The 60,948-nt window shown below is 34.3% G+C and overlaps 5 protein-coding genes, 1 long non-coding RNA gene and 1 pseudogene across 7 annotated transcripts in view; 5 read left to right on the forward strand and 2 right to left on the reverse strand.

Annotated features, from left to right (window-relative positions):
- Positions 1-182, forward strand: part of LOC105965075 (hypothetical protein) — a 3,208-nt gene extending 3,026 nt beyond the window's left edge. For both annotated transcript variants that reach the window (XM_012989585.2, XM_012989586.2), the window contains exon 8: positions 1-182. This exon is cut by the window's left edge and continues 162 nt beyond it. In XM_012989585.2, the coding sequence (XP_012845039.2) occupies positions 1-9 (9 nt within the window). In that variant the 3' untranslated portion in view covers positions 10-182.
- Positions 183-1,059: 877 nt separating this feature from the next.
- Positions 1,060-3,399, forward strand: LOC148768825 (uncharacterized; annotated as a pseudogene).
- Positions 3,400-19,757: 16,358 nt separating this feature from the next.
- LOC105964903 (late embryogenesis abundant domain-containing protein / LEA domain-containing protein) lies at positions 19,758-22,262 on the forward strand. Its single transcript, XM_088822387.1, has 2 exons — positions 19,758-21,218; positions 21,758-22,262. The coding sequence occupies exons 1-2, from the start codon at positions 20,025-20,027 to the stop codon at positions 22,082-22,084; spliced, it is 1,521 nt and encodes a 506-aa protein (XP_088678513.1). The 5' UTR covers positions 19,758-20,024; the 3' UTR covers positions 22,085-22,262.
- A 273-nt stretch (positions 22,263-22,535) lies between these two features.
- On the reverse strand, positions 22,536-24,510 carry LOC105964902 (8-hydroxyquercetin 8-O-methyltransferase). The gene is given in 3 exon segments (XM_012989408.2): positions 22,536-22,883; positions 23,736-23,783; positions 23,785-24,510. Coding segments are annotated over 3 exon segments (1,083 nt in total). The 3' UTR covers positions 22,536-22,574.
- A 1,804-nt stretch (positions 24,511-26,314) lies between these two features.
- On the forward strand, positions 26,315-29,662 carry LOC105965427 (uncharacterized). The gene has a single exon (XM_012989968.2). It carries the CDS (start codon positions 26,315-26,317, stop codon positions 29,660-29,662), a length of 3,348 nt encoding a protein of 1,115 aa, XP_012845422.2.
- Positions 29,663-36,708: 7,046 nt separating this feature from the next.
- On the forward strand, positions 36,709-37,914 carry LOC148768826 (uncharacterized). Its single transcript, XR_016032918.1, has 2 exons — positions 36,709-36,899; positions 37,522-37,914. It is a non-coding gene; the product is annotated as an uncharacterized LOC148768826 (long non-coding RNA).
- Positions 37,915-44,118: 6,204 nt separating this feature from the next.
- Positions 44,119-46,905, reverse strand: LOC105965247 (diiron containing four-helix bundle family ferritin protein, putative (Protein of unknown function DUF455)). The gene is made up of 7 exons (XM_012989777.2): positions 46,468-46,905; positions 45,403-45,644; positions 45,233-45,329; positions 44,731-44,914; positions 44,566-44,647; positions 44,452-44,497; positions 44,119-44,342 (listed from the first exon to the last, which is right to left on the reverse strand). The coding sequence occupies exons 1-7, from the start codon at positions 46,879-46,881 to the stop codon at positions 44,280-44,282; spliced, it is 1,128 nt and encodes a 375-aa protein (XP_012845231.1). The 5' UTR covers positions 46,882-46,905; the 3' UTR covers positions 44,119-44,279.
- Positions 46,906-60,948: the final 14,043 nt, after the last annotated feature.

Raw genomic sequence — 60,948 nt, forward strand, 5'->3', positions numbered from 1 at the left:
TACTCATAATCAATTTCATTTCTTTTGTAGCATTACTATTACTATTATTCCATACCACTCTCTTTTTGTACAAAAAAGATTTATTTTACAAACACTTTCTTAGAGGTATAATTTTGCAAGATACAAATTCAATTTGAACTCTATGAGGGCAACCTTAATGAACTTCTCAAGCTCCTCGTTCTGTACCGGCTCCGCCACTGTATATTTTTGGTAAGAACTTTCTGATAGTCTCTTTGCTGCTTGCTTTTCAAATGTTTCTTTTGTGCATCGATTATTTGAGACTCATTTGCTGGTGTCTCGACGTTGTCTTCAATAATGTTCCAACAGTCTTGAGATTCATGACACAACTTCATTACATTACCTCAATAGTCGAAATATTATTTTTCATTGAAATGAGGCCCGAGATAAGCAATGATGTTAGCCATTTTTTCGTTGCTCATGATAGCAATTTGAAGGCTAGAAGTATACAAGAAATATGGTGTAGGAGAAAATCTGAAAGTACGTTATTTGTGTAAGCTATTACCATTTTACCTCCTAATTGTTTTCACTTTTGCGCTTTGTCATCTGAACAAAAAACAGTTACACGATGCCCCACTTAAACTTGATTATTTGTGCCAATTTGCCATATTTGGCAAAGTTTCTGTTACGTGAAAAAATGCGGGCTTTCTAAAATAGAGATGCAATGGACGAGTCAGAAGAAGTATTGCATGGGAGAAGAGGAAGAAGATAACATGAAGAGGATCTTTTATTAAATCGTGTTTTATTAAATCGTGTTCACGTTTCATTTAGTTAGGTAATTAATAAGCGCCAATATAAGACCGACACGTGGAAGAAGGGTTTAGCTGAAAACACTTTCAGCTCCCCTTAGAAACGTGCCCACGCTTTCTATTTAAAGTAGCACTTTCTACTTATAACCTAGTATAAATATAGTAAGGAGAGGAGGTAGCCGTTATTCTGATTTGGCTAGGTTTATCTTCGTCTTCTTCGTTGAGATTCTGAACAGTGTTTGAGGCTATAATTCTCGAAACTCTTTTCAGTCGTGAGCTTCCCGGATTGCTTCGTTATTTCTGTAATTCGTTTGTTGAAGTTTTATACAGTTGTTTACGTTAATTCCAACTCAATTTCTATATCTGTTTTTAGTACGTTTCAATTGGTATCAGAGCCGTCGGTCCTCTGCGGCTCTAGATCGTAGACAGTGCTTAACCATGGCGGATGGAACACGCATGGCTGACTTAAGAAAAGATATGGATCTGGTGCGAGAACAGGTACAAGCCATGGTAGACAGCAACGAACGTAGCAAGGTGGAAACATCTAAGACGATGGAAGAAATGAGAGCAGCCATGAGCTTAATAATGGCCAAAATAATGAACGTACCTAACCCTAATCCGACGACCGGAGAACAGCGGAGGCCAGATCTGACCCACCGGGGTCAGACCAGTGGCGAGGCATGGGGGTCAGAGTATCACATGCCGACTAAATGTTCACCGGTGGAATTTCCCAAATTCGACGGTGCAGATCTGAGAGGGTGGGTTTATCGCTGTGAACAGTTTTTTGATGTCGACGAAACACCAGCTACCTCGAAGGTGAAGCTAGCTACTATGCATCTAGAGGGTAGAGCACTTCAATGGCACCAGACTTATATGCGATCGCGGATTACCAGAGGATTACCTCACTGGGAGGAGTATGTGCAAGCCTTAAACAGCAGATTTGGTACCTTATTGTATGAAGATCCAATGGCTGAGCTAATGAATCTGAAGCAAACGGATGCCTTGCAAGAATACCTCGACCAATTCGACATGTTGTTGAATTGTCTAGATCTGCCGGAACAGCACGCTGTGAGCTGTTTATTAGGAGGCATGAAGGCAGAAATTGCTTTGCAAATCCGGATGGTCAAACCTAAAACAATGATGGATGTTATCAGTTTAGCTAAATTACAAGAACAAACCCTCAACCTAAACCACAAAAAACCTTTCAGCCAATCCCCAATTAGAGCCAACTACACCTCCAACAGACCACCACCCTTGCCACTGACCCGGACCTCCCACAACTCCCTTCCACCTAGAACCAACTACTCACCATCCCCACAGCCACGACCGTATATCAACCCCACCCGAAATTCTACCAACCCAATCATTCCATCAAGAAGGTTGAGCCATAATGAAGTGGATGAGAGGAGAGCTAAGGGGCTTTGTTTTTGGTGCGATGAGAAATACTCCCGGGATCATAACTGCCCAAAGAAGAGGCAGATGTATGTCATGGAATTAATGGAGGAAGACTCTCCTACTGAAGAGTATGCTTCAGTTGTCACTACTGAAGAGAGGCAGGAATGGGAAGGTGAAGAACCTACCTCTCAGGTTTCCATGCACGCTATGACAGGAGCCCATGATTATAAGACCATGAGACTCACGGGATCATCACGAGGGAAGACCATACACATCCTCATAGATGATGGAGCCACCCATAACTTTGTAGATGTCTAGACAGTCAAGAGATTGGGGTTTAAACTGGAAGAAATGAACCCTTCCCCGGTACAAGTAGCTGGAGGAAACAAACTTATAAGTCAGTAAAAGTGTAACAACTTCACTTGGAAGATGCATGGAGTGGAATTCAATGCAGAAGTTATGACTCTACCACTAGGCAGTTGTGACTTACTTTTAGGAATTCAGTGGCTAGTCACTTTAGGGGACATTACCAGTAATTATCAGCAGTTAAGGATGGAGTTCAATTACTTAGGAAAAAGGGTGGTATTGAGGGGACTTCAACCAAACTCCATCAAGCTTGTATCAAATAAAAAGCTGAACAAAATACTACAAAAACCTGAACAGATAGCCTATCAATGTCTAGGGTCTTTACAAGGGGGTAAGCAAGTTGTAGAGGGGTCAACTCAAACTGAGGAGGACCCTAAACATCTAGATCAACCCCCAGATTTTGTGGCCACACTGCAATCCATGGAATGTGGTCTTGGGGATCCACTCTCTCAGTTGTTGAAGGAATATGATGACCTTTTTGCAGAACCTGATACCCTTCCACCCCACAGATCACATGACCACAGAATTTACTTGAAAGAAGGTGCAGAGGCAGTGAATGTCAGACCTTATAGATACCCTAATCTGCAGAAAAATGAGATAGAAAAGATAGTGAAGGAATTGCTAGACAGTGGAGTAGTGAGAGAGAGTTCCAGTCCTTTTTCTTCCCCAGTGGTGCTAGTTAAGAAGAAAGATAACTCTTGGAGGATGTGTGTGGTCTACAGAGAGTTAAATAAGCACACTGTGAAGGACAAATTTCCCATACCTGTGATTGAATAGCTGTTAGATGAGCTCCATGGAGCTAGTGTGTTTTCCAAGCTAGATTTGAGGTCAGGTTACCATCAAATTCGAATGCATGAGGAAGACATCACCAAAACTGCCTTTAGAACTCACCATGGTCACTTTGAGTTCTTAGTAATGCCATTCGGATTGACTAATGCCCCATCCACCTTTCAAGGATTGATGAACAAGATTTTTCAAATTCATCTAAGGAAATTCATATTGGTTTTCTTTGATGATATTTTGATCTATAGTAAGAATCAACCTGAGCATTGGGAACACTTGAGAGTGACTTTAGAGCTGCTGAGAGACAATCAGTTGTTTGTCAAGAAGAGTAAATGTTCCTTCAGCACTACAAGCATTGAGTATTTGGGGCATATCATTTCTTCAGAAGGAGTAGCAGCAGATCCCAGTAAGACCCAGGCAATGACAGAATGGCCAACTCCCAAGAATTTGAAGGCATTAAGGGGGTTCTTGGGATTAACTGGATACTACAGACGGTTTGTGAAGGATTATGGCAAGATTGCACAACCTCTCACTCAGTTGTTGAAGAAGGATAGTTTTCAATGGGGGGAGGCAGCTCAGTTAGCTTTTGACAATTTGAAGCAAGCTATGACCCAAACTCCAGTGCTTGGGCTTCCAGATTTCACCAAGGAGTTTACTGTGGAGACTGATGCATCTGGAACTGGATTAGGGGCAGTCCTGATGCAACAAGGCAGACCTTTGGCTTTCATGAGTAAGGCCTTAACTACAAGACAATGGGGGCTATCTACCTATGAAAAAGAGCTTCTAGCATTAGTGACTGCAGTCCAGAAGTGGAGACCTTATCTCATTGGTGCTCATTTCACTGTGAAGACAGACCATCAAAGTCTAAAATACTTAATGGAGCAGAGAGTGTCTACATCAGCCCAACAGAAATGGCTAGTGAAGCTCATGGGGTATGACTTCACTATTAGCTACAAGAAAGGAAGGGACAATGTTGCAGCAGATGGATTGTCCAGACTTAACAGTGACACTTCATTACAGACGATGACAGTAGTTCAATGTTCATTCTTAAAGGACATTCAAGACACCTATGCAAGTGACCCTAAGTTGCAAGAGATCATCACCAAATTGCAACAAAATGCTGACTCCAAGCCCTCTTATAGTTGGGCTAACAACATATTACTCAGAAAAGGAAAGTTGGTGGTGGGAAACACTTCCCAACTGAGGCATCAGATCATTAATCACTACCACGGTTCAGCAATTGGAGGCCATTCTGGAATAAATAGCACTCTTCATAGGATTAAACAGCTTATGTATTGGAAGGGACTCAAGAAGGATGTCTATACGTTTGTACAAGGTTGTGATGTCTGCCAAAGGAATAAGGGGGAGAATGTGGCTTGTCCAGGCTTGTTACAACCTCTTCCCATACCAAACCGTATATGGGAGGAAATTTCAATGGATTTCATTAGTGGGTTGCCCTTATCTGGTGGAAAAGATACCATATTTGTGGTAGTAGATAGGCTGAGCAAAGGAGCACACTTCATGGCATTAAAACACCCTTTCACAGCTAGTGTGATTGCTCAAGTTTTTGTGGATCATGTTTACAAACTACATGGGATGCCCAAGGTGATAGTTAGTGACAGGGATCCTATTTTCATGAGCAAATTTTGGCAAGAATTCTTTAAGTTACAAGGCACTCAGCTTCACCCTTCGACCGCATACCACCCACAGACAGATGGGCAAACTGAGGTGGTCAATAAGTGCTTAGAGTGTTATCTCAGGTGCATGACGGGGGAGAGACCGAAGGAATGGACATGTTGGCTGCCATTAGCAGAGTGGTGGTACAACACTAATTACCACTCTTCTACACTCACCACTCCATATGAGATCATCTATGCTAAAAAACCACCACTGCACCTACCATATTTACCCCTCACCTCCTCCAATGATATGGTTGACCGAAGCTTGCAGAACCGTGAGGCTACTATTCGTATCATCAAGCAACAACTGGAGAGGGCTCAGAATAGAATGAAAATCCAAGCTGATAAGAAAAGGAGTGAACGGTCTTTTGAGGTTGGGGATTGGGCATTCATTAAATTACAGCCCTACAGACAGCAATCTATGAGAGCTAACACCTACCATAAACTCTCAGCAAGGTTTTTTGGACCTTACAAAATTCTCCAGAAGGTTGGAGAAGTAGCTTACACCCTGGAATTGCCCGAGAATGCTAGAATTCATCCTACTTTTCATGTTTCTCAATTGAAGAAGAAGATAGGCACCCAAATCAGTCAAAAACACCTACCCACATATATCACTGCACACGGGCACCTTATTCTTGAACCTGAATCTATTGTTGATCGCAGGATGATCCCTAGGAACAACAAGGCAGTCACACAAGTGCTGATCAAATGGTTTAACAGCGCGGCGGAAGATTGCACATGGGAAGATTACGAGGACATGCACAAGCGTTTTCCATCATTCTGTCCTTGAGGACAAGGACATTTTCAGAGGGGGCAATTGTTACGTGCAAAAATGCGGGCTTTCTAAAAGAGAGATGCAATGGACGAGTCAGAAGAAGTATTGCATGGGAGGAGAGGAAGAAGATAACATGAAGAGGATCTTTTATTAAATCGTGTTTTATTAAATCGTGTTCACGTTTCATTTAGTTAGGTAATTAATAAGCGCCAATATAAGACCGACACGTGGAAGAAGGGTTTAGCTGAAAACACTTTCAGCTCCCCTTAGAAACGTGCCCACGCTTTCTATTTAAAGTAGCACTTTCTACTTATAACCTAGTATAAATATAGTAAGGAGAGGAGGTAGCCGTTATTCTGATTTGGCTAGGTTTATCTTCGTCTTCTTCGTTGAGATTCTGAACAGTGTTTGAGGCTATAATTCTTGAAGCTCTTTTCAGTCGTGAGCTTCCCGGATTGCTTCGTTATTTCTGTAATTCGTTTGTTGAAGTTTTATACAGTTGTTTACGTTAATTCCAGCTCAATTTCTATATTTGTTTTTAGTACGTTTCAGTTTCACTCCAAATTAGTGGAAATCTAGGCATGTGCATCGCATATGCTAAATATAAGGGGGGGTTTTCTTCGTGTTTTCATGTGAAAACACCCAAGGGCCCTAATTTTTCCTCAATTTCTGCCTCCTTCGTTATTTCCCTCCATCTTCTCTCTTCTTCGCGGAGTCGTAAATGAAACTAGGTCAACTCACCTCTACTAACAATAACCATTAGAATCCGGTAACCACTACATATGTAAGGAGGAAAACATATGTTAGTCTATACTATATATAAAATGAGGAAGGTTTCTTGCATTTTATGTTGCGACAAAATAATCCGTACATATGTTTTGAAGTTTATAGAAAAAAGGACAATGAAACAATTTAATTTGTATTTAATTCAGAGGTTAATTTTAAGTAATTTTTCATATATTCCAAATGTTTTTTAATATTTTATTTCTACTATAACTCCAAAAATATTTTATTTATATTAAAATACATTTGGAGAGCTTTCTAATAAAATATTATTTGACTATAATTTAATCATGGTTTAGCTCTTTTCTCAAAAAAAAAAAATTATAGTTTAGCTCAAATAATTTATTTATGATATGTTTTTATTTTCCAATATTTCAATTATTTATAGTAACTTGAGGAGGTTAAAAAAGAAAATTCACATAAACTAAGGAGAAAAAATTGAAAAAGTTATTTCCCAAGCTATTATATTGGGCAAATGGCAAATAGGACCATGACAAGAGCACTTAAAATTAAAAAAAAAAAAAAAAAAAAAAAAGAACATCCAATTTTTGGTCTTTAAAAAAATCCACATCATTCAAACTTATTTGGAAATAAGGAAAACCCTTTTATTTCACTAATTAACCCGTGTCTCAAATGCAAATAACAAAATGGAACTAGTTCGATTATAAAACTAATATTGAAGGGGTGTCGCTGATAGACCATTTAAGTAAACTATTTGGAGGATGATATGTCTACTTTTACAGTTTAGACCAAAACAATTGATTTATGATATTTAAAAAAAAAAATTAAATATCATAATTATATATACAGTAACTTCAGGATAATACATAAATAAATTTATATATTAAATTTAAAAATAAGTGTATTATTCTTTATGGTAGATGAAAGGGTTGCAGGATATATAAGATAAAATTAAATTATGAATTATTCTTCGTATTTTCTTTATACCATAGTTCTTAAAATACTACAAAATTTATAATCTTATATATAAAAGAAAGAAACGCTGGGCAACCCTAACAAAACCTAATGGTATTTCTGTAATAATTTATTTTGAATATTTTTTCTCTACTAATTTCTAACTCTAAATTTTTACAATTATTATCAAAATTGAAACTAAACAATGAAGAATCCTACCCTATTGGTTAAATCTTAATCTATATATTTGGATTATAAATCTCAATATCTAAAATTTAAAAAATTAATATTTTATAAAATATGAATAATACTACATTATTAAATTTTACCATGTTAGTGTACTATATTTTCTTATTTTGTATTAAATTGATTATTTTTTTTCACTTTAGAAAATATTATCCCGTGTATCGCACGGAGAAAAAATGCTAGTAACATTTAATAAAATAAATTCCATTTTTTTCTAATACGATAGCACTACTTATGTAGCACCCCGTATCTCTCATAATTTAAAGTTACGTTAATCTAGTATATATTTAATTAGCATAAATTTTATTATCTCCTATGTGCGTTTATTTAGTTTAAAAAGTATGTTATTTGATAACCGGTGAAATTGCTTGTAGAACACATTAGCCAAAAATAATATCGAAAAAATGTTTAAACCGATCATATTAGCTAACTTTAAATCTAGACATGAAACATATTTATTTTCTTTTCCTAGAAACCAATTATTAGAATCAAATAAATATTCTTGAAATTTTTCACACATACGTTTACCCAAAAACCAATTTTCTTTAATAAAACGAAAACTGAAAATTCTCCATACTCCTCCCTCACATTTTTGGCCATCATAGTACAACACATGACCAAGGTTTGTCTTGTGTACAATCCTATAATTTTCATTAGGAGAAGTTTGATTTTATAATTTGTTTATTTCTTTTTTCTTTGCTTCTTATATATGTTATGATTTTCTTTTCTAATAAAAAAATATTAGATCATGTTGAAGTAATGGTAGGATATGTATTCTGTTAAAAAATGAATTCTATGATTCATATTGTACTTCATATATGTATATTTATGTATCTATGTGATGGGAATTTAGATACAATCACAGTAGAACCTGTAGACATTGTATTCATAATTTTGGATGAATTCTTGAATTCTTGATAGAAGTTTGAATCATAACAACAATAATTATGTATATTGTTTTTACAGTGGATTCGGTTAATTTGGTAATGAATTAGAATAATTTTCTAGTGATTGTCAATAATTATGAAGTGGATTTGATGAAATTGTAATACATTTTAAATTCTTGCTTTTGAAAAGGACATTTTTGAATGAATTGAACTAACTAATCATTACATTTTTTTTCTTCTGCTTAGATTCTTGAGCATGCGAAGTGATGCCTTGTTAAAGTCGTTTTTTATTTCTTTCCGCAAAGCACGTTGTTTTAATTTTTAGTTTTACTACCGATGGTTTGCTCGTCTACATTTGTTAAAGTTCACTACAAAACTTTCATAGCCAATGACATTAACTTGTGGGTTACATTAATATCATAGTGGATTATGTTAAATTTTGTAGTGAATTATATTACGTTAATTTTATTATGAATTTACATTGATTTCATAGTGAATTTCATAAATTTACAGTGGATTTCGATAAGTGTGCAGTGAATTTCAATTTGATAAACTTGCTGGAAATGTTAAAAAAATAATAATTTTTTATTTGAAATTAGAAACAAAAGAAACATAAAGAAATAAAATACAGTTAAACAAAACATTTTTTATTCAAAAAAATTGAAATACAAAAAATAACATTAAAAAAACGAAATAATAAAAATAAAACAGTTTTTTTAAATCAAAATGAAAAATATAAATAAGAAAAAAAAATATATAAAATAAAAAAACCAAACATAAAAATAAAACAAAATTAAAAAGTATATAAAAAAGTAGGACAAAAGAAATTTGCTCCCTTCCCATTTTTCTTATGCTACTATCTATATATGATGAATTTATGATAAGTTGTTTCTTCAAGTTAATTAGAATCTGCATGCTCTATGTAATAAATAAAAGATAAAGAGTGTTTGTATATCCATATTTACTAAGTGCATATCTCTCGTTAATGTGGTGATCATCTTCTTCATATCAAAGAATATGAGTACTTTTTGGTTATCTCTACTTATTTTTAGCACTTTGTACGTGTAGCGTTAAAGCTAAATAGCTTAGAAAACGGGGTCTAATTATATTTGAACTTCTCTGTGAAGAGCCAGAACTCAAGATCCAATTTAAATAGTCAGGAGTTAAACCAAGAACCTGATCATATTAATTTTGCTGCTGCTTTTTTGTAACATGTATATATCTCGTCTTTTATCTTAGCATTGGTTATTAAATATAGAAACAAGTGAACTCCGATCCTCTCAGATTGAATAAATCATATATAATAATATATATATTAATTCCATTAGGCAATAAACCGTCAATATAATAACTTGACACATGCAAATATATATGTTCCATCATCGATAATAAAAGCCAGAGAGATCGATGCACATCGCAATTGCCCGAAACTTCGAAAGTAACTTCTTCATCTCCATTAAGATCGAGATTTAATGGACAGTTCTCAAATTTGTGGGGCATCAAAGAGCACAAGCAAATCGGCTCGTTCTTTCCCACTTGAAACATTAGTGTGCACTTCGTAGTCTGGTACGTTGTATCATCACCTAGGGCCGCCTAAAAATCATTTTTTATCCATTTAATTTATATATGTCCACAACCACAACCACTCAATTTAGCCATATATAATTCATAACCTACAAACACACCTGGGATATGTGAATCGTTCTTCTCGAAGCATCCCGACCGATTATGTACGGTCTGTTCGTTGGCACTTTAATTCCTGACAAATATAGATGGTTATTATATTTATGAATATAATCAGCATAAACAAAAATAGGAACATCAAAAGCCAAAAGGTGATCAAGAATATATATATATATATATATATATATATATATATATATATATATATATATATGATCGATATACCCCAGAGAGACATTGCTGTTAAATTGCAGTACGATATATGTGTTCAAGATCACTTGAAGTGGTATTTAAACCCTTAATAAGGTTACACCAATCGAGTACTACTGATAATTAATAGATACATGTATTGTAATACCAAAGGACGGGACTTGACTTGTAACGTTGTGTGAATTGAATTCATCCCAAGAAAACAATAATTACCAAACAGCTCCTTTTCCCGCTTAGACCATTTAGGGTTTCATATATCCGTCTGCACAGTACTTTGACCATGCACGGGATTGGGGTAATATTAAGGGTAATTGGCACTATGCACCCTTAAATTATATGACATTGGCATTTTCTACCCTTAAATTGAAAAAATGGCAGAATGCACCATTTAATTATATTTTGCTTGGCACTTTGCACCCTAATTCATTTTTTGGCTAGAAAACTGACCTGCCACCTGTTGAAGCGAGGTGTATTTGTCTTTCTTTATTTCTCACAAACTTAAATATATTTCATCTTCTCCATTTCACATATCCAAATCCGACCAAGAACAACTAATGTTCATTGTTCTCTATCAAGAGTTCGATGATACTTTACTCCAATTTTTAATAAATTTATATTTTATTTATTCGAGAATAAATACGTATTCAATAAAAAAAAAGCATTCAAAATTAATGTTTGTTAATATGTTAAATGTAAATAAAGGCCATGCAATCTGCAATTCCATAAATTTTCATCACTCCGATATTATTTTCTACATATAATAAAACTTATTTTTTCTTGTTCATATGGGCTTAAAAGGAGAATTATGTATATATTATGGTTATTTGTGTAAAAAAAAAACCGTGTTTAGTTTTATTGTTTTCTTTACATAAATTGGTTAAACCATCAAATACCTTGAGGGTTTTAGTAAAATCCAAGAAACGCATGTAAATATTTTGAGCTGGACAAGAAATTAAAGCACACAGTTTGGTGTGAATGTGTGTGAAAATATTTGCTAATCCCTGCAAAGCGAGTTCCCCTTTCATGCAATTACGAGCATAGCTCTTGCGTTTAGTAGACATCTTGGTTCTATATTGCATTCACATATTTTTTCCTAAAATTAAGAAAAACATCAAAATGACAAATGGAATAATCAAAACACACTGTAATTACTATAAAAAAAAAAAATCAGTGTTTTATATTTAATATTATGGAGTAGATATTTAACTAAAAAGACAAGAGAAAATCTACAAATGAATATCCTATAATGTTTGGCTTATCTCCTTGGCACAAAGAGATGATTGAATTAGTTGTTGGATTGATGTAATCAGCATTAATCTTGTACTTGTCTATGAAACCATAAATACAAAAAAGAAGTTTGTGAGAAATAAAAGAAAGAAAAAATTGCTGCTCATTTTCAAATCTCATATAGCAGATAAGAAGTCACTTTTCTAGCCAAAAATAAATTAGGGTGCAAAGTGCCAAACAAATATAATTCAAGGGTGTATTCGGCCATTTTTCTAATTTAAGGGTGCAAAGTGCCAATGACATGTAATTTAAGGGTGCAAAGTGCCAATTACCCTAATATTAATGTAAAATAAAGGGTTAAATACAATTTCACCCTTAATCTCGTTTGGTTGTCAAAATAAGATTAACCAGTCAAAATAAGATAATTCTCCATATAAAATAGGGCAAATCGCAAAGAGGGACATGACAAGGGACTTAAATGCTCATTGGTCCATACAAAAAACAGTATTTCAAATAAACCGATCCCCATGTATTTTGTCTAAAATATCCTCCATATCATATTTTTTAACAATTCCATCAATTATACTATCAATTATAATGCTTGTATATTTTTTGTTTTTATAAAATATATTTGATTTTGCATTTTTTTTTTGTAATTGTGATTTGTTATTTTTAGTAGTCAGATTCTTAATCGACTATGCTTCATAGGCGATTAATATACCAGGTAAAGAAAAAAAATAAAAAAACGAAAAAAAATAAAAATAAAAAGAAAAAAAATAAAGAATTTCCTTAATCGACTATGCTTCCTTACATAGTCGATTAATAAAACTGATTCGAAAAAAAAAACGAGAAAAGAAAAAAAAAAGGCTGATGACCAGCGCGTGATGCAACGATGATGTGTGCACGTGACGCAATGATAACGTGGCGGGTGGGGGCAAAATTGAAAAAAAAAATGTGTCTGGAAATGGTTGAGGGATTTTCTCAAATAGAGAAAAATGTTTTAGGTCTCTCTATTAAAAGAAGTAATGAGAGGGTTTTCTCAAAGAGCCACAATAAAATATGTCATTGTGATAAATAGATGAAAGCTAGAATGACAATTTTGTCATTAACATATCTAATCATAACACAATAATTTTATTGGACCTCTCAAGGTCCAATTAGTTATCTCCCAATTATCCAAAATAAACCATGACAAAACTATTTTGACGGGTCGACCCGGAAAATAATAGGGCTAACCAAAAATCAAACTAAACCTTACTATTTAGTTAATCTTGGCTAATTTTGCTAACCAAACGAAATATACGCTCTGTAACACATACCCTCTTAAATTATCATTTGTAACACTTATCTCTCACAATAATTTTTTTTTTTAAATTATAATACCTTAGAATTTTCTCTTTTACTGAAAGGAATAACTAACAGAATAATTAAATTATACAACTAAAAATGTCTATTGAAAAATCAAATATTTAAAAATTTAAAAATATTATCTTGCATTGGGTACATATTTAACAAATAACATATAATTGTTGTTGGACCAGTTAATCGAATATATTAAATTTTAAGAAATCAATACATAATTAATAGTAATTTTAAGTATTTAAACGTATTTTAATTCATTGATTTCTTAAAATATATTTTCATTCATTATTATACAGTATATATTACTTTTTAATTCCTTTTCAACAATTTAATTTTAATTAATTTTCAATTATATGGTCCAAAAATTATATTGTTATCTTTATTATGTTTTACATTTTAAAATAATAAAATAATTGATGTTGAGAGGGTAGGTGTTACATATAGCTTATACTTCAGGATGTATTTAACCCTAAATTAAAATTTAATTTAAATCAAAAATATATATTTTTAGAATTAGAAAACTTTTGGTTTTGAATCACATCAAAAGTAAAAGATCAAAGTGGATCACGTGCTCACGAACTAGATTGTCCTGAGATTCCTGCAAATAGAACACACGTAAACTAAGTCGGGGTTGATCCAGCGGAAACCCCTCTAACGCTCATGTCAGATATACGGATCGTGGAGATTGTAGCGAGAATGTAAACACTTGGATTATTTTGAATAACAAAACGTACCTTTAACAAATGAATTAAATCGTTATTTATACATTGTCAATTGGGCTGTGTTTAACTAGTTGGGTCCAAACCTTATTTGAATGTGATTGAGTTATCGTAGTAGTGTTCTTTTCAATCAGGCTCATGCCCCGATAAATAATTAAATTGTATGCCTATTAGACCGACCTAATTAGGCATATCAAGTATTATTTTTGCTTTTCTTTTTTGTTAGGGGAGATAGTGTATTCTTGATGTATAGATTTTGATAACTATTAAAAAGAAAAATGAGAGATAGTGTATTCTTGGAATATGGATTTTTTATAATTGTTTTTGCCTTGTACATCTCAGTGATTTTCTTAACAACTATTACATAATATCATTGATAACCAAAAATCATGATCAAATCAACAATATACGCAGTATACCATGAGGACAACTAATAAGTAGAAATCTCCCTTCACAAAACTTGAAAATCGGCATAGAGTTCTTTGTAAGTTCACCCATTGCAAATTGGCCGACGAGATTTGTATAAATATAATTTAAATCATAATTTGATGTTTCAAAATTAGATGAGACTAGCCTTACGGTTGAAGTCACAACAAGAATGAGGGTGATAAGGACTGGAGAACTACCCACATGGGGCCCGACAATGAGTAAGGATCTAAACGCAAACTTCAGTCCAATAAAGCCGGACAGGTTCACTGAGTTCATCGCTAAAACAAAAATTACTGAGGTGAAGTTTATGTAACGAGGCAAAAACGAGAATATTGGAGGAAATAAATTTCTCTTATTATCTGGATAGTTTAAATGAATTACATATGCTGTAAATAAATAGGATGTGGAGTATTAACAAACTCCTAAATTCACTCTAACAAATTAGAGATAAATCTGCCACTAAAAATATTAATCTAACTACTAGCATAACTTATTTTGACCTGGTAAAAACAAGAAATATGAAATTACTTACTAAACTAATTAAAATTAAAAATGCACTAATTTTCAACACTCCCCCTTAGTGCATACTTACGATCAACAACCCCAAGTGCAGCTGTAAAGTATTCAAACTTAGACTTTGCTAGAGCTTTTGTAAAGATATCTGCAACTTGTTCGCTTGTGGCAACTTTCTCCAACTCGATTTCTTGCTTCAATACGTTCTCTCGAATGTAGTGATGACGATTTTCGATATGTTTTGTTCTTCCATGAAACACTGGATTTGAAGCAAGTTTGATAGCACTTTCGTTATCACATTTAATTTTCACTGCATATTCAACTTTGCAAAACAAGTCTCCCAACAAACTCTTTAACCAAATACATTCTTGAGCTGCCATTGTTGCCGCTACATATTCCGCTTCAGTGCTTGATAGTGCGACGACCGATTGCTTTTTGCTACACCACGAGACCATTGCCGAGCCAGTGTTGAAACAGTAACCTGAAGTGGAATGACGATCATTTACATCTCCAGCCCAGTCCGCATCTGTAAAACCGCTTAACCGAAAAGTGTCTGACTTCGTGTACAGAAGCCCGTGATCAAGAGAACCTTTTACGTAACATAGAATCCTTCTAGCTGCATCTAAATGAGCACTTCTTGGAGATTGCATAAACTGGGAAACAACTCCCACCGAATAAGAAATTTCGGGCCTCGTGATAGTTAAATAAATTAAACTACCAACGAGTTGTCGAAATTTTCTGGAATCTGTCAATAACTTCCCTTCATCTTTCCTTAATTTGAGATGTGGTTCCATTGGAGTGGCTTTTTCCTTTGACTCCCCCATACCGAAACGACGCAAGAGATCGTTTGCGTATCTTCTTTGAGAAATAAAATAACCAGAGTTTGATTTCTCAACTTCCAGGCCAAGAAAATAATTTACCTCCCCTAAATTTTTCATCTCAAATCGAATGGACAGCTCTTTTCTTAACAAAGAAATTTCCTCTTCATTATCCCCCGTAATTATCATATCGTCGACATATAATAATACCAACAGATGCATCTTTGATTCAGATTTTATAAACAAACTCGAATCTGCATCAGAAATTTTAAAACCACAAAAGACAAAATATTGTGCGATTTTACCGTACCAGGCTCGCGGGGCTTGTTTCAGGCCGTACAACGCTTTCTTAAGTCGACATACATGGTTAGGAGAATGTTGAGAAATATATCCTTGAGGCTGCTCCATGAATACTTCTCTATCCAACTCTCCGTAAAGAAAAGCGTTCTTTACGTCGAGTTGCCATAATTTCCAACCTTTAAAGGCGGCAAGAGAAAAAATTGATCGAACAGTCACCATTTTGGCCACCGGGCTGAACGTCTCTTCATAATCTAGTCCGTAGCTTTGAGAAAAACCACGCGCAACTAGTCGTGCTTTGTATCTATCGATTGAGCCGTCTGATTTTCTCTTCAACCGATAAACCCATTTACAGGTTATAGGTTGACATATTTCAGGTTTTGGAACCAATTCCCATGTTTGATTTTTGCTTAAAGCTTCAATTTCTTCTTCCATTGCCGCTGTCCATTTCGGATGATTTTTGGCTTCGTCGTAACTTGCTGGTTCTTCTTCATCTGAAGCTCCTGTGAAGAAGCATGAAGAAATACTGCAAGAATTTAGTTGTACCTCATAGTCCCTGAGGTAATTTGGTCGTCTCCTCTCCCTTGTCGATCTCCTTGCACTAGACTCCTCATGTTCACCAGAATTATCAACTGTGTTTTCTTCAATTATGGGAATGATCGGGTCTTTTGCTTCTTCTTCGGGGAATGGCTGGAGCTCTCCTTGATCGATTGAAGGAACATCTTCAAATAAAGCTTCTTTATTAGAATAATACGATGAAACCTCATCGAATACAACATCTCTAGAAGTTACAAACTTCTGTGTTTCTGGATCCATACACTTCCATCCTTTTCTATATGGATCATAACCGACAAACACACACTTCTTTGCTTTTGGATCAAGCTTAGTTCGATTTGATTTAGGAATATGAACATAACAAATAGAGCCAAACACCCGAAAATAATTCACATTAGGCTTTGAATTATAGAGAATTTCATGAGGTGATTTTTCTTTACCTGGCCAAGGAGGTAGCCGATTTATCACGTGACATGCGCATTGAATAGCTTCTGCCCAAAGTTCCCTCGGAAGACTCTTGTCGTGCAACCATGAAAGACTCGTGGAAGCAAGGTGAGCTAATTTCCTTTCGGCGAGTCCGTTTTGTTGAGGAGTATTTGGACATGTCATCTGTCTCGCAATACCATTACTATCGCAAAACTGAAAGAAATCATCTGACATATACTCGCCACCATTGTCACTGCGAAGACATTTGATTTTTGCTCCAAACTCTTTCTCGACAGCCCTCTTAAACTCGATAAATTTCGATAAAGCTTCACCCTTCTCCTTTAAAAACTTTACCCATGTATACCTTGAGCAATCATCTACTAATATCATAGCATAACGATTCCCACTATAACTTGGTGTTTTGGTCGGGCCCATCAAATCTGAATGAACCAGCTCGAACATGGTTTGTCTTCGATTCGATGACTTCTTGTAGGGAAGACGATGAGATTTTCCAAATTGACAACCTTGACAAACCACATTCTCACGAACATTCTGTAACGTTGGCATACCATCTACCAATTTCTTTGCTGAAATTTGTTGCAACAGTTGGTAGCCTAAATGACCCAATCGAGCATGCCAAATCGCTGCATTGTCGCTTTGGCTTGTTTTCTTAACATAAGCCTCTCCTGCAGACAAGACAAATAAAGAGCCTTTCTTTTTAGCAGCGAGAACAACATCCGCTGCTATATTCTTCACGTTACTAAGAACCATCACATCATCTGGACCAAACAAGACATACTTTCCCGTCTTCGTGATTTGAGAAACTGAAACCAAATTTTTCGTCAAGCCTGGAACAAGATAAACGTCATCCAATCTGATATTTTTGGCACTAGGACACTCGCCGCTAAATATTTCAACAACACCTTCTTTCGCCACTGGGTAAGTTGAGTTATCGGCTGTAACAATAACTCGTTCCCCATCATGTTGATGTAGCTCAGAGAATAACGAGTCATCACCGGTGACGTGATGAGAGCAGCCCGAATCGATAATCCACTCCTCCTTCTGACAAGCGTGATTGGCGGAATCTTGATTTGATGTCGATTGAGTAGCAGCTTTATCACTTCGTTCAACTAGTTGTGTAGTAAAGCATTGCTCCCAATTTGTCAGATCAGATCCTTCATTTTCACATGCAATGTTAGCATTGGAAAGCTTCACACGACAATACTTCTTTATGTGACCAAGCTTTCCACATCTGTAACATTTCTTGGGATTGTTACTATGTGAATTTTCACCACCAACTCTTTCCGAAGTAAAGCGACCTTCATTCCTTTTGTTCCCAGGTGAGGTAAAATTTTTGTTAAATTTTCCTCTTGAGAAGAGAACAGCATCTAGATCAGAACTCTTCGCCATTTGTTTTGCCAAAGCCTCTTGGTTAGAAAGCAAATTTTCTAACTCTTCAACGGAAGGTTGTTTTGGCCATCCTTGTATGGAAATTATAAACGGCGTGTACTCGTTCTTCAAACCGCGAATGAGGAAGCGACGAATACGTGCTTCGCTGATCTTCTCATCCGGATCTAGTTCTGAAATTTCAGCACAAATGCTCTTAACTTTCAAGAAATACTCCGAGATTTGCATACCTCCTTGCGTGAGCGCCGCCAATTCATTTTCCAGCAATTGTAGCCTTGCTGTATGCTTCTTGGTAAAAATCCTCTCAAGTATTTCCCAGACTTCTTTTGGAGAGCTAACATCCCGAACGTGGTCAATGTACTCTTTACCGATAGATGTCCTCAAGGCGAAGAGAGCTTTCCCGCACTTGATCTTCCACTTCCTTCGTGGCTCGACGTTTTCTTTAGTATCTGCTGGAATTTCTGCATCATCACCATCAATTAGATCCCACAGATCTTGACCTTGAAGGTAAGCCTCCATGCACATCCTCCAATACTTGTAGTTTGTTCCTACAAGTTTCTCTACACCGTACTGAGTGGTAGAACTGGATCCCCCGTTTGCCGACTCCATGTTACAAGATACGACTTCCTCTCAATTACTTATAGCCTCCTCCAACAAGACACCTGGTTGCTTGATAGACAAGAAGGAAATAATATAAGATTGCCTCAACGAGGCTCTGATGCCATAAAACAAAAATTACTGAGGTGAAGTTTATGTAACGAGGCAAAAACGAGAATATTGGAGGAAATAAATTTCTCTTATTATCTGGATAGTTTAAATGAATTACATATGCTGTAAATAAATAGGATGTGGAGTATAAACAAACTCCTAAATTCACTCTAACAAATTAGAGATAAATCTGCCACTAAAAATATTAATCTAACTACTAGCATAACTTATTTTGACCTGGTAAAAACAAGAAATATGAAATTACTTACTAAACTAATTAAAATTAAAAATGCACTAATTTTCAACAATCGCCCATTGAAAACATTTCGCGTCCTATGAAAAGAGCCCGCTGGAGGACATGTCAGAAAATCCGAAAAGTCATATCACCGAGGGGGCATGACCTAGGAATGACAGCGCGACCCCCAACCCTAGACAAAGAGGCTTTTCCCGGTGCTCCTTGTTTTGCAAGTTTTTTGGGCTCAGTAGGGCTTTCTTCTTTTGGGCCCCCTTTAAGCCATTCCTAAATCCAACACCCGTTCATTTTATATTACCTCAGCCATTCTGGTCGGATAAAGGATTATAACAAAATTAAATGAAAATAGCAAAATTGATATGAAGCAATTTCAAAAACGTTGCGTAGGAAAACTTAAAAGGATTGACCCAGAGAAGTGATGCATGCGGACACATGTCAATTTACACATCTCCAATGCTTAGCTTACTCACACCATTCCTATGCAGAATCCACAGACACGTGGCCTTATAATATTAATGCTTATGCATGCACCGCCATTCGACCATCTTCATCTCATCCCAACCGCCAAACAGTACTAGTCTCGATCTTCAAAGCGTTACTGTTTTTATAGCATCTCTTCTTCCTCACTCTTCTCACCGCATAATATATAATATATACAATATATATACTCTCCATCATCATCATCATCATCATCATTCATCACACAGCAAAACAGTATAAGAAAGAAAAAGAAAAGTGTGTTTAGCGAAATCTGTGTTATTTGTTTTATAAGAGTAAAGTACAGTGGTGTCTTTGTTTGAAAATTAAAGTTGGAAGAAAAAATGTCTTCGGAGCAAGCGAGGAGAGAGAATGTGAGAGATGAGCGGGTGATCGAGGTGGAGAAGGATCGAGTTCCTAAAATGACTACACATTTCGAATCTCTTGCCGAGAAAACTAAAGGTGACCAAGATACCCTTCATCATCATCATATCGAGAGGGTCTCTGTTCCTGTCCGAGTTGGAGGGGTCGAGTACTCCACCTCCGTTGAGTCTACAAAAGATTCTCAATCCGACAAAAGTGGTTCCCGAAAGGAAGAAAAACAAGCTGGATTTGAAGGTGCGGCTGAGGCGGCGGTGTCGGAGAAGCGATCACAAGCACCTTCGTTAGAGGAGATTTCAAAAATGAGAGGGGCTGCCCAGCAGAACTCAATGGAGGCAATCAGAGCCGCCGAGGACCGCTACAATAAGGCCAAAGATCATACCACCTCCGGCCGCCAGACCAATTTGAAGGACACGCCTATGGAGAAAACACAACAGCAGGAGGCTAAAGATGTCATTTCATCTCAAGGCCAACAAGCAAAAGATCTTACTGCACCAAAGGCTGCTGCTTTGATGGAGAAAACCCAACAGGCCAAAGAGTATGCTGCACACAAGGCCATGGAGGCTAAAGATGTCATTTCGTCTAAGAGCGGTGCTTTGAGTGGAACTGCTATGGAGAAAGCTCAGCAGGCGAAGGGTGTTATAGCACCCAAGGCTGCAGCTCTGAAGGACATTGCACTCGAAAAGGGGCAAACTGCCGCTCAATACGCTGCAGAAAAAGCAAAGGCAGCTAAAGACACTGCAGTCGACACTAGTATGGTTGCAGCACAGTATGCAGGGGAGAAGGCGGTGGCGGCTAAGGATGTAACCGTGGAGAGCGGCAAAGGGGCGGCAGGTTATGCTGGGAAAGTGGCTGTGGGTGTGAAGGACCAGGCGGTGGTGGCCGGCTGGGGGGCGGCGCATTATACCCTGGAGAAGGTGGCCGAGGCGACAAAGACGGTTGCGGGCGTTACGTCGAGTGTTGCGGGGTATACGGGGGAGAAGGCTGTTGTGGCTAAGGATAAGGTTGCTGGTGTAGGGCAGACTGTTGTGGGTTATGCAGGTGATACTATTGCTGCTGTTAAGGATGCTGTTGTCTCCACCGAAGAGAAAGCCGCTGAGTTTGCCGCGAGGAAGAAGGCCGACGCTGAGAAAGAACTCAATCAGAAGAAATCCAAGGTAATTTTCTGTTTTTTCCTAGTCATTTAATTTTGTTTGTGTGTGTGTGGTGTGATTGATTTTTGAAGAAATTTGATTTATAATGCTTTTACATGATGTGAGTTAAGATGAATAGACTGGAGAATTAGGTACTTGTTCTGTCTTATCTTTTGAGTATAGATCATTATCTTCTTCTTAATGGAGTGTTTTGGGTTGGTATAGTTAAGAAAAAAATGAATTAGTTAGGTTGTTTGTTCATATATTATATAATTATTACTGAATTTGTGGCCGTTGCTAGTTACGAATGGAAGAATGTAGAATCTTAGTAATCATATGAAATTTGATGCGAACAATTGTTTATATAGATATACATACCAACATGCTGGGTAATTAATATATGGGCTAGTAATTGCATGCCATTAATTCGGACATTTCGAGAAGTGATATGATGTTCATTGCAAAATGTGGAATTATCTTGCGTTTTAAAGATGAGGAATCCATAATCTAAATGTGATGTCAAATTTTTTTTATTTTTTTTATTTTTTTTATTTGGTACCTAGGGTGAAGGTGGAGAAGCCTTTCCAGGCAAAGAAGAGCATGGAACACGAGGGAAAACCGAAATGGGGTCGGAGGAAGTCGAGGAGTACTCTCACGGAGGAGAAGAATGGGGACGAAAGGTACAACACGGAGAATCAGATGAACAAGAACAACAAGGAGGCGGAGGCGGTGGTGTGTTCCAAGCCATTGGGGAAACTATAGTGGAAATTGGACAGACCACGAAGGATCTTCTTGTTGGACAGTACCCATCTGCTGATGTTATGGAAAAGCCGCCACATGAATCAAAAGGCGATCGACAACCTTATGCTGGATCTGGTGAAGGCATCTAGACTACGTTTTTCGACATGCTTACTTCCAAACTTTGTCGACGGAGTGGCCTCCTTTTGTTAAATAATAAATAAAGATGTTGGGTGTGTTGTGGTGTATGGGTTTGTGTTAATTTCTTGTAAATCCGAGTTGTATTTGCGTACATTTTGGTTTTCGTTGAAGAATCTCGTTTACTTGTCAGGACAATGTGTTTTCTTGGTTCTTTCTTCCATAAGAAAACTTCCAGGGGAAGTACTAATGAATCTCCTCCAATCTACTTTGATTTATTCCGCTGCGTATTTATACGCTCTAAAATTATATAACACATCCATTAAATACACTATAAAAGTTATATAACACATCCAACAAATGTTATGCGGTTTTATCAAAAGTATGTATTGCAACTTGATATTGTCTTTCAAGAATAAAAAAACGCAAGAGTACGATGCAAATGGTAAAATCGAAGAACAAACACACTTATTTTATGTTTTGCACGATAAAAATAAAAACGAATCACGGAAAAACCTCGATGAGAGATCTCAATCCCAAAACAGGGGTGATCTTATAGTTAGAGAAACCAGCAGAAAAAAAGAGGTTAGCCCACTCTTTCTCAGTTCTTTCTTTGCCAGTCACTTCAATCATCATCAGCATATCAAACAAGAGTTGTGTTTCAGTTGCCTTTTTGTTTTCTTTCTGATCATCCACAACAATTTCCACTATTATCACCTTTCCACCATTATTGTTATCCCCTGAAATTATTGCTTCTTTGCATTTCTCTAGTATTTTAATGCACTCTTCATCAGTCCAGTCATGAAATATCCACTGCATTTAATTCATTCATCAATTAGTTATACACAATTGCAACTTGTCACCATAAAATATACGGTAACATTCATTTTGCACCCCTGTACTATATGAAAGGTATCATTTACCCCTCGATGAATAGAAAACATCAAACACCCCTTATTTTTAACGGTCAATGGCCAAGTTTTTAACGGTGTTAAATTTGAGTGTGCAATGACTCTTTTACCATACTTTATGTTTGATATAATCCCTAATTTTTTAGGCGTATATTTGGATTGTTGACGATTTTTAGCGTTCGTTCAAATTAGGGTTTTTTGTCATTGTAGTATTTGATCTTATGGATTTTCACTTTTGTTTTTCGGAGATTTTCTCATTAAAATATGAAAAGCTTTGTTTTTAATTTGCAATTCTTTCATATGGTTTTATTCCAATTTTACGGTTTCTTCTAGATTTCAGGGCTTTTAGTTTTCTTTTTGTGGGTTTTACATTCATAATCGGCAAAGTTTCATTCTTATTTATTCGACTTTTCAGTTTTTTTATAAAAAAAAGCTGAAAACAGTAAAAAAAAATGACTGAATAGAGTGAAAAAAAAAAGCTGAAAAAAATGAAAAATCTAGTGAACATTTATCGAAACTAAGCAACCTATAAACTAAGCAACCTATAGATAGAAATTTTTGGGGTATCTTCTTTGAAAACAAAGCCAACATTTCTTTGCAATAGTCGGTCAAAGGGTTTGACTAACGGAATTAGGAAAAAGGCTAACGGCAGGTGGTGTTTGATGTTTTCTATACTTCAGAGGGTAAATGATACATTTCGCATCGTACAGGGGCGCAAAATGAAATTTACCCTAAAAGTTAAATACATACATACCTTGAAGAAAACAGCATGAGCATGAGGAATGAAGTTGAACATATCTCCCTCCACCAACAAAGTTCAAATTATCCGTCCCTTCCAAGCCAGCAATAACATGTGGAAGTTCAAGCACAGTACATTTCAATCCCGGAAAGGCAGAAACAATAGCCTTTGCCGCCGCTCCGGTCCCACCACCAACATCAACAATCGAATCCAATCCCTCGAAAACTTGTTTGCATTCCCTGATTAATAGACTATTCACAAAACGAGCATCACTAGCCATCCCTTCATTAAACACCTTATTCCATCTCTCCTTATTCCTTGCATACTCGAAAAACCCCATCCCGTATTTAGTCACAAACGGACAACTGATCTCGTCATTGCTTTGAAACCATTCGCTCACATGATGACACGGCTCTATCAAAATTGGGTCCATCATAGCAAGCGCGAAAGGCGCTATGCTCAACGGCTCGTCTTTCAACAGTAAACGAGATGCAAGCGTTAGTGAATAGCGGGCTTCTTCTTCTTCCTCCTCCTCCACAAAGAACTTCGAGTGCGTCAGAATACGCATGAGACGATAGACGCAACGGGATTTTGATTTGTCGATGGAGAGGGCGTCGACTAATTGATCAAGAGACATTGGTTTGCCATGTTTGTGGATGATATCTGGTATGCCTAATTGGATAGCGCATTTGAGGGACATTGAATTTAAGTAGTTGAAGATGAAGTTCCACACATGAGCTTGAGCATCAAAAAGCTCCTGTGCCGATGGATCATTACTTGGCGATGTCATTTTAATTGTTTTTGATCCAAATGTTAATGCAGCACTACTTAATTAGTTTGTTGTTATTATTACATCTATATATTGATTTCATGTGCTATTTTCTATTTTTTATTGGGATGTGTGTTTCGTTGGAGTTCTGACCAATTCTATGTCATTTGGAATTATTGAATTATTACTGAACCAGTTATGACCGATAATAACAATTCTTTGAAGATGCCTCAAATTTGATTGGCTTCAATGGAGTGGAGTCAACACCAAATACAACTTCATATCCAATGTATTTAAATAATCATAATTTTTTCACGTAATCAACGTGATTAAATAATTATACAAAAAGCTTTCAAAAATTTAGTCATAAGCCAACTGCATTTTCTATATTTATTTAAATAATATAGTACCATGAACACATTGCAGGATGTGACATCTAGAAAGAAGCAGTTTCCCACTAAAATAAGAGAGGGTGGGGTTATTTTATTAGTAAAAAAACAATTACTTGTCTACCATTATTTCGCATCTTTTGTTGGAATCTAGGCGGGTCTAAGTGTGTTGTACGTGTCTAGTTAATTATATGGGTTTTTCTTTTATATATATATTGAATTTGGTTTATTTATCGGAGTATAATATTACAAATTGAAGAGTAATTATTACAAATTCAACACAACAAAAGTTGAATTAAAAAAATAAATGTTGGCGCCATATTTCCGACTATTGAAGATCGAGGAAATCCGCCAAGTTTTGGAATTAAAAGATTGGCAAAGATTTGTTTTCCATATTTATTTTGGAATTTATTAGAGTCCTATTCTTATAAACTTCTATTAGGACTTAGATTTATTTCCATGTATTTCATTCTAGTTAGGTATCTTTTGTACTTATCTAGAATAGAAGTAGAAATCAACTAGGATTCTATTACCTAGTTAAATAGATTTCTTGGGGTTCAAGTTAGGTCTTAGGGCTTATTTTCGTGGCTATATAAGCCTCCAAGACATACAAGAACCGTGTGCATTATTTGGGAGAAAAACCTCTTCATAGCATCGAAGTTTTGCCAAGGCGTTCTGCGGAGCAGGACTGTGCCGTCGTTGCACTGTGCCAACATATACAGATTTGCTGTATAGATCTCAAGGGAGATCAGCCGCGTTTTCTGAAGGGAGTTCATGCTTGAAGAAAGTTCAAGGCACGCGGGTGGAGCTGCTGTTGGAAGAAACACGAAGTTCGAGTTGTGTACAAGAACGGCATATTACATAAAGAGGGAGTCTTTAGTGTTTTTAATAAGTCCTATTAATGTACACTGTAAATCTGAACTAGTGAAATCGTGTTTGCAGGTCCACGTGGATGTAGGGCACATTTGTGTCTGAACCACATTAATTTCTTGTGTTCATTTATTTGCTTTAAGTAGTTTATAACTGTGTTAACACAAGAATTATAGTTGTAACTGAATACTGTTTCCACAACTTGACTGTTACAACTTAGGTTAATTGATTTCTATAGGCATATAAATCAACAATTGGCATCAAGAGCCTCTCACTAGATAAACATAGTGTGTGATTTTGGGAATTTGATTTATTTGCCATTTTCTTCCATAGGTACTATGAATGCTCATATGGAAGGCGGTTCCACGACTCGCCCACCACTGCTTACTGGAACCAATTACTCTTATTGGAAGACCAAGATGAAGATGTTCATCAAGTCAATGGATGAAGATGCATGGCGCACAGTTCTGACTGGCTGGAAACGACCTGTTGCCACAGATGAAAAATGAATTCAAACTGAGAAACATGAAAAAGACTGGAGCAAAACTGAACAGATTGCCGCAAATATGAATTCCAAAGCATTGAATGCCATATTCAATGGAATTGATATCAATCAATTCAAAATCATCTCAGCATGTGAGTGTGCCAAGGAAGCATGGGAAAAACTTCAAACAGCCTATGAGGGGACTACCTCTGTTAGATTATCAAAACTTCAGATGCTTGCTACTCGTTTTGAGGATCTTCGGATGGAGGAAACTGAAACCGTGAGCGATTTCAACTCCAAATTATGCGACATCGCAAATGAAGCCCATGGCCTCGGTGAAACTTACCCTGAAGTAAAACTTGTTCGTAAAGTGCTGAGATCTATGCCAGACCGGTTCGCATATAAGGTCACTGCTATAGAGGAAGCAAGTGATGTGGACTCATTGCGGCTTGAAGATCTGATCGGAAATCTACAGACCTTTGAAAACAAGCTGAACATCAGTAGAATGGATAAAGAGAGAAAAATCGCTTTACAAACTGTGTCTGTTGTGACACCATCCGTGCCCTCAGCTCCCATGACAGCACTCGAAGTCAAGCTAACAAAATCCATGTCTCTAATAGCCAAAAACTTCGGAGAACTCGTGAAAATGAATGGACATCCCAGAAGTCCTACAAACAAGCGAGAAGTTAGGAAGGGGATTCGATGTAGAGAATGTCGTGGCTATGGTCATATTCAATCTGAATGTGCAAACACTCAGAAGAAGCAAGGAAAATCACTTGCTACAACCTGGAGTGACGATAACCTTGAATATGATGATGAAAGTGAAGCAAGTGATGCTGAAACTAGTATTGACTTCTGTGGTACATGCAGGGTTACTGACGTGACACAAGATGTTGTCACATGCACTGAACCACCACACCTCAGGTATGTTACTCGTAATCTCGAGAGTCATAGAAATTTAAACACAATTTTTTTGCCCACAGGAGAAGAAGATTCAGAGGATGATGAAGAATGCTCCATTGAGATGATTCAACAGCAACTGAATGATCTTCTAAAGCAATGTCATGAGGTTAGTGATGAAAACAAGCGTTTGAAGGAGAAAGTAAAGGAACTGGAAGAGGAGAATGAAGCAGTTAAAGTCAACCTGAAGGCCAAAATCGATGAGCTTGAATTGGAAAATGAGGCACTGGAGGTAAAACATGATTTTGCTTTGAAAGATATTGACAATCTAAAAGAATTGTTGAGACATTTGCGAAACAACGATTGCAATAAGACAAGGCAGATCAAGAAAAATCCTCATTCAATGAAAAATGCTGAACCCTGCCTCAACCTGAAGTGTGACAACTCCCCTGTCGCAACAACGTTAGAGGCGTCAGTCAGTAAGTTAAATCGCACTACGATTCTTCCTTCAAAAAGGTTAGATGAAATTTTAAATGCTCATCCCTCAAATCCTGATAAACTTGGTCTTGGCTATATTGGGAGTAAGTTCGATGGTAAACCTAATCCAAATCGAAAAATTAATTTTGCGAATAATACTGTCAAACCTACTTCACAACATGTTGCCTCACAGTCTTATACAAAAAGGTTTGTGCCAACTTGTCATTTCTGTCACAAAGTAGGACATGTTAGGCCAAAATGCTTTAAAAGATGGAAATTGATAAATAAGAGTTTAGCATATCAATCATCCAATTCCGCTGCATGGGATCACAATTCCCAAAGAAGATACTCTGATAATAAATGGATGAATAAGTATAATGCAAACTGCTTTCCTGCTATTCTTTCTTTAAAAGCATGTACTACGAACTCTTGGTATTTTGATAGTGGTTGCTCCAAGCATATGACAGGTGTACCTAATTACTTGAAGAACCTGCATAATGTGTCTGGTGGACAAGTTACTCTTGGTGATGGAAACAAGGCCTTTGTGAAAGGAGAAGGTAACTTGGATGTTGGAGGATTACCTAACCTTGACAACGTTCTGTATGTAGAGGGTTTGAAATCAAACCTACTCAGCGTAAGTCAGCTATGTGATCTATACGACTCAGTGTTGTTCACCAAGCGTAAGTGTGAAGTGTTTGATCGAAACCACAGGTGTGTTCTATCTGGTTATAGATCCTCTGATAATTGTTATAAAATTGATCAAACTGACCAAGTTGAACAGTGTCCCCTCACCACCTCTGATATCACAGATATGTGTTGTCATCGACTGGGGAATTTGAACTTTCAGGATCTAACACGAAATATCAATGCAGGTTGTGTGAAAAGTGTTCCCCAACTAAACTCCAATACACCAGATTTATATGGCGACTTTCTAATGGGGAAGCAAACTGAGAGCATTGGAAGAGAAATACCAGAAGACAAAATCACAGAAGTATCAGTGCCGACATCTGATGTCACAACTGAAGACGTTACCACTGGTAAAGAAGGTATGAAAACTTGCAATAAGCTGAAGGTTGACTACCAGGAAATGGTCAGGTATGTCTATTTCACTTCCACTGTAGAACCAAAAAACATCAAAGAAGCAATTCTTGATGAATTTTGGGTGTTAGCCAAGCTTGAAGAACTTGAGCAGTTTTCTCGAAATGACATGTGGGAACTGGTTCTGAGCAATGACAAGGTAAAGCAACTAGAGGATGGTGTATTTATCTCACAGAGCAAATATGCCAAGAACGTGGTAAGTAAATTTGGGTTGCAAAAGGCAAAGCCTTTAACAACACCAATGACCTCAATTGAGAAGTTGGGACGAGATTGTGATGGCACAGACGATGATTCCACACTATACAGGAGCTTGATAGGAAGTTTGTTTTATCTTTCTGCTAACAGATATGATATTCGTTTCAGTGTAGGTATTTGTGCTAGGTACCAAGCAAGCCCTAAAGAGAGTCATTTGAGTGCTGTAAAGCGCATTATCCGATATGTTAGTGGAACACCCGAATTGAGAAAATGGTATTCAAAAGATACTAACAATTGTCTTGCAGGGAACAGTGATGCTGACTGGACAGGAGATGTGGATAACAGAAAAAACATCACAGGAGGTTGTTTCTACATGGGTAACAATTTGGTATCTTGGTACAGTAAGAAACAAAATTCCATTTCCTTATCTAATGCTGCGTGTGAATACATAGCTGTAGGTAGCTGTTGCACTCAACTCTTTTGGATGCAACATATGTTAAATAACTATGGCTTAGAGTTGCATGTTCTTTGTGATAATGAGAGTGCCATAAATATTTCAAAAAATCATGCTCAGCATTCTAGGACAAAACATATAGATATTCGTCTTCATTTCATCAGACAATTAGTTGAGCAGAAACGTGTGACTATAGATTATGTGTCCACAGACAATCAATTAGCTGATATTTTCACAAAGCCCCTGGACTTCCTTAGGTTTGATTCCTTGCGTAAAGCGCTTGGAATTTGCCATGTGCAAAACTGAATTTTCTATGATAGTGCAATTAATATTTGTGTCCGTATTGCACTTGAATTTTTTAATCGGACATTATATGTGTCACCTAAATGTGACATCATTGTTTTTGGAATAGGAATGATGGGAGGTTCATTTTGACTAATTGTTTGTGTGTTAGTTTTTGTGAATTAATTTTTGTTTCCACAGTTAGCCATGATAGAAGTGTGCTGCCCCCTCTATCGGGAGTGATCAATGTCTATGACCTCATTCATCTCAAAGATCATACCTATATTGGGAGAATTATGCTACCGCATATGCATTCCTGACTTCTATTTAAAAGTTATGTGGATTCTTAAGGAGGTTGCCCTCCTAATGTTTGCTTGAACATCATATCAACAAAAAAAAAAAAAAAAAAAAGGAGGAGAAGAAAAATGGTTCGAATTCAAAAAAAAAAAAAAAAAAAAAAAAAAAAAAAGAAAAGTTGGGATGATATTCAAGCATATATTAGGAAATTCTCCTTGAAGTCCACGATCGAATTGCTGTGCTAATCGCATACGCATTCATAACCCTAAGAAAATTACATAAATTATGGTTTCTTGAGTATGGTTATGGGGTTATAGTTATATCGTGCATCCAAGAGTTTGCTCGGTGGCCTTCTATTGTGATTTTCTTTAAGATTATCAAATTAATTCATGAAAACCAAGCCCTCAACTTTTAATCTTGTGATCTTCTTGATTTTCTTTTCCTTAAAAGATGTGATTTTTTCCTGTTTTTCGTTTTAAATTTTTTTTTTGATTTTTTATATGGGCTTTGTGAATTTTTTTTGCTACTAGTTGTCTCTGGCCACGTGGCTATGGCCATGTCATCTGCCTTCTCTATTTTTTGATGTTTCGTGTGGAGAATATTTTGTTTGTTATTGGTCACAGATTGTGTGATCTTCTTCTGATTTGAAAATATCCGGTATTTGAAGAGTCCTCTCTTTTTCTGCCTCTTTTCTCGGTCCTTGTGCTTTAGATATCTGCTCCTTCTAGGGTTTCTGAGTTTATTGTGGCCTCAGGCTGACTGTTGACACATGGCTGTCTTGACACGTGATCTGTTCGAATCTCTAAAGAAGCATGTGGGAATATACTTCTGTTTTATCATGATGTTTGTGGGATCTGTTATCATCCTATCTTTAGGGCTTCTAGGATTTCTCAATATTTCTTATACTCGACCTCTCTCTCCAATATCTCTCTATGTTTTTCGAAAGCTACTCGTTTCTTCTCTTTTCTGTGCTTCACAGATTTACTATGAAAAGAGACAAATCGATCGAGGGGTCTGAAATGAGGAAGCACAAACAACTGTGCATCGCCGTCCGACAAGAAGTCTGGAAACACGTCAAAGTCTGTGACGACAACAGTGGTCTCTAGAGTTCCCATCTCTCTCATGGCCACAATTCCGGAGCCCATACTCACACATGTGCAGTCACCAGCCCCAAGCTCCAAATAAGGTGTTGTCTCTGATCCGCTGGACAATATTCTGGTTGAAAGTGATCCTTCTATGTCTAAGGCAGAAGACGTCGGTGGTGAAGACCATGTCGCAATTGAAGAAGCTACTTTCAGCGCCCATGTGCAGCTTCGCCGGCTTCAAAGGAAGCTTGAGAGCAATTATGGTCTTGAGGATGAGTCATACGCTTCGAGTGGCCACCAATCTCTTTCAGAGCAGACTTATGCTGCCTTTACTGCCGTACATCCAACTAGATCTGAGTCATCAGAATCTTCACCAGAGTCCTAACTCTCTGTTGATTCTCCGTTGATGGGACTCGCGGTTACTTGCGAAGGAAAATTTTTCAATGTGGCTCCTGAATTGAATAAAGATTTTTACCGGTGTAAGAATCAAATCAATGTTTAGCCCTTTGTGTCAAGTACACCACAGCCGTTGTGATCACTGTATGCTGAGTTTCCCTGAAGCGTCACTCATGCTGTTTTTATCAATATTGGGGAGTACATCTATGCTCAAAATGGAGCTCTTGCTAACTCTCGCACAAAAAGTTGGAGTGTCTGTCTTTTCCCTCGTTGACCTATCACTCACTGTCACAACATTTCTTAGTGAGAACTTCAGCTTCTATGCCTGAGCGACCAATCAATATTCATCCTAAGGTGTTGGTTGAGCATTTTGATGATCCTCAAGAAGATGCTTTGTCTGTGGCCCAGGTTGCTCTCAAGGCGAAGAAGAGTTTACTTAATGCTTCTGGGCCCATGACATCTGGTTGCTCCTGAAATTGGTTGTATCAATGAGAGTTTTACAAAACTTCACGTGAGGGTTACATCTGTAACTCCTGCTTTGATCAATGACTTTTATAAGTGTCCAAACAGGGTTACTTCCAAACTTCTGTTTCTAAAGATACTCTGGCCTCTGTTCTTACTGCCAAAGTGTTGAAAAAAAATGGTCTGGTCCGAAATCTGCTTTTCATGTCTCTAAGTTGGATCAGCTGTATTCGGTTCTGTTCAAGATAGGCATTTCGAACTGGTTTCCCACTAACCACAATGCCACTCTCAATCCCACCCAAGCTGAATTTTTATGGTGCATCACTCATGATCATAAAATCAATATTGGTGATTTGATTTTCAATCAGATTGGTGTATTAGCCAATTCCCGAACCGAGCGTGAGCATTTGCCGTTTCCTTCTATGATCTATCAGCTTCTGATCAAACAAGGCCTGCCCACTCGTGATGCCACTCTGTTGGATCCTCCTGGCCGTCCAATCACTATCCATGGTAAGGTCCTTTCTGAACATTTTGCTGATCTGTCTCCTATCGATCCCTCTGTTGTTCAGATGGCCTCTCGCGCGAAAAAGGATCCCATTGTCTCTGCCTCTATTCCGCCGCCAGTTGATGTGGTCACCAAAGATGAGCTCACTCGTTTTAGGAGTCTATTCAGGCTCAGCTTGCTCAGGGATTTTCGTCTATTCAGGACCAGCTTCTTAAGACTTTGGCACAGTCTGGTCAGAAAGGGGGAGTAGCAACAACTCCAGATGCAACTCCGGATGCCCCAGCAAAAACTTCAATGATGAAGCAGCAGTCCACAACCGCCAGGCAAAGCGTCCAGCAATTCTCATGATAATGATCAGCTCTCCGACTATGATTATTAAGGGAAGTTTCCTTGAAAAACCCTTTTTGTTGTCCTTTTAGGACTGTTATTGTTATGATTATTTTCCTACCTTTTGGATATCACCTTGGTTATCTTTATTTTGTGCCTTGGGCTTGTTTTGGATAACTTTGTGTTGCAGGAAATTTCTCTGTTACAACATCTATGTGTTGCAACTCCTATTGTACTAACAGTATGTGATGCAGGGGGAGTTAATCATTTCTGCAAAGAGAGAAAATCTCATATGTAGGGGGAGTTCTTGTTAAATATGGATTCTGACCAATCTATGCCAAAGGGGGAGATTGTTGGCGCCATATTTCCGACTATTGAAGATCGAGGAAATCCGCCAAGTTTTGGAATTAAAAGATTGGCAAAGATTTGTTTTCCATATTTATTTTGGAATTTATTAGAGTCCTATTCTTATAAACTTCTATTAGGACTTAGATTTATTTCCATGTATTTCATTCTAGTTAGGTATCTTTTGTACTTATCTAGAATAGAAGTAGAAATCAACTAGGATTCTATTACCTAGTTAAATAGATTTCTTGGGGTTCAAGTTAGGTCTTAGGGCTTATTTTCGTGGCTATATAAGCCTCCAAGACATACAAGAACCGTGTGCATTATTTGGGAGAAAAACCTCTTCATAGCATCGAAGTTTTGCCAAGGCGTTCTGCGGAGCAGGACTGTGCCGTCGTTGCACTGTGCCAACATATACAGATTTGCTGTATAGATCTCAAGGGAGATCAGCCGCGTTTTCTGAAGGGAGTTCAGGCTTGAAGAAAGTTCAAGGCACGCGGGTGGAGCTGCTGTTGGAAGAAACACGAAGTTCGAGTTGTGTACAAGAACGGCATATTACATAAAGAGGGAGTCTTTAGTGTTTTTAATAAGTCCTATTAATGTACACTGTAAATCTGAACTAGTGAAATCGTGTTTGCAGGTCCACGTGGATGTAGGGCACATTTGTGTCTGAACCACATTAATTTCTTGTGTTCATTTATTTGCTTTAAGTAGTTTATAACTGTGTTAACACAAGAATTATAGTTGTAACTGAATACTGTTTCCACAACTTGACTGTTACAACTTAGGTTAATTGATTTCTATAGGCATATAAATCAACAATAAACACAACAAAAGTTACAAGTTCTCCGGAGTGTGAGACTACAACTTTAGATTTCGCGCTATGACCATAATAATCCATAAGCCACCTCAAAATGGAATGTATTAGAGATGCTACCTCAAGTCACCATTGGAGCAAAAATTTTAGAACATGTTATCTTGTATTCAAAACTCTCTAAAAGCTTGTAAGAAATATTATAATTTAATATAATCAAAGATATGAACAAAATTAAATTTAAAACTAAAATATCCGTAATTTTAGTTTATTGTATAACCTACTTTTGTTCATGGAAAAAATATTTTTTAAAGTGGATTAATCCCACTTTGCACCTTTAAAATTGAGACTTTTGGCACTTTACATCCTTGAAAAAATAATAATAGCACTTTGTACCCTCAAAACATAATAAATCATTCACAATGCACCCTTAATTGAATAATAAATGATAATTCATTTTTTATTGGGTTTTTTGGAGTGCAAAATAACAAATTAAATTGTTGTTTTCTTCAACCTCCAATCTAATTTCGAGCTTACAAAGAGCGAAAACATAAAAATCACACGGGATAATTGATAAAAAAATATATATATTTATGACAAAATAAAATCAAATAAACTTTTATCTCTATATTATTCGATTCATAGACCTTTTATTGTAATTGAATGAAACATTAGCTAGAAATATTTGGAAGAAAAATATGATCTTTTGATAACTTGATAACGAAATAGCTGAAGGATTTTTTTTGGTAAAAAACTTTTCTTCTGCTAAAAATATAATTTTTAAATACCACTAAAAATATTAAATTATATTTGTTAGCTTTAAAAACTCATAGGGGCGTGCATTATGCATAACTTATTGTATATCGAGGGTGCAAAATTCTATTAATTTGTTTCGATAGTGCAAAGCCAAAAAAATATATTTCAAGAACCCAAAGTAGGATTGAGCCTTTTAAAGCTCAATATCGCCTTTTATGTTTTTATCATTCTGTATTAACCTTTAACATGCCACAAAGTATATATGGCATGGATAATGATACACAACCTAGTTACAAAGTGGTAAGTTGGCCTAGTTAATGTGATGCATTTCTATTTTTGAATAATAAAATGAAATTGATAGAATTGGTACTTAAGAATAAGAATCAACTTCATACATGTATCCAACAATGATCTTAATTTATTCTTTTCAATACATCACTTTTCTATACATAAATTTAATACATTTATACATGTATATATAATAATAGGTTAAATAGCACTTAACCTCATGTGGTTACAAACTTTTGTAGATGAATCTCTTTGTGGTTTATGGGGTGAGCTGTCGTTAGTTTTTCCGTCAAACTTAACCGTGTGTCTCAAACTTCAAGGAGGTCATCTGCAAAAAATAAAAGGAAAATGTAAGCACAAGGGGTTATCTGCAAAAAACAAAAAGGAAAATGTAAGTACAAGGGGGTCATCTGAAAATATTACTTCGACCTTTGACAAACATTGTTAAGTTTGACGGAATAACTAACGGCAATTATCCCCTAAACCACAAGAGGGTTATGTGCTGATATTATGAGCACAAGAGGAACATCTGCAAAAACTTGTAATCACAGGGGTTAAGTGCTATTTACTCATAATAATATGTAATTTGACACGTATATCTGATATTAAGATATGAAACAAATTGACATGAATGAAACACTTATGTTGCTGATTTTTCTAAGCTTTTTCAGTGATTGTCACTTGTCTTCTTCCAAAAAGACCACCATTCTTTGAGAAATTCTTCATGGACTCAATCACCTGCAAGCCCAAAAAAAATGAATAACTGTTTAAGATAACATTTCAAATTTAAATATTCCAAAATATAAGTTAAACATTAAAATACAAAGGGGAGTGCTAAATTCTGCGATGAAACTTATTGAAACATGCACACAAATTAAAAAAAATTCTCTCTCCAACACTATAAAATTCTCTCTCTACATATGTTTTCTACTTCTTCTCTTTGTAGCATTCTCCTGCGATCACTCAAAAATAAAAATGAATTCAACAGTTACCACAATTCTCTTAAACCAAATTTATGATTTCAAGAGTTCTGGTAAACATCCTTTAAATAATCTTTGATTATTAATATTTTGTAAATATTTAGTATTGTTTATTAAATATTCCTACAGTATTTATTACAAAATTGAAACAGTAATTTGATACTAAGTATTTTTAATATTAAAAAAAGGGGATTATTTCACAAACTCCCTCATATGCATTGTCTAATTAAGAGAGGTCCAATTTTTTTTTTCCTTTTTCAAGATAAATTCAAAATATTATTTAATTAAGGGGCGTGCTAAATCCCACACTACAATTTACCAAATTCCACACATAAATTAAAAAAAATATATATATCTCTACTAAAATTCTCTCTAAAATGATCCAATTCACTCAAAATTCAATAATTTTTACGTGAATAATCATAAAAAATGAGTTTCATTTTATTTAATATTTATTCAATTTCATTATTAATCATTCAAATTCGTATTAATTCGATTTTTTTTCCTCAAATTCTAAATTTGTTTTAGTTTGAACATGTGAACTTTTTTGTCAAATTCGAACTTGGAATGCTAGGGATATTTCTAGTGTGTGATTTTGTGAAAAATTAGGGGAAAAAAATAGAAGGGTGTGAAATGAAAGAGAAGATTGTAGAGAGATAAATATTTTTAATTATGTGCATGATTTGGTAAAAATAGTGTGGGATTTAACATTTCAGTTTAATTAATCATAAATAATTTAATTCACAATTATACCCTTTACCTAACCCTATAACTCACGTTTTTATTATTTTCTTTTTTCCTCAGATTTCTTCTCTCTCTCTTCTTTTAACAGTAGCCGTCTCTCTTCCTCCATGTTAGTTGCGATCTCTCCTCCAAATCTCGCCCTCTTCGCCGAGGGTGAGAGATCCCGCTCCACCGCCTACCCCATCATCACCGCCTCTGCCTGCTCGTCATCCCCCACATCAGTCGTCGCCGCTTGTTCATCTTCTAAAATTAATGTTTTAAGGTTTCATGAAGTTTTGCTTTTATTTCTGTTAAATAGTGCATAAATTTATGAAAGCAAAAATGACTTATCTTTTAATTTCCTTTTCTTGCAGAATCTCAGATTTTGTATTAGTACGCAAAATCGGCTAGAAATTGTAAAAATCTCCAATTTTTAGTCGCCACAGCCCTAGTTTTGAAATTATTGGTCAAAGTTTGAATTCAACCCCTCGTCTTAAATATTTAAGAGTTGTCTTTTTGATAAAATTATAGTAGTTTTCAACAATTTTATAGTGGTTTGCAATAATTTTTGTACAGATTTTTATATAATTGTATATACAGAGAGTTTTTATGTTGACATAGTTGTTATACATAGTGGTTTTTAAGTTTACATAGTTGTTATACAGAGTTATTTTCATGTTATATAGTTGTTATACAGAGTGGTTTTCTTGTTTATATAGTTATTTATATATAGTGGTTTATATATATATATATATATATATATATATATATATATATATATATATATATATATATATATATATATATATATATATATATATATATATATATATATATATATATATATATATACACACACACCTCAAATGAGTTCCTCAAAGCTTAAATCGAACTACACATCTCAGCATCAAGACTTTGCAAAGGCAGTCTGTCGGAAGCAGTTGCACGTCAGGTGTAGCAACAATACGATTTCTTCTACCAGCAACAAAGAAGATTGGCGTTTCGGGAGAAGTGCTTAAAAGATCTCGGGAGATGTCGATCCGCCGTCTGAAGGGAATTTAACATTGGAGGGAGTCCAACAGTGCGGATGGATGAACTGATGTGAAGATCAACGAGTTCGAATTGTGTGCAAAAACGACATATAATATAAAATAGGGAGTCTTTTAGTGTTTTTATTAAGTTCAATATTGTACATTCAAATCTAAACTAGTAAAATCTTATTTGCAGGTCCTTGTGTATATATGGTACATTTGTATCCGAACCACTTTAATATCGTGTCTTTCATTGTGCTTTTATAAGTTAGATTTCATAACAACACGAAATAATGTTTTGCACCATAAATATTTTGACAGTAATCTGTCTCAACAGTGATTTATCTTAGCAATAATTTATTTCAACAGAAAGAGTAATTTTATCCTATTTTATATGTATTACGTAATTCAAATAATTTAAACTCAAATTAATTACTATTTGTTATAAAACTAGAAAGAAGAACAATAAGATAAAGAGTGTAATTGGGAGAAATAAGAATATATTTGTGTTATTCTTCCTGTGTACAAGACTCTTCACAATACACACTATTTATATTTGTGTTACTCTTCTTGTGTATCTCTTTACAATACACACTATTTATAGGACAAAAAAGACCTCTCAAAGACATGAGTTACAACTTTCAAAGTGGTGTGAATAATGGTGAGCAGTTTGGTGGACATCCATCATATTATAGAATTCATAACACTATTTACTAAATAATACTAGCTCTAATATTTGTATAATATATTATTTTATGTATAAAAGAATATTGTTTTCTGTTTCTTACATTTTCAATATGTTGCAGTTTATTTCGAAAGTTGGAGTTCATGTTTGTGGACGAAGTCTTTTTTCTATATTATAAAGTTTATTTCATATAAAATCCTTTGTAAGAGTTTTCCAATGATGTGTGCTCCATACCTCAACCGTCGTCACTGGCCCTGACTTTCATCTTTCAAAGGAAAGACACTACCGCAGAGAAACGTGGATTAAATTAAGTGAATAAGTAAATCTTCCATAGTTCCATGCTCGAAAATAGTAACACTGACAAATAATCCACGTGTGAGTAAAAACGGTTCATACTTCACTTGGGACAGAACCATAATATGAAAATATAGGGGGGTAACTAAAATTTTTGAATTCGGGGCGTCGCTCCGAAAAAAATTTAGGTTCACAAAACATTACAAAAAATAAATTTATATTACTAATTTTTAATTAAAATATCATTTATATTATAATTATATCATATTTTAATCATCACAAAAAATTCTAAATTAATTCAAATTATTCTACTAATGTATTGCACTTAATATTTCAGGAATTCATGGCACGATCTCATCTTATTTGTTTAAAGGCATTGATAAAAAAAATTAAACAATAAGTAATATTCATAAATTTTATTTAAAATAATACAAGTTTTAACCATCTTATTTTATATTTTATATTAAATATGATATATTTATCTATGATTTATACAAGGTTATGGAGAAGAAACAAAAAAAATATTGGGTTAAAACACATATATACAAAAACTTTAGGGGGGAAAAAGTAGTATTCAAAAAATACAATACCAAATACCTAAAAATTCTTTTTTTTGGGTAAATTACAAACACCCCCCTGAGGTATGGTCAAATTACAAAACCCCCCTATTGTTTGGATAATTACAACCACCCCCTCAACTCCGCAAATTTAGTGGAACCTTCGAGATTATATGGAATATTACCACTTTTGTACTCATTTTATCCCATTCGAACTCTACATTATGAAGCAAGATGATCATAATATGTGTTTTTTAGCTTGTATATATCATATTATGGTGCATCCGACACTGTATTTATACACAAAACGAGTACAAACTAGAGCACATTCCACGGAATCTAGATGATTATGTTGAATTTGGCACCAAAAGGGTAGATGTGTAAGAAAAAAATCATAGTTGAGGGGGACAATATAATTATCCAAACAAGAGGGGTTTTTTCGTAAATTGATCATACCTCAAGGGTGTTTGTAATTTACCCTTTTTTTCTTCTTGGGGGGTCAACAACGCCTTGCAAGTACCGCCAGTGCACTTAATATATATATATATATATATATATATATATATATATATATATATTATATATATATTTAGATATTATATAAATATAAATGTACTAATGACATATGTGAAGCTGTAGTTGAACTGGTGGAGTGCTTCCCCCATTTTGTAAAGGTGCCGAGTTCGACACCCTGCGCTGCCTCCCTAAGCTTATTTAATTTATAAATTTTCTTTATATATATGCCTATCTTTTTTAATTTATAATTTTTCTTCGTATAAAAATTTATAAATTTTCTGTATATATGTATTAACTAGAGTTTGACTTTCGAAATTGGCTTTTATCCTATTACATTTATAATTTTTCTTCATATAAAAATTTATAAATTTTCTTTATATATATATATATATATATATATATATATATATATATATATATATATATATATATATATATATATATATATATATATATATATATATATATATATACTAGTAAGTACCACGTGCTACGCACGTGATTTACGATTTTAATAAATAGACAAAGTAGAAGATCAGATGAGATAAGTTAAACCACTACAAACAAATCATCTTGTGACGAATTGCAAATTTGTCATAGTAGTAACAAGCTAATGTGAAAAAATACAAAGTTGTACATAACCAGAAACTTTACGGGACAAAACTACATCTCGTCACATAAAATGTGATTATATGACAATTATAATAATTTGTCACAAGAAAGAATGCGGGTGATTTCTTGGATAGGTGTGTCCTGTTGTTGCGACAAATTTTACTTCTATTGGGTCGATATCCGATATTTCATAATTTATTTTGTGTTGTGACGAAGACTAATTCATCATTAAAATTAATTCATCTGATTTCGTTCCCTTCTATATATCCAGAAAAAAAAATCATTTCCCCTAGGGTTTCCCCTCTCAATTTTTGAACACTTTATTTACTATTTATGTGACAAAATGTTGTTGTCTGCTAAATATGAGACTACGTTGTTTGGATTTTAGGTTGACTTGTGACAAAGTTGATATTGTCACTACAAAGCAAAATCATATAAAAATAATTGTTTTTGATAATGATTGTATCTCATCCAGCAAAATTGAAATTATGGATGGCAATTTAAGCCGCCCCACCCCGCCCCGTTTACTAATAGACGGGTACAGTTTTATAAAAAATTTACCCGTAGCGGGTATGGATTTTGAACATATGCACTCTTAAAAGCCCTATATACAACTCATTTATACATTTTTATTAATTATATATATTTTTTATAGGGTAAAATTCATTTTGCACCCCTATATTATGCGAAATGTATCATTTACCTCCCTGGTGTATTGAAAACATAAAACAACCCTTGCCGTTAGTTTTTTTCCAAATTCCGTTAGTCAAACCTTTTGACCGGTTGCTAAGAGTTATTGGTTTTTTTTTTTTTTTTTTTGACGAATATACCCCAAAAATCTCTATATATTGGTTGCTTAATTTTGGCCACTATTCACCAGATTTTTCGCTATTTTCAACCTTTTTATTTCACTTTATTCAGTCATTTTCTTTCACTCTTTTCAACTTTTTTTTTTATATTTTCTTTATGCATAAAATATTGAAAAGTCGAATCAATTAGAATGAAGCTTTGCAGATCATGAATGCAAAACCCACAAAAATAAAATAAAAACCCCTAAAATCTAAAAGAAACTCTAAAATTGTAATAAAATTATGTGAGAATTGCAAATAAAAAACAAAGGTTTCATATTATAATAGCAAAACTCCCAAAAAATAAAATTGAAAATCCCTAAAATTAAACAATAAAATCCACAAAAAATCCCAATTTAAATGAACGCTAAAAATCGTTAACAATCCACAAAATATACTTGAAAATTTTTAGGGATTATATCATACATAAAATAGAGTAAAAGAGTCATTTCTTGCTCAAATTTTATACCGTTAAAAGTTTGACCATTGATCATAAAAAATAGGGGGGGGCGTTTGATGTTTTCTATATATACTTCAGGGGATAAATGATACCTTTTACATTATAAGATACTAATTTTTAAAGATATTTTAATTATATAAATTATTAATATAAAAAAAATTAATTTTTGAAGAGAAAAGTATGAAATATAAGCAAAATAACATACCAACTTTATTAACAGAGGTTGATTTCAGTTTTGATTAGAAGAATTTGTTCCTTTAATTATCTATTAAAACTTATCTTTTTAACAAACTGTAGGGTTTAGGAACGGGGAGAGAAATGAAAGGAAAGAAACATGGCTCCCGAGTTGACATTTTTTTAATTAAAAGGGCTCTTTGATATAACCCCATCAATACTTCTTGTAATAGATCAATACTTTTAATAGGTAGATGTCCAAACTATTTTGCATCATTTGAAAACAATCCCTTCCTAATTTTAATCACCCATTTTTATCCAATTATGCATTTGCCACCTCATCAGCACTATCACAATTTATGCCCTGCCACCTCATCAGCCGTTTCTTTATTTTTTTTCGTTTTTTTACTTTTTTTTCTTTATCAGGTATACTAATCGACTATGAAATATCATCATAGTTGATTAAGGAACTAACTACTAAAAAAACACAACTATGTAAAAACGAAAATCGACATTTTTTACATAACAAATAATATACATAAATTGTATTTGATTTATACAACTCGGAATCAATACGCAAAAATTAAAAAATCAAATCAAGTAACCTTAATTGACTACCAAAACAGTCAATTAACACTTTAATCAACTACCAGAGCATAGTCGATTAACTTAATTGACTACCAAAAAAACACATAGTCGATTAAGGGTCCAGCTTGCGCGAATTTCTCTACATGCGCCGTCCTCCGCCTGATCTACCAAAAAACCCTAGATCTGCTCGTCACCACACCACACCATCACCACTACACTTTCATATTATGATGGTTTTTAATGACAAATAAAGTAAATTACAACCCGCACCACCAACCCAAACAAAACCACCACCATCAAAACCATCAAAAACAAAGGTTATGTTTGTTAAGCTTTCCAAATTCTTTTCACACTTTCCCCAAAATGAAAATTATCTTTTCACACTATTTTCAAAAACTTTCCCCAAAATAAATTCAAATATTTCTTTTTCTAACAAACATGATTTGACCGCTACAGTGAAAATTGTCTTCACTAAAATACAAAATCAAATCACTTTATCTTTTAAATTCTTCTTCCAAAATACCTTTTTCCAACACCTTTCAGACATGATTTGACTTGCTACAGTACAAATTGTCTCCTCCCAAAACACAAACAAACTTTATTTAATTTTCAAATTCTTCTCCCAAAACATCTTTCCCCAAAATAAAATAGAAATGGAAGCCCAAAAGCTTACCAAACACAGCCAAAGCCATCTAAACTCAATTTTCTTCATCACCACCGCCATGTCCAAAAAGTGGCAGCAAAATCAAACTAAAAACCCATAAGTGCAGCGACAAAGAAGAAATCTTCGCAAAGTCAATAAACTGTGAGTAAGGGGAACGCTACTTGGGGTATTCACGAGCGCGGGATCCTCCGCCGCGTCGTCGCCATAGTCTCCGCTGTGGATTTCCAGAAGTTGTTCGTAATTTAGGCCATGGTGGTGGCGGAGGGGGAGAGAGTGGTCCGAGATCTGTTAAGAAGAGAAGCGAGAGAAACGGCGCAGAGGAAAAAAAAGGTCTGGAAAAATGATAAATAATTAGGGTTAAAATAGTTATAATTAAATAAGGGTAGTTTTGGAATTATGAAAATATCACTTGGGTGGAATATTAGTTAAGGAGGTTTTCTCTAATTATTTTTCAGGGGTGTTTCCTTAACTACATTTTCTAGATTGAAGATTCTTGCTAATTTCCCGTTAATCAAATTATAATAGAAATTTTGGGTTTCTTGTCTTAAAGTTGCAATTTTTTTAATTAAACCATAAGGACTTAGGATTTCTTGTATTGAAGTGCCATTTTATGAAAATATATGAATTCCTTCCCACGAATTGCATTAATATATTGTGTGATGGTTTATATTTTGTATTATAAATACTATAAATGCATGATAGTTTTTGGTGACCGGATTTTATTCTTAATACATTGCATGATAAAAGGTTAATTATTAGCATTAGTGTAAATTATATTATTGCCCTTGAAATATAGTTTTGAAGTATATTTTATGGGGGTATTTTTGTACGTACAAAAAAGGGAAGAAACACCAACTACATTCATACTTTTATAATATATATATATATATATATATATATATATATATATATATATATATATATATATATATATATATATATAACACCAGTACTGAATTATTGATATATGTACAATGTGTTACTGAATCCAAAACGAATCTTCATAATAGTAATTTCATACTTGGTTTTACCTGAATTGGTGCTCGATTATCACTCCTTGTAGCTGCTCATGATTTTAATATTGGAAAATAAATCAATAAGCTTCTTCCATAGAATTCAACTTATATATACCTAGATTATACTTCAACAGAGCCATTTGTAATTGTTGATGAACTTCTTTTTTCTTCTAAATTTTTATAAGATATGAACTTGAGTTGCATAACAATCATTCAATCTACTTTCCCAAACTTGAGTTTTCCTGTTCCATTGAAATAATGCAAGCAAGTCTGTCGTACACCTGCAATCATGTTAAAAGCTCGAATAAAAATAAATGATTAGCCAAAAGGATAATAGCAAAAAGGGTACATATTCTAAAACTCGGTAGAATCAATCAAGGACCAAAATACCTTAGAAAGCTTGTTTTCTTCCTTGGTTGTGGATAAAGGATCGTACCTAGAATAATACATTACAACATATGTTAGTTTTCATATAAGTTTGACTGTCAAAGCTTATTATCATACCATTCCTTTGGGATACCAGCTTCTTGTCGAGCTGAATGGTTGAAAGGACCTTTCACCTCTACATTATACTCTTGTAGAATCTCTGTCAAATAAGGAACGGAAATTTCGATAAGATTGTTTTATATTATTTGGTAAAGAGAATTAATTAATTAATAAATTAATTGCCTGTGAAAGTAGAAGCGGGGGCACGCCCCATTTTCTGGCAAACAGAAACAAACCAATAAACACCAACTGCCACGTGTGCAACTTCTTCATCGGCTATCTTTGCTACAATGTTTGATGTCCTGTGATCTCCGAATCCCATCAACTTATTCACAAGTCTAGGTCCAGCATCCAATCCTCTAGCCTCCTACATCAATTTATTCAGTAATTACTAAACAAAGCTAAATGCAAAACCCATCGGAGAATAAGCATTTACTTAAAAGTCAAACGCGATTTAGCAAATGTCGAGACATGGATACTAAGGAAATAATCTTATTAGTGAGAACTGAGAATTGCTAAATACTAAATAGTCATATTTTCTACCACATTATTGCAACAAGAAAACTACAATCAAGGCATGAGGGCATCTTGTCAAAGTTCCCGGGGAGATATGTATATATTATTTTTCGAATCATTGTCATCAAAAAACTAACTTGTTCTTATAAAAAGATTGAAAAAGGAGCACCTGAACCAATGGGATGACTGCAAGACGAGCAGCAACGTCATCTGACGATTTCTCACACTCCCTCCATAAAAAACTATGAGCCGCCATGTCACCATAGCTACTCATGGAATGGCCTGTGAGTCAGTACCAGCTGGTTGGATAATAACCAAATTACTAAATTGCCCATCTACCTGAATCCGAGCTCAGCCAGTCTCTGTGTACACCAAGTGAAGTGCCGACTTTCATCATCAGCTACATGAGCAAAATCAGCAAAAAAACCTTCACCGAGAAGATCAATGTATGGCGAAAATCGAACAATTGTATCCCACGCAAGATCAATAGCATTTAGCTCAACATGTGCGAGATTATGAAGCATATATGCATTCAGAGGCAAACCCGAGCTCTTTGGTGGTGGAATTTCTTTAGGCGAAACCTGAACAAACTTAATGCCATGAGGGGATGACAGAAACCAAAATAACAACTAAAAAAGCAATCAGTAATCATAATTCAAAAAGCCTTTATTGGAAATATTAATATTATATGATGCATTTAACTAACAGCTTGAGCTTTTGGTTAAGGTATTCAACATGGTATCAAAGTCACCCAAATGAAAGGTCCTGAGTTCAAATCCCACCGCCACCGATTTCAAATATTTCAAGTGCAAGGCTTCAAATGTAAATATTAATATTAAATGATACATTTCACAGCTTCTATGAATTCGGAAATATTAAATTGATGAAAATTCGATATTTTGTCCTAGAGAAAAACGAGATGTAGTGCACAAAATTAGGGCTCGTTCGGTTACCGCTATAAGGTTCTACTGACTGACTAAATAGTATGGGCTAATAACATGTCCGGTTGACAAGATTCACACTTTTTCAAATCCGCTACAAAAATCAAAGCCCGCTATTAAATGCTACTATTACATTAAATTAGTAGCACCCCTCCCCCAGAGATTAATTTAATAGGGGTGATTAAAAATGAAAAAGACAATTGTATCCTTAAAGTCATATCGTATTATTTTAAACTAAGTGGTTTTATAGACAATTCATATATAATAACTGAATTTAACAAATTTAATAGAAGATCTAATCTAAGAAACCGAACATGCTACTAACTAAATAATTAATTAGCGAGTAGAGAGTTAATCGAATCTCATCTAATCCAATCTAATCCAATATAGGTACCCGAACGAGCCCTAAATTAATTGTATCCTAAAGGGGGAAAAAACAGAGAAAAATGAATTTGAATTATACCAATTGGGGTTTGGGAGGACGAGCAGGGCGAGAAGGAGGGTGAGAAACACCAACGGGGAGATCTCCAAGGCGCCATTTGGTATAGGCCGAGTGTGTAAGCTTGGCTTTTGTGAGGGGATCCGAAGAGGAGAGAACAACACCGCCCATTTCTGCCAATGAAGAGCAAGAGCTCAACGATGGCGGAGAAGAAGTTGTTGGTCTGACTTCAATTTCAATTGGGCCATTTGGACCCCAATACCGGTCGCGGTTGAGTGGGCTGCGCCGCCAGAGGTCGAGGCCGGACCACTGAGGGTGGTGATCAAGTGGTGGGTATTCGACCGAAGCTGCAGAAGACAAGCGCGGCGGCGAGGAGGGGTAGCTGCTGAATCTGTATGTGGCTGTGGAGAGCATTGCTCTGAATTTGAGTTGCTGCATTGCTTCCTTTTTTCATAAATATATATGGTTTTGTAATCCCTTCGGCCTTTATTAAAGCCAAAATGAGTTTTTTAATCCCGAGATTTTGTTCACCTCATTTTAAAATTAATATTTTAGTCTCCTAAGTTACAAAATTTGGGGTAAAATTCAAATTAGTCCCTGAGATTTGCTGTCAACTTCAAAATCATCCCTGAGGTTCTATTGAACTTCAATTTCATCCTTCAAGCATTTTTTCACCGGCCAAATGAGAAGAAATTTTCTAAACTCCCAAAACTGCCCTTTACCACTTTTATTAACTATTTGGTTCCATTTTTTCAAAAGGAAAATAATATTTATTATTTTTCTCTTTGAAGATTACATATGATTTTTTTGTTTTTAACATGGACTCTAATTAAAATTTAATACATTATTTAATATATCAATTTGATAATTAGTCTCTATATTTCCATCATTAAAAAAAGGTAAGCCGTCATTTTTTTTTTCCAGTTCAAATGATACACATTCAACTAGTTCATCTTACATAACCCACATAAATTGCATAATAATTAACCAAATAAAAAGAGTTTCAATATTTTTTTTTTAAATATATGTTTAATATATAATATTTTAATTAAAGTATAAATATTTACTTTTCTGGTATTTAATATGACAAATTTTAAAAAAAGATCGGGGTTCCGTCTCTGAAACCCCACAAATATTTAGTTTTATTAATCTAATCTCGGCACCCACAATAAAATTTCATGGTTATGACTTATGCCTCTCGATGAATGCATGATTTTGATACGAAATATTATTTAATATTTAGTTAGTTAGTATTTTATTATTAATTAATTAGAATAGTTTATTTATAATGAGTATAGCCTACGTCTGTTTAGGGTTAGGAGGATTATTTAGTATTTTATTAGTTTAGGTAATTATCTTTTCTAGTTAGATTAGGATTCTGGGGTTTTATTATCTTTAAATAGTCGTCTTGTGCTAGGGTTTTATAATGAAGAGAAATAATAAAGAAGAGTTTTCTTACGTTTCGTAAAGAATTCTTATGATACTCAAGAGATCGCATCAGATTTTTTCTATGGTTTGTTTGTGTTCATATTTATAGAAACTAAAATTTTCCCCAACATTTCTTTTTTCCAACTAGTTTTTCAAACTATTTTTTTCCACCAAATTAAGATCACCTTTTAATAAAGGGTAGTCTTGGTATTTATTTATTTCTTTCCAAATTTGCCGGTGAAATGAGGCTTGGAAGGACGAAATTGAAGTCAATTAGAACTTCAGGGATGAATTTGAAGTTGAGTGCAAACCTCAGGGATGATTTTGAATTTTACCCCAAAATTTGAGAATGTTGGTCCTATGTCAATGCCATGTGATTCAATGGTTGGTTGAATTTTTCATTTTTTTATTTTAGGTTGAATAAGTTGGCATTTACTTTTAAAAAATAAATTACTTAAAAATAATAAAATCAACATTTTTGCCCTACAAATTACAAAATTTGAGAATGTTAGTCGATACTGCTATTATATTGTGGTCAATAGTAAAATAGCGTGTCAACGTAGTAACATTATTGGAAAGAGAGAGGAAAAAAATATTAATAAGATGATATTATTGTGAAATAAGTTAATGTTAAATTTTATGTTTTTTGTGAAATTTAATGTTTAATGTGAAAATTAATGTTAATGCACTAAAAATTAATGTTCATGAAAAAAAAAAGAATTTTAAAAACAATTATGTTATTGTTGTTAGGAAACCAAATTCCTAAAGCGTGTCATTGATAAATTCGAGTTATAAGAAGAATTATATTTATTTTAATTACAAATAGTATCTTGTTTTTAACTACCAAATAATTCATGCACTCATATCCATATATTTTTTTTTTTTGAGTAAATTCAAGTCCATTACAAGGGGAAGTAGGGGAGGGGGGGACTCGAACCCTAAACCTTTACCCTATTGGTAAATGCTAGGTACCAACTCTCCTAATGAGGGTTGGTTTACTCATATCCATATTTTTAAATATTACATTCGAGCTCCGATTGATCATTACTTAGATTCTACCTATATTAAGATACGATCAAATAATTTATTCACTACTAAATTAATGAAATAATTTATTCACAATCAACTTGGCCAGGGCTTAGCATAGACAAAACGCATAAGTTACTCAAAGGTTTTTTATCAATAGCATATTTCAGAGATGCAGATTGATTTTGATAATTAATTTTGCTTTATTAATACGTAGGTTCTGATTGGTTTAAGGAAAATGATAAGTAAAAATGTGAAATTATTAGGTCAATAGATTTTCATGTTTGGCTGCAAGCTAAAGTGCTAGGTAATGTAATCAAGAGGAAATAGTGGAAAAAAGATTACACTAAAACTAGGAAAATATATTTTTCCTAAAAAAAATGAAAAAAAATGTCATGTAATTCTCCTCTTCTCTCTCCATTTTTTCCTCTTCTCTCTCCTCTCTAGAAAGCATCGCTTCTCTCTCTTCTCTCTCTCGCTCTTTTCCTCTCCTCTCTCCTCTCTCGTATGTCTACTTTTATTCTATCTTTCTCTTCTCTCTCACACACATTATAATAATAAATTATTAAATTAATAGGGGTTATTAACAGTAGCCTCTCATAGCTAAGAAATGGTGATATATCTACTCCTTCAATCTTTCTTTGTGATAACCCCTCGAAATTTTATTCCCAATACTACCCTTGTGTTAATTAGCTAATTCCTAAAAATCTGCTACCAAATAAATAAATAAAAATTATTTTTTAATTTTTTTTATATCATTTTCGGACTTTATTTAGCATTTTTTTATTGTTTTTATTTTTTATTTTTTTAATATTTTTTTAATAAAAATATTTTTGTAGTTTTTTTTTTCAAACAAAAAAATGAATTTTTTTACTCTCGACAGGTTTACTACGCCGAATGTGACTATAATTGAATATGGCTATAGTCTAATATGACCATATCAACTGTAGTCATATTCTTGCTTTATATTGCAGTTTTTACATTTCAAGTTAAAAATTCCGATTATATAGTGTAGTATAGTCATGTTTACCTAATTATATAAAACAAATGAAGATTGTCTATTATTTATGAATACAATCCAATCAACATCCACACAAAAAATCACAATTTGAATCTTGTTGTTATAAGTCAACTTGAAACGAGAATATAGAACATATTCGAATATAACTACATTCATATTCAACTATAGTCATATTCGAATATAAGTATAGTCATGTTAATGTTGCTACTCAAATCTCAAATTGTGTGTTCAGATTTGCAGAAAAAAAAAAGGAGAGAGAGAGAGAAATCGAAACAGACAAAAAAATTTGGATTGCAAGCTGCTCCATTTTCATTAGTACATTTATGATGATGATCACCTTAAGTAGTTGAGTTATAAGGAGGTGGGAGAGCAAAGTGGATCACTGGTCAAGCGCTAGATGGTCCTGAGATATCTGCGAACAGAGAACACGTGAACTAGGCCAGGGGTTGATAGAGTGTAACACCTCGCGTCTCCTATAATTTAATTTCCCATTAGTTAACATATATTTAATTAGCATTATTTTATCTCTTGTGTGCGTTTATTAGTTTAATATTTTATTTATGTGATAGAATGCATTAGTCTGAAATAATTTTGGACGAATTTAAATTTATCATATTAGTTAATTATTATATCTAGAGATTAATCATACTCGTTTGTTTTGCTAGAACTCATTTATTAGGAGAATTTTAAATCACATATTTGCTTATTAGTTGAAATTAATATCTTTTTTTTTTTGAATAATATTATTTGAAGAAAAGTGGAAAATTCTTCTTATTCATCCCTCAATTTTGACCATGGTACAACACAAGACCAAAAATTTTCCTTAAGTACAACCCTTCTCTAAGTGAGCTCATGTGCATTAAGATTTTCCTTTTTGAAATTCTTTTTGCAGAGTTAAATGAAATTGCAAAGAAGTCCCTCTAGATAATTCCTAAGTTTGCCTAAATTGCAAAAAGGCCACTCCCCCATTCTTAATCATTAAGCATGCAAGTCCTCTACAACTCTATAAATAGAACCCAAGTCTTCATCTATTTTCTCATTTTCTCTACATATTCTAAAGATCAAAAATCAAAATCTCTTTCTCCTCTTCTCCCAATTTTCGAAATTAGTGTGTAGGAAAGCCCTAAAATCTCTCTTTCAAGAGTAAAATTCTTGGCCAAAAGAGTAAGTCTACTTCCTCTTCTTTCTTTTCTTCATTTTCAAAAATTTCAAGAAGCTATGCTTCTTCTTCCTCTTTCTCGAAAATTTCTTCTTCTTCTCTTTGTAGAAAGGAAAAAACACCCTTTCAAATTTTACTAGAAGATTAATGTGAGAATTTTCGAATTCTTGCTACAAGTGCTTCAACACCAATAGTATTTTTCTTCTCTTTAATTTCTTGTTAATGTTCTTGTGATGACCGAAAACAAAAGGAGGAAGAAAATAAATTTTTGTGTTTAATTTATGCTTTGATCATCCATGCATGTAAATATTTAAGCTTTATATTAAATAATCTTGAAGAAGTAAGAATAAAATTCTGATTTAATTTTTATGTGTGTATATATATATACTAGACCTACGTGATTTTAAGGAAACTTCGATCCATGATTTTCGTAAATTTGCGTGGTCAAAGAAAATACTTGATCCATGGTTTATTTATAGGGGCTATATCTATATGACAAACACCCCTCATCCATTTTTTACTTAAAGATAAATCCACTTCTATTACTCCCTCCTTCCCACTTTAATTGACGTTTAAGGATTTTTCACACAGATTAAGAATCTCATTAATTAGTCTTTAATTTGAGAATAAAGTTCAAAATTGCCCTTTCTCTCTATCTAATTACTGCTAGATTATCTCAATACATTTTACCATTTGATTTTTGCCGAGAATGTTAACAAACAAATCACATTAACAAAGACTCTTCATTATTCAAGAAAAATAAAAAAAGAAAAACAAATCATAGCCACTTAATTAGAATATCTATGACAGTATGTGAAGAATGGAGTATTCCACTTCAACTAGAAATTAAATTGACAGGAGCTGATTTGAAAATTTCAATCCCCGCTACAATTAAGACATAAATTTTAACCACTAAGAAATCAGGTTGGAATTTTTCAAAATCCTAGTTTGAATTTGAAAATTAAAAATTTCGATCATTCAAGATTAATATCATCCACTTCAGCCTTCAATATTAAAGTAAAATGAGAGTTTTTGTTGAACTAATCAAAATAAAGAAATATCACAGTGTGACGTAAATAATAAAAGCATGAGACAAGACAAATAATTTGTTTTGCCGGACCTCAATGCTGTTGCTGCAGATTTTGTTGACGACCCCAATGTTGATCTAAATTCTCCAGAGAATGCAATATTTTCAGTGGATCGTTCATTGCTAGATTTAAACAGGGAATCATTCATATATCATTGGAGATGGGATTACAAACTTTCATGGATGATAACTTAGAAGATGTCTTCAATATAGGTACTTGTCCTTTACGTATTCTTCATGAAAAGTATTCATTCTTTGCTCATATTTTTTTTTGGTTCTGTCTTGCGTCTTTCCACTTTGTAAAAGATGAAAATGCAAACGAAGAATCTTTCCAGATACCAAGTGCTACAAGGAAAGTGAAACATTTAAACAATACAGAACGTAGAGCTATATACAATGTGTTGCAACATAAAAGTATCAACGAAAGTTTGAAGAAAGGAGTAACAAATATAGTGGCGTCACAATTTTCAGTTTCGATCCGAACTGTTCAACGTATTTGGAGACAATCAGGAAAAGGTGGACATGATGTTGTATCGCATAAAAAGACAAGAAATTGTGGTCGAAAGAGAATTGAAATAAACATGGACCAATTTCGTGGGATTCCTCCGCATCGGCGGACAACTTTGGAGTCTTTAGCTTGTTCTTTGAACATGGCGAAAAACACATTATTTAGACGTTTAAAGTCACGAGAGTTACGACGACATTCGAATGCTATAAAACCGTTTCTAACGGAGGAAAACAAAAGATCTCGACTACAATTTTGTTTGTCAATGCTTGAGGGTGATAGCATACACCATGATCCAATTTTTCGTGGAATGTTTAACATCATTCATATCGATGAAAAGTAGTTCCAATTAACAAAAAAAATCAAAGCATTACTATTTGTTTCCCGAGGAAGAAGACCCGATACGTACTTGTAAAAGTAAAAATTTCATTGGCAAGGTTATGTTTTTAGTTGCTATTGCTCGTCCAAGGTTTGATGAAGAAGGAAATGAGATTTTCTCGGGAAAAATAGGCGTGTTTCCTCTTGTAACACGAGAGCCGGCTAAAAGAAATAGTGTGAATAGAGTTGCGGGTACACTAGAGACGAAACCGATTGCCTCGGTGAAAAGGGACGTTATAAGGTCATTCTTGATTGAAAAGGTCATACCAACAATCAAGGAAAAATGGCCAAGAGAAGACTCAAGATATCGAATATTCATTCAACAAGACAGTGCAAGAACACATATTCCCCAAGATGATATTGAGTTTTGCCGAGTAGCGAAAGAAGATGTATTTGATATTCGTTTGATGTGTCAACCTCCAAACTCTCCGAAATTGAATGTTTTAGATCTTCGATTTTTCAGTGCAATTCAATCATTGCAATACAAGGAGTCACCTAAAAATGTTGATGAACTTATTAATGTGGTTGTACGTGCATTTGAAGGCTTTTCGGCGAGTATATTCCTAACATTGCAATCGTGCTTGATAGAGATAATGCGAGGAAAAGGTTCTAACAAGTTCAAGATCCCACATATGAGTAAAGCAATGCTAGAAAGAGAGGGCCGACTTCCAACTCAACTGAAATGTGATCGTGAGTTGGTACAAGAAATTCTTAATTATTTAGGATAAATTATGTTTCTAGATTATGCAATTTTCATTTGTAGCTTGATGTTGTGCATGTCAAATGTACTCCCTGTTGAGCAACATAAAAAATGTTAAGGTCTTTTTGCTTAAAATGTCTTGACTACATAAGCATCAAAATTTACTTTTTTATTTGACATAGTATTCTGCTTTCATGAAGCACCATGCTACTATTGAATATTTTTTTATTCACTTAGCTAAAGGATTTTCTTAAATAGAACTAATGGGGGGAAAAAACAATGCATTTGCCTTGATAAGAATTAAACACCTCATATATATGGCTTATATATCAACTCGTCACCCATGAAACGGAGAAAAGAAAAAGAAAAAGAAAAAGTTTGCAGAAAAATAATTACCCGGCAGTCACTAATGTTTGTATTCATTCTCGACTGCATAAATACCATAGAGATCTTCTACGACCTGCACCATTTTCTTCTTCTTCACTTAAAAAAAGAAAAGGGGTGAGATTGATTGAAATCTTAATAGAAGTTGGGCAGATAAATTTCAGAATTATCATAACGACTTGCCGAATTTCTTCGTTTTGTAAAGTTTCTTCTCCTTCATCCGGAAATTTATTCAAATCAAAATTGCGATATGCAACTATGTTCAAATCAAAATCTCTTGCAGGTTTTTTGCTTGGGATTTCTTCTAACAAATGTTTGAGTTTTAAATTCATGGAATCTTCATCTTTCATGGAGTCTTTTGTCTTCATTTTTGTGTTTACGTGAGTAGAACAACAGGTTATTTATTGTGTTTAGATTTTTTAGCTTTATTTAATATTATTACTTTCTCATTAAGTGTTTATTGGAGAAAGAAAAAATAGCTGTAACATTAAAGAGTTGGAAAACTCAACAGTAAGGATAGGAATGGAAAAGAAAAAAAAAATTTGCTTTGGATTTATGAGACGTCAAATAAAATGGGAAAAATTTGCATGCCTAAAACGTCAAATAATTAGAGAAGGAGGGAGTAATTGATATTTGTTATAGATCCAACTGACTCAAATTATCAAAAATACCCCTATTTAATATTATTGAAAGTTACCCTATTATATCATTATGGAAAATGAATTAATTTTTTTGTAAATATGAAAATCCCCTTAATATTTTCCCTTATTACGCCATTCCAGTTTCTATTTTCCTTTTATTTTTATTTTTTGGTTTTCTCTTATTTTTTTAATTTTTGATTTTTTTTTTAATTATTTTTTTCTTATTTATATTTTTCATGTTCTTCATTTTGAATTTTAATAAATGGTTTTTTTAATGGTTTTCTTGTTTTTGTTGATTCCGATTTTTTTGTAAATGGTTTTTTTGATTTTTGTTTCCCAGTTTTTTTTAATAAAAAATGTTTTGTTTAAATTTTTTTTTATTCCGATTAATTTTTTTTAATATCTAAAAACAAATCCAGCAGGTTTATCAAAGTGGAATCCACTATAAACTTATCGAAATCCGTTATGAATTTGTTGAAAACCACTATAAACTTATCGAAACCCCACTACGAACTAGATGAAATCCACTATAAATTTGTGGAAAATCACTATAAATCTATCGAAGACAAAGTCAAACATTATGAAAATCACTCTGCATAAACAACTATATAAACATGAAAACCACTATGTGTATACAACTATATAAACATGAAAACCATTATGTATAAACAATCATATAAACATGAAAACCACTTTATATAAACCTTTAAACAAACCCACGAATATATCAACATAATTTACCGAAGTTGCTATAGCCTTCGAAAGCCACTATGTGTATCTTTAAACGTCAACTCTGCTATCATACACACATCGGTAAAATTTATGAGAATTAGACTTTCCCATTCCACCGAAACATAAATATCAAAATTAATGAGCGGGAATCATTGAATTAGTTAAAGACCGGGTTTAATAAACTTACAAATCTAGTAAAATCAACTTAAATAACTATTTAAAATTTTGATATAAAATCTACTATTCTCCATAAATTTGCTTCTGAATATCGAGATATAGCCTGAAGTTCTCGATCTTCAGATTCGATTTCTCGTACCTGTCCACTGCCTTCGTTGCGAAAGCCAAGAAACTGTGTGCGGATCAAAAATCATGGCCGTTGAGCGCAAGGTTGGTGTGAGTTGATCAGGCCCCGTACCATGATTTCGATTGGATAATAGTTTGAGCGGCTTCTTACTTGCTGAGGAGAGATTTTATGCGTTGAATGATTGCTTCTGGTAATAGAATTTCAGCGGTGGTGGCTTTGATCCATTTACCCTTATCCGCGAAACCCTAGGCAAGAAAATTGAATTTTAGAATAAGGTTTTCCATGGTGAAAACCTAGAAAAAAGAATAGCGGAGAAATGAAAAGAGATGAGCGGCAAGTTATGTATTATAAATTATTTTTAAATATTAGAATTATGTAAAATAGGAAGAAGGGTATAATTGTGAAATTATATTAATTTTTATTCATTAAAAATGTTTTGGATTGAACTTAAAAATGAGAATAATTTTTGGACTCATTGTAACTAGAGTAGTCTAATGAGGGGGTTTTGTGTGATAATCCCTTATTTATAATCTATATGTGCTATACATAAGTATATGTTTCTATGTGTGTATATATCGACCTACGTGGTTGTAGGTGTACTCCCTTTGGGTCGAGGACGCTTGCAATCCATGGTTATGATCTATGAGTAATTAGATAATATATGAGGATAAAAACCAATAACAAGATTAATAAAAGTGGAATTTCATGTGATTGAATTGTTGATGGTTCGAAATCTTTTGAGGAAAATGTTTAAATTGCCAATGCATGTAGTAGTTACAAGAATGGACATTAAAAAACTATAAATATTATCTTGCATGTGAAGATGTAGAAATTAAAGAAGATGAAATAAATGGAAATTTGGTGCTACTTGAAAGAAAACTTCAAGTCTCTTGAAAAAGAGGGCTTGAACTTTAATTATTGAAACATGGAGGTAGTAATTATATATATCCAATGCTTTGAGGTACTTTGGTTATATGTGTAAAATATGTGATCTATGCTCTTTGCTTGAGTTGTTATGTCTGTTACTTGACTTTGTGACATTGTGACTAACCTATGTGCATTTGTGAAATATGTGGAAATATGTGTACCAATGTGCTTATGTGTAAGTTAACTTTGAATATGTTAAATTAAGAATATATACCAACCTCATTTGCATGTTTTTAAAGTTGGAAAATCTTGTAAAACTTATATCGAATAAGAACGGGGTATGAGGGGTCGGTACCCAAAAAAAAATGAGATGAAGAGTGTGTGATTTGATTCCACATATGAAATGGGTTCCATATAAACGAAGGCTTATTGTCTAATGTTTTGCTTGATTTTTCAAAGGATATCCGAACAAAAATGTTTTCTCAAACACTTAATTAACTTACTTGAAATGGATGTATGTGTAAAAGAATGACTCCCTTGGAAAAGATCTACTCTTATTCCTTATGAAATGATGAAAAGGTCTAAGAGGTAAAACGAGAAGGTGTAAGAGGTAAACCGTGAAGATAAAGGTAAATTGGTAAAGTGCCTTAATGAAATAACGATTGAGGTAAAATCGAAATATTTATCGTGTTTATATGTGCGATTTGAGATGGTACATATGTTAGTTTTACGTTTTTTAACGTTTTATTTTTTGGTCCACTAATCTTTTATTTTAATTAATTAAATTGTGGGTAATTCAATTATGGTATTAAGGTGATTTTATGGTAATTGATTTGTAACGTTCAAGGCAATAAAAGACCATGATGGGTGGGATTTGTCTTCTGCCGTTACAAATCAATCGTGGCCCTCTTCTCTCGTCTATAAAAGAAATCCACAGCTCTTCTCCTCAACCATCAGACGCAATTGAGAATTCCATCACTTACAGAATATTAGTGAGTTATGATATTAGAGAGATAGAGAGAAGAAGGTGTGCTACGAATAAAGTTCTCAAGGAGATTCGAAGGAGGCCTGGCTAGGCTCGGCTTGTAGATTACCATCGTTCATCATCTCTATAGGAATCCATGGCGAACGGTATGTCGATAGTCTCTATTACGTGATTATATTCTTAAGATGAATTTGATTTCAAGATTCTGTGATTAAAGTTTTCCGCATAAAATAAATAAAAGTCTTTCAATTGGTATCAGAGCAGGGTTTTGAAATCGATTCATCTTGGAACTCAAATTTGTTATATGTTCTTCTTACGGCTGTATGATTTCGTGGCTTTAAATTTTGCGATAAAGTAATTGTTTTGTTGTCTGATTATAAATTAATTAATAAACGATATTGATTGATATATGTGTTTTGATAACTGATAAATTTTGTGTAGTTATCTGTACCCTTGATATTTGTAATCTATTGGATTATTATTTGGGATAGTCTTCTGCAAAACACAACTTTTCCACGAATTGATCTTTTGATGAACGTGTCAGAGACTTTTCTCTGAATTGCTTGACTAATGTATGTTTTTCATTTAATTTATTAAAATATGTTCGATTTGGGTGTTTTAAAAAAAAAAAAAAAAATTTAACCCTGACTGGGTTTTATATGTTACGGCATCATACATGTATTGTATGCAATTATACGTAATTGAATTATTCTGTATGGATACATTTTTTGAAGTACATGAATATATTGCAAAATTGTGTCTCTGTCATTATTTTATAAATTGTATATGTTGTTGTATAATTGACACGTGATACGTGTGTGGGGTAATTATATGTCTGTGTCTTTTATCACTTAAATCAAAATGACGAGAATATTATTAGTTTTATATTTATGAAATTTACTATTCTTGTAGTTGCTAAAGTGATCTAGATTAGTAAATCTAATAAATATAAGAACTATATGAAAGTTTAATCATTTACATGATATTAAAGATTATAATATTCTCAAATTGCAGTCATAATTAAGAAATTGAGACTAGCTCAAAGGATAGTCGATTTTAATTAATTATGAACTGGGTAGGGTATCATAATTTGTATTACTTAGCATTTAGAATTGTTTACCTAAAGGTAACATGACTAATTGACGAGTGACATAAATTATGTTAGACCCTACTTAGGTGTTATAAACGATCATTTACACCAACATAGAGTGAACAATAGGTATGCTGTATTTCACCCAAAGGCGAACTTGTAGTGATATCAATAGTTCATCTTATTTGACTCAAGGTCTTATGTGAGCATCCTTTATCTTTACCTTATTATATTTGCTATATTTATTTCAGTTGCTATTCCTACTTCGTTGTACTCGCATACTTCTGGTATTAAGTCACTCAATGGGTCAAATTTCTCCGAATGGTATGAACAAATTCAATTCACCTTGGGTGTTATGGATTTGGACCTAGCATTGCTTACTGAAAAACCTGGGGAAGTAACAGATGCTAACAGTGAGGAAGAAGTTAGCCTAATTGAAGCCTGGACCAAATCCAATAGGCTTAGTCTTATGCTTATTAGAATGACCGTTGCTAATAACATTAAGACTTCCCTTCCCGAGGTTGACAATGCTATGGAACTGTTAACGGCTATTAAAGAACGCTTTAAATCAGCGGACAAGTCGTTAGCAGGGATACTCATGGCTGAATTGACTACCATGAAATATGGTGGTGATAAGGGAATTCAGGAACACATCCTGAATATGACTGATAAGGCTGCCAAACTTGGAGCTCTTGGCATGAAAGTGGAAGAGTCCTTCCTTGTGCAATTTATCCTTAACTCACTTCCAACAAAGTTCGGCCCATTCAAAATCCACTATAATACTCAAAAAGATAAATGGAATTTGAATGAGCTGACTAGTATGTGTATTCAAGAGGAAGTGAGATTAAAGCAAGAAGGAAATCACTTTGCATTGGCTGTAACTCATGGATGTATGAAGAAGAAAGGAAAATTTGTGAAGAGTGGAAAGAAATTCGCACCAAACAAAAGATATGAACCTGGTGAAAGTAGTCAGGGTCATGGAAAGGCTTTTGTTGTCACCTGTTACTTTTGTAACAAGAAGGGACACGTAAAGAAGGATTGTGAGAAACGAAAGGCTTGGTTCGAAAAGAAAGGTATTTATCTTTCTTTTGTATGTTATGAATCAAATCTTATTGAAGTTCCTTCTTACACTTGGTGGCTTGATTCTGGTGCTACAACTCATATCACAAATTCATTATAGGGATTCCTTACAACTCGGAAACCGGAGGAAAGTGAAAAGTACATCTATATGGGGAACCGTCTCAAATCTAAAGTGGCGTTTGTTGGCACTTATCGCCTCATATTAGAGACGGGTCACAAGATGGATCTTGAAAACACTTTTTATGTACCTTCGTTTTCTAGGAATTTGGTTTCTTTGTCAAAACTGGATGTGTGTGGTTATTCTGCTTTAATTGGTTGTGGAAAACTCAGTTTTATGTTTAATTCAATAATAATTGGTTCCGGTATTTTATGTGATAGTTTATATAAAATATCTTTGAATCATGAGTTTGAACAATCATTATTAACCACTCATTCGGAAGTTGGCGTAAAGCGAAGCCTAAATAACGAAAATTCTTCAATCTTGTGGCATAAACGATTGGGGCATATCTCCAAGGAAAGAATTCAAAGATTGGTAAAAACTGGAATTTTGGAAAATCTAGATTTTACTGATTTTAAAGTGTGTGTGGATTGCATTAAGGGTAAGCAAACCAAACACAATAAAAGAGGTGCCACAAGAAGTAAAGAGCTTCTTGAGTTAATCCATACAGATATCTGCTCACTACCTATTCCATGTTTTAGTGGAGAAAAGTATTTTATCACCTTTATTGATGATCTATCTCGTTATGGTTATCTCTATCTAATTCATGAAAAATCTCAAGCCGTTGACATGCTTGAGGTGTTTGTTACGGAAGTCGAAAGACAATTAGATAGAAAAATTAAAGTTATACGATCAGATCGGGGTGGGGAATACTATGGTAGATATGATGAGTCGGGACAAAATCCTGGCCCATTTGCTAAATTCTTAGAAAAGCGTGGTATTTGTGCTCAATACACAATGCCTGGAACACCACAGCAGAATGGAGTTGCTGAACGTCGTAATCGTACTCTTATGGATATGGTTAGGAGTATGTTAAGTAATTCAACTGTACCCATTTCACTTTGGAATGAAGCCTTGAAAACCGCTATGTATATCTTAAACCGGGTTCCCAGTAAGGCGG

Source organism: Erythranthe guttata, chromosome 8 (assembly GCF_056151865.1).
Source record: "Erythranthe guttata isolate IM_541 chromosome 8, IM_541, whole genome shotgun sequence".
In the NCBI taxonomy this organism is placed as follows: Eukaryota; Viridiplantae; Streptophyta; class Magnoliopsida; order Lamiales; family Phrymaceae; genus Erythranthe; species Erythranthe guttata.

Bases quoted from the DNA above. Each gene is read 5' to 3' on its own strand.
- LOC105964903 (XM_088822387.1), top strand. From the start codon at position 20,025: ATGTCTTCGGAGCAAGCGAGGAGAGAGAATGTGAGAGATGAGCGGGTG. The intron at 21,219-21,757 runs GTAATTTTCTGT...TTTGGTACCTAG, and splicing joins TCAATCAGAAGAAATCCAAG to GGTGAAGGTGGAGAAGCCTT.
- LOC105965427 (XM_012989968.2), top strand. From the start codon at position 26,315: ATGAATTCCAAAGCATTGAATGCCATATTCAATGGAATTGATATCAAT.
- LOC105965247 (XM_012989777.2), bottom strand. From the start codon at position 46,881: ATGCAGCAACTCAAATTCAGAGCAATGCTCTCCACAGCCACATACAGA. The intron at 45,645-46,467 runs GTATAATTCAAA...AAGTTTGTTCAG, and splicing joins GTCCTCCCAAACCCCAATTG to GTTTCGCCTAAAGAAATTCC. The intron at 44,343-44,451 runs GTATTTTGGTCC...ACATGATTGCAG, and splicing joins AAGAAAACAAGCTTTCTAAG to GTGTACGACAGACTTGCTTG.